This window comes from Phoenix dactylifera, chromosome 14 (assembly GCF_009389715.1).
Source record: "Phoenix dactylifera cultivar Barhee BC4 chromosome 14, palm_55x_up_171113_PBpolish2nd_filt_p, whole genome shotgun sequence".
NCBI lineage: Eukaryota > Viridiplantae > Streptophyta > Magnoliopsida > Arecales > Arecaceae > Phoenix > Phoenix dactylifera.
Genome location: NC_052405.1, coordinates 23670435 through 23742523, shown reverse-complemented (window position 1 = coordinate 23742523; position 72089 = coordinate 23670435). Strand labels below are relative to the sequence as shown.

The 72089-nt window shown below is 39.5% G+C and overlaps 1 protein-coding gene and 1 long non-coding RNA gene across 3 annotated transcripts; one reads left to right on the top strand and one right to left on the bottom strand.

Moving 5' to 3' along the window:
• Window positions 1–13007: 13007 nt before the first annotated feature.
• On the bottom strand, window positions 13008–21277 carry LOC120113104. Its single transcript, XR_005514958.1, has 3 exons — window positions 21266–21277; window positions 15456–15457; window positions 13008–13078 (listed from the first exon to the last, which is right to left on the bottom strand). It is a non-coding gene; the product is annotated as an uncharacterized LOC120113104 (long non-coding RNA).
• On the top strand, window positions 14052–61226 carry LOC113463504 (U11/U12 small nuclear ribonucleoprotein 48 kDa protein). Of its 2 annotated transcripts, none has more exons than XM_039133903.1 (5): window positions 14052–15474; window positions 17079–17193; window positions 51976–52083; window positions 52696–53480; window positions 60720–61226. In XM_039133903.1, the coding sequence occupies exons 1-4, from the start codon at window positions 14174–14176 to the stop codon at window positions 53458–53460; spliced, it is 2289 nt and encodes a 762-aa protein (XP_038989831.1). In that variant the 5' UTR covers window positions 14052–14173; the 3' UTR covers window positions 53461–53480; window positions 60720–61226. The 2 variants fall into 2 exon arrangements, with proteins under 2 accessions (XP_038989831.1, XP_038989830.1); XM_039133902.1 differs by having other exon boundaries at window positions 53599–61223.
• The last annotated feature ends 10863 nt before the right edge of the window (window positions 61227–72089 follow it).

Here is a 72089-nt window from a genome sequence, read left to right as displayed (position 1 = left end):
CCATCGTGACTTTTAAGATTCGTAAGTTTTCGCTCTTTAAGATTAACGCATTTTGAAATATTCGATGCATACCCATCTGGAACCTTCATATTTTTCAAAACCGTTAGAAAAAGATCTTTCTCTGGAGTAGACATTGTGTAACATGGAGGAGGTATAAAATATTTATCATTGGGTTGTTCTTTCGAATGAAGCTCTTGTCTTATGCCCATGTCTTTCAAATCAAGACGCGCTTTCAAGTTGTCTTTAGTCTTTCCTTCAAGATTTAACATTGTTCCAATCAAATTATCACAAACATTCTTTTCTATATGCATGACATCAAGATTATGTCGAAGAAGATTATACTCCCAATAAGGTAATTCAAAGAAAATGCTCCTTTTTTTCCATAACTGCTTCTGTGTAGATACCGAGTTTGTGCCATCATCATTTTTCTGTTCATAAATACTGTCATCATTCTCGAAGTTGTCAGCGTCCTCAAAAACCTGTGTCACTGAGCTGCCAACATCCCCCCTTCCCCGCTTCTTTGAACTGTTGAATGCCTTACCAGGTATATAGTTAGTGCCATGAGTTTGTTTAAGAACTTCAGTTCCAGTTGGTGGAATAGGTGCAGATCGCAACTCTATGGTACCATCAAACTGATTATTCTGATGTCGAAATGGATGATTTGCTTCTAACCATCTTCGATGACCCATATAACAGAATTTTCCTCCATGTTTTAACCAATATGAATGAGTTAAATCTCCACAAGAAGGGCATGCAATACGCCCCTTAGTGCTCCAACCGGATACATTAGCATATGCAGGAAAATCATTGATTGTCCAGATAAGAGCTGCATGCAATTTGAATGTTCGGCCAGTGAAAGCATCAAATGCATCAACACCCTGCCATAGCTTTTTCAATTCATCTATTAAAGGCTGCAGAAAAATATCTATATCATTACCTGGGCTCTTATCACTGGGAATAACCATTGACAGAATGAGTGAAGACTGTTTCATACACATCCATGGTGGTAAATTATATGGAACCAAAATAACTGGCCAAGTGCTGTATGTAGAACTCATCGTTCGAAATGGATTAAATCCATCCGTTGCCAAACCCAGCCTTACACTGCGAACATCAAAAGCAAAATTGTGATGCCTATCATCAAATGCTTTCCATGCTAAACTATCCGCTGGATGTCTTAACATTCCATCCCTTGTACGTCCTTCATCATGCCATCTCATTAAGGAAGCCGTCTTTGATGATGCATACATCCTTTTCAATCTAGGTATGAGAGGAAAATACCTCAAAACTTTAGCCGGAATTTTTTTAGACTGTGTAGCATCCACTTCATTCGACAAATCATGCCCGTCTTCATTTTGTTTTTTCCATCGTGAAGACCCACATGTTCGGCACGAATCTTCATTAATATTATCACCACGATATAAAATACAATCATTTGGACAACTATGAATCTTCTCATATCCAAGATTTAAGTCTTTTACTAGTTTTTTGGCTTCATAAGAAGTTGACGGCAAAATAACACCTTCTGGAAATGCATCTTTTAATAATTGAAGAAGCATAGTAAAAGACTTCCCAGACCATCCATTCAAATATTTCAAATGAAATAAATGCACCATAAAAGAAATCTTCGTAAATTTCTTCAACCCGGATATAGTTCTTTATCACAATCTTTCAGCAAGTTATGATACCGAGTTGTGTTATCTTCAGAGTATATAGGTTCCTCAACATGTATAGATTCAGTAACGGTATGCTCATCACCTATTGGATGGAGCTCCTTCTTGCTCTCCACTAAAATCTGTTAAATTTCTAATATTATGTTCAAGAGCATCTCTGAGTAAGCCCCTCATATCATCTTCTACAACAGGATTTCTGTCTGTGTTACTAGATCTAATACTAGCAGTGTGTTCTATAACTAAGGGTTGGTTAGATGAAGACGACAATTTAGACTCTCCATGAAATATCCATTCTGTATAACCCTTCAGAAAACCATTCCATACCAAATGTTCTTCAACAATTTGTGGAGCGATAGCATAACAATTTACACATTTTTGACATGGACAAAAAATATTCCCATTCATTTCAGATTTCTCAGAAGCAAATTTAACGAAATTCTGAACTCCATTCAAATATTCGGCACTGGATCTCGACTTATTTATCCAACTTTTGTCCATTCTATTAAAATACTGATTGAACTGCAAGTAATATAAAAAAATAATAAACGAAATTAGGGTATGAATCACCAATACGAAATCATGGTACAAAAAGAGACACAAGCAATCAAAGCCCTATAAGAGACACAATACGTAGCCCATTGATTTAGCTAAGGCCAACCCCATGCAGCCCAACATTATAAAGACCTACCAAAACATACCTACGTATGCTCTTGCAAAAAACTATTGGAGAAAATGAACAATTAAAAAAACACACATACTCATACAAAAACACATACCACCACACTTACTATTAAAAAAATAAAAGAAGAGGGAATATAGTTAGTGTTTGAAATTGCAAAGATTTGCCAATTGTCATGAGATCTTAAAAATCACAAGCACTGTGTTTGAATTCCAGGATTGAAGAAAAGAATTTTTTTTCGCTTGGGAATGTTATGATGTTAATGTGATGTAGAAGTATCTTAGTAGTATCACGTTCGAAAAATCTCCACTATTAAAATATAAGTTACTAAGATTTTGTCCACCATTCATGAATCTTTTTCATTACCATCTATTAGTCAATGCAGCGCTCTATTTTTATCCTCTTCAAATTAAATATACCCCTAGTAGCTCTTGCTTAAGGGAGAGAAACAAGAGGATTTTACTGGCTAAGAGTGAGAATGTATTTATTAGGCATTTAGGCATGGATTAGAACTATTATTTATTTTTTTTATTCTTACCCTCACATGCACCTCAAGTGCCAAGCTCTGGTTTATAATAATGTGATATGACAAGGTAGACCTTATATGAATTAGTGGCAAAAGATTCATAAACAAAGCACAACAAACAAATATTTGACAAAAGACTCATAAACAAAGCACAACAAACAAATATTATGCAACTTTCTGATCAATGCTAGAAGTGTCCATGGCCTGGATGAAATATCAGGAAAATGCCGGAAATTGGCATGTCCACCTACTTGACAGAAATATGCCACATCTCATGCCCCGTCTGTCTCACATAGCCCTGTTTACTTTAAGGCTATTACCCTCAAAACCCTGGAAAGCTCCCAGTTCCCAACTGCCTACTTTTTTACCTCTTTTTTTACTATTAAATCAGTTATTAGCCGCCACCTGGAGGGTCATATACAGCAATTTTGAAACCTTAGCAGTGCACATATTCTCGCCAGAACACTCCCATTTTTCTCCTGTTAGGAGGGTCCTCCTTTCCATCTGTGGAGCATTCAACAATTGCCGGCAAAGCTTTGTCCCTCTATTTATACCATGACTTAAAATGGGTGCTCTTTTCCACCTGCATGCATGCTTCTGCAACAATAATCCTAACAGAGATGCCATTTTTATAGTTGAATGAAACAAAACAGAATAAATAAAATATCTCTTAGCCTTTGGGCCAATTGATAGGATAATAAACTCTAGCAAGGCGAAACTAAAATTCATCAAAATTGTTTCAAATTATAAAGCCAATTTAATCTCTACAAAGAATATATCCTAAACAATCTAAAGAATTCATTTGCTATGTTACAATGCTTTCACAATTTTACCTTAAACTTTGTCAAATAAATGTCTACAGAACAAAACATCAGCAGGAAAGTATGGCTTTAATTTATTGATAAAAGTAAATTTTACTTCAGCGTGAGGGTCATACCACGGATCCTAAAATGACTTCCTGTACTAGACGGAAGAGAAGACACTGAGGTTCGAAGAAATCAAATCTGCATCATTTCTCTGCTTGTTAGTCCATTCAGAAAATAATCCTATAGTATGATCAGCAGAATTCTCTGAGCTGTTACCTTGGTTCAAAGCTAAGAGAAACAAGGCTAAAACTATATCATTCTCAAATGCAAATTCAGCAAGACAAACTACTGTGACAATTTCTCAGTCTAATGAGAGAAGCAAAAGATTCATAAACAAAGCACAACAAACAAATATTTGACAAAAGACTCATAAACAAAGCACAACAAACAAATATTATGCAACTTTCTGATCAATGCTAGAATTGTCCATGGCCTGGATGAAATATCAGGAAAATGCCGGAAATTGGCATGTCCACCTACTTGACTGAAATATGCCACATCTCATGCCCCGTCTGTCTCACATAGCCCTGTTTACTTTAAGGCTATTACCCTCAAAACCCTGGAAAGCTCCCAGTTCCCAACTGCCTACTTTTTTACCTCTTTTTTTACTATTAAAAATGTAAAAGAAGAGGGGATTTGTATCTGCATCTCCCTCAACTGGTGAAGAATTTTCCCTACAGGAATTAGGGAAAATTCCTGATACTGCCTGAAAAACAAAATGAATTCGGTGTACCAGGCTCGGACTAAACAATCAATATGCAATTAATAAATGTTAAAAGAGAGTATGAGGATCACTTACCTCAGACGACCGCCGAGTAGCTAGGGCTCGGGATGGAGGTTTGATGTCGGCGCGCAGCTAGGGCATCGACCGAGAGAGGATGAGGAGAGGGGGCCGGGCGAGCGTTAAAGACAAGAAGAAAACAAACAGGAGGAGGAGGAGGAGGAAGAGAAGGAGGAGGAGGAGGCTTACCTCAGACAACGGCGAGGTCGACGGCGGCGGAGAAGCGGAATCTTCGATCGCCGATCGAGGCTACGGATGGAGGTGAGATAAGTTTGCAAGCCCTGAAAACAAAGAAGAGGAGGAGGACGAGAAGGAGGAGGAGGAGGATGAGGAGAAGGAGGAGGCTTACCTCAGAGAAGGAGGAGGAAGACGGCAGCGGGGAAGCCACGGATCGCGATGGAGCTGAGAAGTCGGCGATGGAGCTAGGGCATCGACTGATAGAAAGGGCCTCGACCGATAGAAAATGGAGGAGACGGGGCCGGTTTGGGGGTTTAATGTTTCCTAACGATGCTTTTAAGCGTCGTAGTTTCTAAATCTTTGACCGACGCTTCAACGCGTCGTCGTTTCTTTGGATTTACCGACGCTTACTAAAAGCGTCGGCAAAGGTTGGGCTGGGCCAAACTTTTCCGACGCTTTCCCTAGCGTCGGGAAAACACAGTCGCCAAAACTCCCATTCGTTGTAGTGTACGGTTTCTAACGACGCTTATAAGCGTCGTTGTTTCTTAAACTTATAACGACGCTTTATAGCGTCGTTGTTTGTTTCGCTTTTCCAACGCTAACCCAAAGCGTCGGAAAAGGTTGGCTGTGAGCCAACCTTTACCGACGCTTTTCCCTAGCGTCGGGAAAAGTAAGTCGGCAAAACCAACATTTGTTGTAGTGAGGGTTTTATCAGGCCTAGTGTTCCTCCTTGGGGCGCTCCTGTATTATTTGTGAAAAAGAAAGACGGTAGCCTCCGACTCTGTATAGACTACCAGAAACTAAACAGGGTGACAGTACGGAATAAATACCCACTACCAAGGATTGATGATTTGTTTGATCAGCTGCAAGGGGCTCAGGTTTTCTCAAAAATTGATCTTCGTTCTGGTTACCACCAATTGAAAATAAAGGCAGAGGATGTACCCAAGACAGCTTTCAGGACCAGATACGGGCATTATGAATTTTTGGTCATGCCTTTTGGTTTGAAAATGCACCGGCTGCCTTCATGGATCTTATGAATCGCATATTTAAACCTTATCTGGATCAATTTGTAGTAGTGTTCATTGATGATATTTTGGTGTATTCAAAGAGCCCACAGGAACATGAAGAACATCTAAGGGTTGTATTGCAAATTCTTAGAGAAAAGAAGCTGTATGCTAAGCTATCAAAGTGTGAATTCTGGTTGGATAGCATTTCTTTTCTTGGGCATGTGATCTCCAAAGAAGGTGTCTCTGTTGATCCAATGAAAGTAGAGGTGGTAGTTGGGTGGTGTAGACCTACCAATGTAACTGAAGTGCGCAGCTTCTTAGGATTGGCTGGATATTATAGAAGATTTGTTGAGGGGTTCTCCCATATTGCCATGCCTTTAAGTCGCTTGACTCAGAAGCAAGTAAAGTTTGAATGGACAGATGATTGTGAACAGAGTTTTCAAGAGCTGAAAAAGCGTCTGGTGATAGCCCCAGTGCTAGCTATTCCATCTGGAACAGAAGGCTTCACCATCTACAGTGATGCATCTCGTAAAGGACTTGGGTGTGTACTGATGCAGAATGGGAAGGTGATAGCTTATGCCTCTAGACAGTTAAAGTCATATGAACAGAATTACCCTACACATGATTTGGAGTTGGCAGCAGTAGTTTTTGCTCTGAAGATATGGAGGCATTACTTGTATGGAGAACACTATGAGGTTTTCACAGATCATAAGAGTTTGAAGTATATCTTCACACAGAAGGAGCTGAATTTGAGGCAAAGAAGATGGCTAGAACTACTGAAGGATTATGACCTGACTATTAGTTACCATCCAGGGAAAGCAAATGTAGTGGCTGATGCTTTGAGCAGAAAATCCTCAAGTGGGCTAGCAGCGTTAATCACTACACAGAAGCATATTTTATTAGATTTGGAGAGATCAGGGATTGAGATACGGCTACATGATCCTAAGGTACATCTGGCTACCCTCATAGTGCAGCCTACTCTGATTGAAAAGATCAAGATGTCTCAGAGAGAGGATCCAGAGTTACAGAAGATTAGAGAAATAGTAGAGTCAGGTGTGCAGTTAGAATTCCGAGTGCATGAAGATGGCTCTTTAAGATTCGGGAACAGGGTATGTGTGCCAAAAGTACCAGAAATGAAGAAAGAGATTCTTGATGAGGCCCATAACTCAGCTTATACAGTGCATCCAGGCGGTACTAAAATGTACCGAAACTTGAAGAAAAATTTTTGGTGGAGTGGCATGAAGCGAGATATAGCGCAGTATGTGGCTCAGTGTTTAGTGTGTCAGCAAGTGAAAGCTGAGCATCAGAGGCTTGCTGGACCACTACAGTCTCTTCTCATTCCTCAGTGGAAGTGGGAACATATCACCATGGATTTTGTGACTGCTTTGCCTAAGACTCCTCGGGGTAATGATGCAGTGTGGGTGATTGTTGACCGACTGACCAAGTCAACACATTTCTTGCCTTTTAGAGTTGGTTTTTCTTTGGAGAAATTGGCAAGTATGTATATAGAGCAAATTGTGAGGCTGCACGGGATTCCAGTTTCAATTGTGTCTGACAGAGATACTAGATTTGTGTCACAATTTTGGAAGAGCCTTCATAAAGCTCTTGGTACAAGACTGGACTTCAGTACAGCTTTTCATCCACAAACTGATGGACAGTCGGAGCGCACTATTCAGATCTTGGAGGATATGTTAAGGGCTTGTGTCATGGATTTGGGTGGTGCATGGGATAGTCATTTGTCACTGGTTGAATTTGCCTACAACAATACTTATCAGACCAGCATTCAGATGGCTCCTTTTGAGGCACTGTACGGCAGGAAATGCCGATCTCCAATTTGTTGGGATGATGTGGGAGAAAGAAAAGCATTGGGTCTAGAGATAGTACAGCAAACTATAGATAATATACAGGTGATCAGAGAACGGCTCCTTATAGCTCAGAGTAGACAAAAGAGTTATGCTGATAATAGGAGAAGAGAACTGGAGTTTCAGGTAGGTGATCATGTTTTCTTGAAAGTATCTCCTACTAAAGGTGTGATGAGGTTCGGGGTTCGTGGCAAATTGAGCCCTAGGTATGTTGGTCCATTCGAGATCCTGGACAGAGTTGGAGAAGTGGCATATCGTTTGGCTTTACCACCAGCTTTATCAGGCGTACATAATGTGTTCCATGTTTCAATGCTGAGAAAATATATTCCGGACCCGAACCACGTGGTAGATTTTGACCCTATAAGTCTGCATGAAGACCTAACTTATGAAGAGTACCCGGTACGGATTGTGGATAGAAAGGATCAAGTGTTACGACGTCGGACCATTCCTTATGTAAAGGTGCAATGGAGCAATCACTCAGAAAGAGAGGCCACTTGGGAGCTCGAGGAAGAAATAAAAGCCAAACACCCTCAACTCTTTGGTAATCCAGTTACGTTAATTTCGCGGACGAAATTTTTTTTAGGAGGGGAGAATGTGAAAGCCCATAAAAAAAAGGAAAGGGGACGGGCCAGCCCGAAAAGACCGGGCCCATCCCCTTATTACGATCGTGCCCTAGGCACGATCGTGGTAGAGAGGGGCACGGGAGAGAGGGGCGGCGGCGGCGTTCGGTGGGAGGCGACTCGCCGGAGGAGACCGAGCGCCGGAGAGGGAGATCCGACCGGCCGCGGGGGACAAGCCTTCCTCTTTCCTTCGATGAAGACCCTCCACAAGAGAGGATTTTTTTTTCCGAGTTGCTCACAGATTCCTCTCCGATTTCATCGCCGAAAAGGCCGCCGGAGCACCCCGCCGGACCGAGGTATGCATGGCTCACCTCTTGTGTTTCCTTTGCTAGGGTTAGGCTGGGTAGGATCGAGATTTTGGCTGGCGGATCGTCAAGGAAGAGTCCGAAACAGGGTACCCCCGTTTCGGCCTCCCTCTTCCGGATTTCGCCGCCGCCGGCCGTCGGGTTGGCCGGGATTCATGGCGGCGGGGTTGAATCGGGACTGTGGGAGGTCGGAGAGGGATTTTCTAGGGTTTATTGGAGAAGGGGAGTGATGGATCCGAGGTCTTCTTCCTCGTGAATCCATCTCCTTCCTTTTCCCCTTTCCCTCTCGTCGGCGGCGATGACGGCGGCTGGCCCCCGGCGGCGACGGCGGCGGCTGTCGTGGGCCACTGGGGTTGCCATCGGGTGGGAGCCGAACCGCCGCGATGATGGCCGTCTGTTGATGTTGGAAGAGGGGGGGGGGAAGAGCATGTCGGTTCTTGGGGGGGAGAAGAAGAAGATCTCTTCTTCTTCACTCACTCTCTTGACCGGCCACCATCGCCGGCAACTGCAACGGTGGCGGCCGGCGACTGCATCAGGGTGACAAAGGTGTTGTCGGGTTGGGGAAGGTGAGGGCACAGCCACCCTAGCTGTTGCCCTTGGACCAAAAAGGTGGAGGATGGGAGATGTACTCCCATCCGTGAAGGGAGAAGGGAAGGGAAGAACCCTTCTCTCTTATCATCCTGCTTTTGGTCTCTTCACCGGGACCGATCATCATCACGACGTGGCTGCGGCCACGGCTAGCGACGACATAGGCTGGTGGTATAAGGGTGGGAGTCGGGCCACCCCGACTGCCCTAGATTTGGAGGGATTGAGATGTTGGAGACCTGGTGATGGACCCCATAGTAGATGTGAATTATGGTTTAGAATACTTAAATATTAAATAATTTAGTTTGTGATTTATAATTGATGTTGTAGGGGAGGAGTCAGCGGTGCCAGAAGATTTTGATCAGGGGACTCAGCACCCCAGTGCGTAGGTTGTGATTCAGATCCGTGGTAACGTCAGTCTACAATTTCTGTAAGAATCCCTACAACTGAGTACCTCTTTTTATGCATGTATGGAATTTTATCTTTGGATATATTTTTTATCAGTATGTCGATATTAATTTTATGAGCTTGTATGACACATATGAGATGTGCATTTTGATTGCTATGGAAATATTGAAATAATTAAATTGGGAAGAATTAACATATTTTTGAGAAATTATAAAAATATGTGGTGTGATTGGAATTTGATTAAACATGTAAAACTAGACATGTAAATTGGGTTGGACTAACCTTGTCATGGGATAGCCTCTACGAGCTTTTGCGTAGGATAGCCTCCACGGGTTTACGCGTGGGATAGCCTCTACGAGCTTATGCGTAGGATAGCCTCCACGGTTTTACGCGTGGGATAGCTGCCACGAGCTTATGCGTGGGATTTGTGCAGTCTTGGACTGGGACATGAACTTGGTTAGTCCAATGCCAGAAGTGAAAAAACTTTGAAACTTGGAAATCAGAGTAATATGTGAATGGATCACATAATGTGAAAGAGGATTTATGTATATGTACTGATATATACGCTTGTTGTTTGTTAAGCTTTTTGAATGATGAAATAGCATTTATTTGATGCTTGATTTATTTTATTAATATTTTGTGTGTGGCTGTTGGGATTCTTACTGGGCTGGAAAAGCTCATATTACTCTTACTTTCTTTTTCAGAGGCATTGGATTTGTAGAGTCCATTGGGTGGGACGAGAAATGAGATCAGCATGGAGTCTGACTACTAGATAGATAGAAGTTAATTTATCTTTTGTTTATGGACATTGGAAAATTATGTAATAATTCCGTACAATTTGGTTGGATTTGATTTAACTTCAGTAATCATTAATTTTGGCATTTATGGAATTATTGAAAATTATTTGTTTATCTTAGGCCTTGCATGATCTTTAGGGCACTGCTCTAGGGCTCATGCGGCCAGTCGCGTGCCGGACCCAGGTGATGGGTTTCGGGGCGTGACAAGAAGAAGCTCGGACGCCGTGGATCCGAGACGGAAGATTGCGGATGCCGTGAGCCAGCATCTCGGGATGCTCGCAGGAGGATGCGGATGGCTGGTAGAAGGGGGATCTCGGGAGGTTGCACGGACAGCTGAAATCCGGGAAGTGAATCACGGACGCGGGCGAAGGAGGTGGGCGGACGGCTGGGCGGTGATCGCAGACGGCTTGGGACGCTTCACGGACCGCCGGGACGCTTCACGGACGCTGGGATGGATCGCGATCGCGGGAGCTGGAGCGCGTGAGGTGCAGGGTGAGCGGACGGCTGCGGGATTGAAGCTTGGAAGAGGTAGACGTGGGCGAGACGAGTTGGACACAAACGCTGGGAGGATGAGAAAGCGGTCAAGACGGGAAGGGAGGAGTTCTGATACGCTGGAACGTGGACGGTGCAGATGGAGAAAAAATAACTGATGCTGGCGCTTGGGATGATGCTGATTTGGAATCACAAAGTCAATTGACTGCAGATGGCTGGAAGCTTGAGTTGCATCGCGAAATTTGGGAAGTCGTTCGGCTGCGCGGAAGAAGAGTCACGGACTCTGTTCTGCAGTTGGGAAGATGCATCCTTTTTAGATGAATTTATACAAAATAATGATAAAAATTATAATAAGTGCTAAGGATAAAATATTAATCATGCAAATGTTAACACATATTATTTATCATTATTTTGCTAGCATTAGGCTAAGTTAATTGGTACTTAGATCGCACTTTTGTGCTCTCATCACTTATTCACACATTACAGGTGTCACAGAATCTCCACCACTAGAGATGACATTTGGGCTGGGTTTGGTTCAGGTCGAGCAAGTTCAAATATAACCAAAAAATCCTCTCAACGCATCCCTTGGCTTAGAAAATAAAAAATGCCAAGCATTTCCACATTATATACATGACAAAACCTGTTGCTAAACCTTTACTATTGTCTTTTACGGAAATGCTCATAATTGCATAATGCAATCAATGTCGGCACACTATTCTAGCAACAAGGAAAAGAGATGAAGGGGCAAGGAATTCAAAGAATCAGGAAAAACTCCACAAAAAAGCACCAAAGCAGTTCAAAGGTAACTGATGCAAAGAAGGAGCTGTTCTCTTTTCACGACTGAAATCTATAATGAACATGCACAATTTTGGATGACGTAATCGCATCTAGATCTTCCCAATTATCTTCTCTAATTTTTTTCTCTCGTATGGATAACCCAAAATGTTAGTATAGCCAAAATATACTAGGATTTCAGAGAATCATTTAGTTCTGGCTTTGCTTGCACATTGATTAGCTCCCAAGTGGCAATCCAATTATCATGAACTATACGCACGCCACAAACCTTGATCATTCTGAAACCAAAAAACACCAACAAAAAAGGATTATAATTTGATTAAAATCCCTAATGACACCTCAAAGTAACCAGTGGACCTGCTAGTTTTCCCTCTGCAGTAACTGCATTTCTTTCATGAACTCATCTTGCTTCTCTATCGAGGTCAGCAAATCCAATATTTCTATCTGTCATCACTAAAAAAATTTGAGAAACACTGTTTAAGAGATAACAGTACATGATTATCATCATCATAAAGGTTACCACTATATCTTAATGATGAACATAGTAATTTCCCACTTAAATTCAAATAACTCGGCATAAATTTCTAGGATCCTCATAGCTTAGTCCATTTTGCTCTTTTTATAATACTAGATATCTTGTATCTCATGCTAAAATGTGAACCATATGGGCATCAACTTTCGAAAATCAAAATGGCATATACTTGAGAAAGGAGTCTCCACCATCCTAGCTAGTCTAAAAGTCTATGGCTGAAAATTAAATATATTTTTTAAGAAAAAAGTAATGCAAAATTATGCAAAAAAATTCTAAATAATGCTTGGATATAAATATTTACAAGAAAGCAAAAAATAAATCATCAGTATGGAATTGCCTTAGCAGCTCAATATGAAGATTTCTCACATCTTCGTGGATATCTTTTTGCACAGATCCCAAACTCTCTTTAAGATTGCGTCAGATTAGCGAAGGAAAAAAGAGGATAAGAAAATTTTTCTCTTTAACTGCTATGTATGTATGAATTGCAAATCAGTCCCTCCACAAGAAAATATTTTGTTAATATTCTATAGCTATACTCCATTTAACGCTCGACTTTTATTTAATGTTCGACGAAAATCTAACTATGGAGAAAAATAATCAGTTCGAACTTTCTTGTAAGCAATATATATATATATATATATATATATATATATATATATATATATATATATATATATATATTAAATTTTTTTTGGTGTGAATATTCTTCTAAATATTCAATTTTGCATAAATATCCTCACCAAATTACGATTTACATATATACCCTTATATATATTTTTACACATCTACCACTTATTTTAGTTAAACTTAACTGTGTTAGATGATATGGATATATATATAAGGGAAAAACAAGGGTATACATGCAAAAAAAAGAGTATTTTATGAGAATATGCATGCAAATAAAATGACTACAATTTTGGGTATTCACTTAATTTTGTTAGGTATTGGTGCTTTTCTTCTAGTACTCAAGGCTCTTTATTTTGGGGGCGTATATGATACCTGGGCCTCTGGGGTGGGCCGGGGGGGTGGGGTGGGGGAGATGTAAGAAAAATAACCAACTTAACACTTAGACAATTCCACCGTTTATAATCGAAAAGAAAAGTTACAAGAGGTTTTTCAAACCAAAAATAAGTCTTTTCATTTTTTTCTTCTTTAAGTCTTCCCAATTCTCAATTATCTTGATATTTGAAAGAATATATATATATATTTCAAAAAAAGGGGTATTACGGTTTGGGACTCGAGCTGGGCCAAGTATTTTAGCACTGTCGGGTTTGATCTTGGCTGGGCTTCCGGCCTGGCTCAGGTTTTGGCTCAAGCAGGCTTCGAGTCAACCCTGGTAAAATTTTTCGGCCATGCCTACCTGAAGCCTGCACTTTATCTAGGCCGGGCCTTGGCGGCAAGAAATTCCGACCCAGTCCGACCCAGTATGAAACTTATAGGGCTCGTTTGGTTCGCGGGAAGTATTTTCCCTCCTAGGAATATAATTCCTGGGAATCAGATTCCTAGGAAGAGGATACCTAGGAAAGTACTTTTGGCATGTTTGGTTAACCATGGGAAAGTGACAAATTTCCAAAGTGTTTATGTTTGGTTGACCATCCACTTTCCTATGAAAGTTATGTATAATTCCTATTATGCCCTTAATAAAAAATAGGTTTTTAATGCATCTTTAATGCTTCTTTAATGCTGAAGGGTCTCTTTGGAAAAAAATAAAAAAGAAATGATTCCCACCTCATGGGAAAGTAACTTTCCCATGTTTCTCATGGGAAAGACTTTCCCATAAAATATGGGAATCATATTTCCATGGGAATATAACTTTCCTATCTCTCTCCTTTGAAAACTCCAATCAAACAAGAGGCATTTTATTACTTTTCCGTTGACCACACCCCCCCCCCCCCCCTGCGAACCAAACGAGCCCATATACGGACTCGATCCTCCATGGGTCTGGGTCGGTAGTCCATGGCAGCTCCAACCTGGCTCTCCGGTAGTCCGTGCTCTACTCCAACGCCCTTCTCCTCCCTCAGGCCTCAACCCACCCCCCGGCTCTCTCTTTCTCTCTCTCTCAGTGTTCATGGATCCTCAGTTCTCCTCGAGTCCCTTCCTTCTCGACGTTCGTCCAATCCCCTCCTACACGCAAAACTCTCATCCAAACCCTAACCCTAGCCTTATCCCCATCACCGACCCCTCTGGCGCCGATCTTCCCACCACCATTTCCCTCCTCAAAGACCTCGCCGCCCTCGCCGAGACCACCCTCAAATCCGTCTCCGACTTCCTTTCTTCCTCCTCCGTCGCCCCCTCCTCCTCCTCCGCCTCCTTCTGCCGCTGCCTCTACGATCCCCGGCACCGGATGCCTCCGGAATCACTTTTCCGCCACTCCTTTCTCTGCTCCTCCGCCCCCGGCGGCCCTCTCCTCGACCTCGCCTTCCTCGACACCCTTCGCTACCCCTCTTCCTTCAAGTCCGAGGCCCAGCTCCAGAAGGAGAACCGCTTCATCCTTCCCCTTCGCGGCGCGGATGCCGACCTCTGCTTCTCTCTCGACGGCGAGCTCGGAGACCTCGGCTCCAACTTCTTCTACAAAGACTGCCCTGGCGTCGTGACCACGCCCGAGCCCGATGCCTCCGGTAGGACCTTCACACTCCCTGGCTTCTTATCCATCGAGTGCGCCAACTTCGCCTCTGATTCTGATGAAAAAGGTGGTTTTTTGATGGAGGGGGGCGTTCGAATTCTTCCATCGGAGTTCTGGGCTTTGAGATGTGAAGTGGAGTCCTGGCGGGACTATCCACTGTCATACTCTTATGCTGTTCTTCGGGTCGCGTCAAGCTTGAATCAGGTGAAAGAGGATGTTTTAAAGAGATGGATAATCTCAAATTCGCCGCAATTTGGGATTTTGATTGACGCGCCAATGAGGGATCACATATATCTGCTCTTCAAGCTCTGTTTGAAAGCGATTGGAAGAGAAGCTCTTGCTTCTCTTAAGTTGCTGTTGAGCAAGGATGGGCTTTTAGATGCTAAACCTCCAAGTTTCGAGTGCCCAAGATTACTTGGAAGCTTGACTTGGTTGTTGTCCCAGCTTTCAGTTTTGTATGGGGAAACCAATGGCAAGTTCTTCACGATTGGGATGCTTAAGGAATCGCTGATACAAGCTGGGTCAAGCTTATTGTTAGTTAGATTAGGAGAAAAGAAAGCTGAAGAGGATGGCTGCTGGAATGCCATTGGATTTGGTGTTAGTAGTAAGGGGTGTAAATATGGTGAGTCAAATTCTATCTTTGTGTCTCAGGTTGCAGCTGCAGTAGCTGCATTGCATGAAAGGTCCTTGCTAGAGGGAAGAATCAATGCTCTTAGATTTCCCCAACCACTCTCCAAGTCTCAGCTGTACGTTCTCTCCTATTGTAGTCGTCACTCATTTTTCATTATGTGCACTAATATGCTGTTTCTGAAGTTAACATATTTAATTGACTGAAAAATACTTATTTTTGTTTTTGAAATCATTTATTTATTTGTTGTTTCATAACTTTTCTTTTCAATGTTCTCTGAATCAGTGTTATGTGCCAATGCTCATCAGTACTAAGTGCTAAAAGAAGATACCGATCTCTGACTATACAATTGAAACAGAAATAGCTAACTGACAAAGGGGTTGCTGAAATAGAATATCATTCATAATGACTCTAGGATGCTTGCATATTCAGCATATCCTACTCATAGAGAGAAGAAGAAGGAGAAGATGAATAATGAGGTCACCAAAGCATTTGTCAACATGATTTGATGAACACATTTCCTCATTTTATTTCATGGTTAGATGATCTTAAGTCCTAATCGATCATTTTTGCAAGTGAATAGAAAATTCCCAGATTAAATATACATTTAGTTTTCTATGTTTTAAGCCTTCTAAATAATTAAAAATACTAATTCACCATCTTTTTATAATATCACTATGCAATTCTAAAGTGCAGCATTAAGTAACTATACTTCAGCTTGAATTTTACCTTACTTGTATTTCAAACTAAGAGAGAGATGGCAGACTGCTGCTGCAATAGTGACACCTTGACATAAATTGACTAATGTGGCATTTTACTGATAATTTTGAAGGTGTATAGAAAGTTGGTTCTGAACTTGAGTCTTATAATGAAATTGTTTCAGTTTTGGGTGTATTGAGGGCTAGATTGAGCAAATAGTTAATTATTTTATGCAATCAAGTGTGTTACGATGCATAATGGCTAATGAAGACTGAATGTTTTTCAAAATTTCATGCTCTCCAAGATTAAAAGCTATTTCAGATTTCTTGTTAAACTTTCGAAGTAATAGAGACAAGCTGCCTTGTCTACAATACCCCCTTGATGATATATATATAGAGTTAGAAGATGTACATTGAGAAAAATTGGAGCCGTTTGTAAACGTGAACCAAAGTAATATTATCTGTAACACTTCTTGATTCGTGTGAATTCAAAGAGTGGTTTGGCTGTTAACCTTTAGGTTCAGAAACATAGATTGCAATCTGTTCCAAATTTTGCCTATTTTTACTTGGTTGGTGGCATTTGACCTCATCATCTTCTAGCTGTAATTAATAGATGTTCCGGTACAGAACAATCATGCAGCATTTTTCTTTTGTCTTTTTTTTTGACACTTTGTTAGTTTAATTCATGTTTCATCAAATAGAGATCTTAGAAAGTGAAGACAGTGGCTTCTATGCTAGGAATGAAGAAAAATCATTAATATTCTTAACAAGTACTGATGCTTCAACCAGAACATAATACATATGGACTGCATATGTGCATGGTACATGTATCTACCTGTTTCACATTTTGGATGTTTTTAGCATATTATATCGTTCTTTAGATTTTTATCAATGTGATTTGCGACATAGCACTATTGTAATTCTGCAAAAAAAAAAAAATACTGGCTTTTGCAAAATTGACATTGTAGCTAATAGAGGATTGATTTTTATACTCTATCTCACAGAGATTTTTGGCTTTTTCCAGAATAATGGAACATTCATATGCATCAGCCAGGGGTAGTGAGGAACGAGGAAAACGTCCTAACTATAGACCTATATTAGAACATGATATGCTTCCTGGGCATCGAGTGCAAAACCAGGTAAACATTTGATGAAGTTGATTGGCGGCAATTTCAATAGGATAATTGAATTGCTTCAAAAATTCTAATTTATTTTGCACCGTGATCAAATTATAGAAGAAAATGTTTCTCTGCAAATAGAATACGTGCCGAGATGCTGCATTTTGTATAATAATCAGTAATTATGAGCATATAGTTGCATATATTGCCAACATAGCATGCATGACCTATAAGTTTTACCTGCTTGTTCGGATGTTTCTTGTTTCTGCGAGAACAAGAACACTAAGTGCTTACAAGGTTTCTGCTTTAGTAACTTGTTACCAAGGGGGCATTTGGTATGGGGTGATCATCGCAAGATCAAGGGTGATGTGGGTGGAGATGGTGAGATTATTGTATTTGGTTCCTCCATAGTGATCCGAAATAACCCCCATTCGTCATATCATCGCCAACTTAATGATGGAAAATCTATCCTTGAGGTTGGGTATCCAAGATTACCGTAAGGCAGTAATCTTGGATCGATATTTGGGGACAAAAATGCCTCTCAGTCTAGCAAAAAAAAAAGGGTATATCAATATACCTACATTATTATATATATATATTATATTGATATACATATATTGTATTATAATACATTATTAATAATATCATTGCCATTTTATTATTCAATTAATTTAAATTATAATAGAAATATATTATTGTACTTTATATGTATATTATGAAATTATATAATATATTACTTCTATTTGCCTTATTTTCCTAACTAAAATAAATATTATATTAAAATAATAATATATTATAAGTCTAAATGAAATATTAATCTTATAATAACACTTAATATATTTGTATAGGATTAATAATTTTAGGATTAATAAATATGTTTTTATGAAATATATGAAATATATTAATAAATATGTTAATAATTTATTATAATATATTTTATACTATATTATAAAATCCCTCTTTTTCTTCTCCTCCATCAACACATGGGCCATTCTTGCTTCCTGGACGCTGACAAATAGTACATACTCTTTCTCATTTTATTGTTCTTCTCCCTATAAGATTTCCATTGTTTCTCAATTTTCTTGTAAAGAGGGTGATTTTAGGATTCTGTATATGTGGTTTTAGGGACACTCGTTGCTTTCATAGCTGCATGTGAGAATGTAACTATCAATCTAAAATCATGTACTTCCTCATGGAACTTGCATTATTTCATGCAATTTATGAGCCTATTTTGTTGACTTAAGATTTATTTAGAGGAATATGTTTTGGATATTGTTATCTCAACAAAATAATAGTTGTTTCAGCATTTATTTGTTGTCTAATGTTCTGTTCCTCATTAGTGAACTCATCAAGCAGTTACACCTTTTTGGAGGTTTTCTCCTACAAATTCTGCCAACTTGCCATGTCAAATTTATAAAACTATTTCTTTGTTTAGGTGATCAATTTATACTTTTAACATTTTGATCATAAACTGTATTTCTAGACAGTTAACACTTAATACTGTCATCGCTTCTGCAAAGGGAATCTTGGCTTTGCCAGTGTAAACATGGAAGGATAGGCCATTACCCAATTATAGTCCTGGCAATCTGGAGATTTGGGAGGGGCAGACTGGGACAGACAAAACCTCTTTTTTTGCACAAATGGCTGCGTCAAGACTTGAACTTGTGCCATTGCGCTGGTCAGCCCCAACCTTTTCCATTGTACCAGGTAGTGGCCCCTTGTAAACATGGAAGAATGTAGTTGAAAAATATTAAAGAGGAAGGTTACGAATTGCATCTATAAATAATGCTTTTGTGAGAACAATACAAATGCTCAATGAAATGTCAAGATGGAACCATGTTATGAAGAGAAGAGCTTAAATTTGTATTAAATGATCAGAGATGATGTGAACTATGTTTATTAGAACGTAGTTCCATCTGTGGAGTATAAGATTTTGACTTCATGAGAACTATTGTTATGCTTTTTGAGATGTTGAGGTAGATGCTGTATGATAAGGAGAATAACACTAGTAGAATTGTGACAAAGGAGTATGGATAGATTGCTTTGAGGCAATATTAGCATTGATGGGGAAAAAAGGAAGGATGATGATCCATCAAGCTAATCCTACTAGAGATACCCTGTTTTTAATTATGGCTATAGATGTTCCATTAATCCACGAGTTTTATTCCCTTTTTTTAATTTTATTTTAACTCTGCTTTATTTTGCACCTTTGTTACTCAATTATATCTAAATTTATAGTAACTTTGTCATTGTTTCGAAATTTATTCTGTCTTTTTTATTGTAAAAATAGCAGCAATGATTAATTTTCAGCCAGAATATAGGGTTGTTGGTCATCGGGTTATTGCCATTATCTAGGATTGAGATGTAGTGTGATGATACATTTTTCTTTCTTTCTTTCTTTCCTTCCTTTTTTGTAAACAATCTAGTTAGATAGGATGAAGAGGCTATTCATTCTGAAGAAATAATTCAAAACATAGAAGAAAGGAGCGGAAAAAAATCCCCCCCTCCCATTAAAAAAAAGTTTAGTAAACTAGAAACACAGTATTACTAAGATTATATTTTAACTTATGTAGAAGATGAGCAATGGCTTTTTAACCCATATGATGGTCAGGCAGCTAATAAAGCTTCAGACATCTATATAACTATGTACATACATGAACAATTTTGTAATTCATAGACTTATGTACATACATATTCAAGGTTTTTACGGCTTGGTTCTTCTTGGTCCGTCCCTATTGTCTTTAATCGGATGGATGAGGAATTGTGTCTTGGGATAGGATGATGACCATGGAACCTATTAAACTGGGTATCTTGTTTGGTATTATCTGTACCGTTTGATACGCTACTGGGTTGTGGATCAGGACCATTGTATAGCCACCTATACTAGCAATGACTTGAGGAGAAAAAAAGGGTAAACAGGGGCTTAGATTTCGCCTCCTCCAAGCCCAAATTTAAGTAATGATCTAGATATCATCTCCCTCGCTTTTGTTTCTGTTGGGAACCCGCTCATGCCGCAGAAAAATCAGATTAGAAGTGCAGTGGAAGGGGCATGCGCGGGATCGACGTTTATCGCATGAACATATTTCAAAAAATCGTCGTTCGTAGATAGATTAGGATTCAAAACTTTTAAACCATTAGGAAGATCATATCTTCACCTTGTGCGGGTAGATGATCACTGCAAACTGATGTTCGTGGTTTTGGATGAAGGTTCGCTTGAAGCCGCACACATGTTCGGCCTCTACGGATATCCACACAAGCAGAGGACCGATCAAAGCTTTTTTGTCTCCTTGGGGTGCTAGCTCCCTTGCAGAGACAATTCTTGATGGCTGAAATCCTTCCTTTGAATCAACCCTTGATTTTCTTAGGAAGGATGAAGAGGAACCAAAGGCTACTTGCAGCCTTTCTCCTTTCCCTGCGCTGGAACCAAGGAAGAAGGTCAAGAGGAGGTGCACGCTTCCTCTTCTTTTCTTCTTGCTGATGGCGGCTGAAGACCAAGAGGAAGGAGGGGCGTACGGCACAAGGGAGAGGATTTCTAATGCCCTAGGTGCTGCCCCTTTGATTCCTTGAAATAGCTTGTGGAGCTCCTAACTTTTAGGAGCTCCTGACTAATTTCCAAGAGGGGCGCCGACCCCTCTTTGTTTTGCCGCACCAAGGAGAAAAAGAGGAGGGGCGTACCCCTCCTTCATGGTTAGTCTAATCCTCCTCTAAGGAGGATTAGGTGGCCCTCATATGGTCTAGTCCTAATCCAATTAGGCTTCAACCAAGTGTGAACCAATTTGGGTTCTAATCTATGCAAGTTCTAATCCAATTAGAACTTAAATGAATCATGACTCAATTGAACTCTTCAATCCTAATCCAATTAGGAGTCATGTTAATTCATTAGATTAATAATTAATTAGGATTTAAGAAATTCTAATCCAATTAGGACTTATTCAATTTTAGTCCTAATCCAATTAGGACTCTAATTTGAATCCATAGTGTTGCCCAAGGTGACAAGCCAAGAGGGGGGGGTGAATTGGTTTCTTTTAAATTTAAACTATCTTACTCAAGTCAAATAGATGGTTAGTAAGCTAAGGCAATTCACAACACAAACAACACAAAGTATAGTGGTTCGGTGCTCTCCTTAGCACCTACGTCCACTCCCCAAGCGACCCCTTGGGAATTCACTATAATCTCGCGGATTACAGTTGGATTGTTTTCTGGGCTCACAATCCAAAAACCTTTGTTGGTTTTACGGGCTCACCAACGAACCTTTACAATTTGGTTTCCGGGTTCACCAAAAACCTTTGTTGGTTTTACGGGCTCACTAACGAACCTTTACAATTGGTTTTCCGGGTTCACCAATCAACCTACTTCGTTGGTTTTCCAGGCTCACCAACCAACCTTTACAAATAGTTTGACAAACAAAAAGAAAGATTCAAACTCCTAAATGAGCAAATGAAACAATATTAACTACAAAGAAGAGTTAGAAAGTATTTATCGCTTTGAAGTGGCTTTGCTCTTCTTTGTCAAGGATGCTTCACTCTTCAAGGGAGGATGGAGCTCTTGATGACTCTTTGAATCTGCTCAACCCCTTTCTTTGATTCTTGAATGAAGCACTTGAATGAAGAAGATTAGGGCACTTTTGTTTTCTTGTGTACTCTTTGATATCTCTTTCAAAAGTCATTCTATCTGATGAATAGTGCCCCTTTAAATAGCTTCCCACATTCTTTGGACAAGCCCCAATGGTTAGATTTGAAAAACTAGCCGTTACTGACCTTGGGAAGGACAAAAGTACATCTGCAGAACTAGCCGTTATGCTTCAGCCCGTGTTTGGGTCGGCTCAACCTGTCCTTGGGTCGACCCAACTTTCACTTGGGTCGACTCAAACATTCCTTGGGTCGACCCTCTCAGAAAACACAGAAACTTGAAATTCAGCCTTCCTTCCCTTGGGTCGACCCAACCATTCTTTGGGTCGACTCAAAGTTCACTTGGGTCGACTCAACTTCTTCTTGGGTCGACTCTCTCAGTAATTCCAGAGAACCATTTCCTGACTTCTTTTTCTGTTTTGCCTTTGGGTCGACCCTCTCAGGGTTTGGGTCGACTCAAGCTTGGGTCGACTCAACCACTGTTTGGGTCGACCCTCTCAGGAAATCCAGAGAGCCATTTTTCTGTTTTGTTTCAAGAATCTTGGTGTTTGGGTCGACCCATGCTTTCCTTGGGTCGACCCAACTCACTGTTCATCTGTGCCAATTTTGCAGAAGTGTACCAAATGACTTCTTGATGTGCCGGGGTCGACCCAATCAATCTTTGGGTCGACTTAATCCACTCTTTGCTGCATCTCAATGTTAGATTCATTCAAATGAACAATGAAATATATCTATGTCAATTCATACAAATATACTGAGAGTAATGGACTTATAAATGAAGTATTGATTTAACTTATAACATACTCTAGATAATTGCTTGTTAATCATCAAAATAACACTGTCATCCTCAATCTCCCCCTTTTTGATGATTACAAAATAAAGAGTATGAACCTATTGTTATTTGTCTTTGAAATCAGTTTTTGAAAGGGCTTAACTTGCTGAATTTCAGCTTTTCATATATAAGAGTGAAATCTCCCCCTATATCATTTAAATATTGCCAATTTGACTTTTTGAATTGCTCCCCCTTTCATTTATAATTCATTAGCGATGAAACTTCAAAAATTTGAGATAAAATATGAGTTTCAGGTTATGTATCGGGGTGCGAGAGGTGCGTGCCAATTCTGAAATTTGATATAAATTTTTGACTTGATCATTTTCATTGTTGCAAATTGCTCCCCCTTAGATGTATATGCTTTCTTATATGATTTTCAATTTGTTTTACAAGTTATTTCTCTTTCTTTCTTTACTTCTCCTTTCTTTACTTTCTTTACTTCTCCTTTCTCTACTATTCCTCTTTCTTTACTTTTACTCTTATCAATCTTTCTTTACTTACTCTAAAGATATCTTTACTTCTCCCCTTTTTGTTACTTTATCTAATCTACAAAATCTTTACTTCTCTCCCCTAAGATCTTTACTTCTCCTAAAATAAATACTCTTACTTTACTTCTCCCCCTTTTTGTTATCATCAAAAAGATACATGGGAAAGATGCAATAAATAGCAAACTTCAAACTTCATTGATCAAAATAGGAACATTTTAATACAGTCATCCCCAAAATGAAAACAAATACAATGTTCCTCAATCAAAGTTTAAAGATACATGATAAAAGCAAAATACACATGAGAACTAGATATCTGGCCTAGGCTCTAAACATAAATGCTAAGATCAGCCTAAGGAGACTCTAACGGCTGGGATCTAGTCCTCATCCTCCTAGTGTATGTGGCGAGGGGAGGTCGTGCCTGGTGAGACTGTGTTTGGCGTGGAGCACGACGAGCTGGATGACTCTGTGCCGAAATCTCTGACTCAGCAGCCTGTGGCACAGATGGTCCATGGGTCTCTCTCTCTCCGGAGTGCTCCTATCTGCTGCCTCAGATCACTGATCTCAGCAGACATGACATCCAACCGGGCGTCCAATCGGCTCGTCAGCCCGTCAGTGATAGTCCTCGCCTGAGCTGACATGAGCTCAGTCATCCTGCTCCAGAACTCATCCGTATCTCTCGGAGGAACGGATGATGATGGTCCAGCCTCTGAAGGTGCAGGAGGATGATCCATATGCTCCTCATCCTCATCCTCTGGTGCATCTCCCTCTGGTGCCTCACCCTGAATGCCTGCTCCAGTGTGAATCCACTGCCCGTTCACTTTCTCATATCCCATGCGTATAAGTGTCCGTGCAGTGTATGTGTCAGTATGATGCAGACTCTTGGATGCCTCCTCCTCGAGAGCTAAACCGTGCTGTCGAAAAATCAAGGTGAGTATCATACCATAAGGTAGTGATACCCTGTTGCTGCACATCACCTTCCTCATCTGTCTCAGTATCATGGCCGGAAGATTTAGGGGAATCCCCTGAATCATACACTCCATCACTGCTAGATCTCGCTCTGTGATGAGATCGAATCTCCCGGTCTTTGGAAATAAAATCCTATTTATTATACTGAGCAGTAATCTCATTTCAGCGGAAAGAGAACTAGCTATTACCTTCGTGGAAAAGTCGAAGTTCTCATTTTCCATGATCAACTTTAGAGCTCTCATTTTGTTTTCTGGCTTTTCCGGAGTGGCTCCTATGCAGGGTAGATGAAGTAGCTCACTCAAGCTCTCCTCGGAAACTCGAACTCGAACCCCTCGAACTTCCGAAACAAGCCCTCCCATACCAGTTTTGAGGAAGGCATAGAACTCCTGAACCAATCTGGGGTAGATTACCACATCTAGGGAGCAAAGATACTCCCAACCTTGCCTTTGGATCCATTCCCTCAACCGAAACCCTTCTTGATCAAAGAACTCGGAATGGATCCTTCTCCCCGTTGTAACCGGCCTTTCCGCAAATCTTGCAAGTATCACTGAGGGGAAGGAGGAGGAGGGGCCTCCGCACGTACCTCACGTCGTGGAGACACGGGAGATGGCTCCGTAGGTTGCCTTTCCTCCCGTTGAATCCGTGTGACTCTTCCGGATCTCTTGGCTACGGCTCTTTTGGGTCCCATTTCTCTAGGATCTCAAGGAAATCTACTGTTTGGAGATGATTGGAGAAGATTTGAGAGTGGGAAAAAGGATTTTCGGAAGAGGACAAAGGGTAAACAGTGCCCTAGATATGCTCTCGGGTCCCCTTTTAACAGTGGGGTCCCGACGTTGGGTCGACTCAAGATTTTTCTTGGGTCGACTCAACGTTGGGTCGACCCTATTCTGGGTTGGGTCGACCCAAGTGCAGAATTTTTCTTTTTCTCTTCCTTTTGCTTCTAAAAATTTTCTTTGCTTCCAATCCTATAACTTCTTTCTGGGACAATGATACATGAGTAAGGAATCTATAGATAACAAGTTTGACTCATGTTTCATGGGATTTTAGAAATTAGAGGAATGTATCATGAGACTACTAGCTCCCTTTTATATTTCTTCAATAAAAAGGATCACATATGCCTCATTCCCTTCTTAGCATACAGAATCTATCTTCACTCAATGGTTTCGTAAATATGTCGGCTAATTGTTTTTCAGGCATATATGCTCAATACATATATTTCCATTTTGCACATGATCCCTAATAAAATGGTACCTTATTTTCTATGTGTTTGGCTTTAGAATGCTGAACTGGATTTTTAGTAAGATTGATGGCACTAGTATTATCACACTTAATAGGAATATTATCTAGTTTAACTCCATAGTCCTCTAGTTGTTGCTTAAGCCATAATACTTGAGCACAACAACTACCAGCAGCTATGTATTCAGCTTCAGCTCGTGGACAGTGCCACTGAATTCTGCTTTTTGCTGAACCATGATATTAAGTTGTTTCCTAAGAATTGACATGTGCCACTTGTGCTCTTCCTATCTAATTTGCATCCGGCAAAATCAGCATCTGAATATGCAAGCAAATCTAGACATGAGTCTCTTGAGTACCATAAACCTATATTGGTAGTTCCTCTTAAATATCTAAGGATTCTCTTAACAGCACTTAAATGTGACTCCTTAGGATCGGATTGGTATCTAGCACATATTCCTACACTAAATATGATGTCGGGTCTACTAGCAGTAAGGTAGAGCAAGGATCCAATTATTCCTCTATAGAGCTTAATATCAATACTCTTCCCTTTTTCATCTTTGTCTAGCTTACTAGTAGGGTTCATTGGAGTGCCAACTCCCTTATGATTTTCATTCCCAAACTTCTTTAGTATTTCCTTTGTATACTTAGTTTGATGAATGAAAATGGCCTTCTTTAGTTTGTTTGATTTGTAATCCTAGAAAGAAGCTTAGTTCTCCCATCAAACTCATTTCAAATTCTCCATGCATTAAATCAGCAAATTCTTTGCAAAGAGTATCATTTGTGGCACCAAAGATTATGTCATCTACATATATTTGTACCACTAATAGATTTTTGTCCTTTCTTTTGAGAAATAGAGTTTTATCTACATTTCCTCTACTAAAGTCATTATTAAGCAGAAATTTGCTTAATCGATCATACCAAGCCCTAGGTGCTTGCTTTAATCCATATAATGCCTTATGTAGTTTAAACACATGATTTGGAAATTCATGATTCTCAAAACCTGGAGGTTCTACATATACTTCCTCCTCAATAAAACTATTTAAGAATGCACTCTTCACATCCATTTGATATAATTTGAAATCCATAAAAACATGCAAATGCTAGAAGTAATCTAATAGCCTCTAATCTAGCTACAGGAGCAAATGTTTCATCAAAATCTATTCTTCTTTTTGATTGTATCCCTTAGCTACAAGTCTAGCCTTATTTCTTATAACTAATCCATTTTCATCTAATTTATTTCTAAATATCCATTTTGTTCCAATTACTGAATTATGCTTTGGTCTTTTCAGTTAATATCCATACATTACTTCTTTTGAATTGATTTAATTCTTCTTGCATGGCATTTATCCAGTTATTATCTTTTTCAGCTTCTTCATAATTCTTAGGTTCTAATTGTGAAACGAAAGCAAGATAATCATTTAAATTTCTAAGAGATGATCGAGTTCTTACCCCTTGAGATGGATCACCAATGATTAAGTCTTTAGGATGTCCATGTGCATACCTCCATTCTTTTGGCAAGTTTTGGGATTGAGGTGGCACGCAATCATCTCCCTTATCTTGATTTTGGCACGTCATCAATATTCAACTTTTCAAAGTCGATAATTCCTGTATCATCATCAACAATATTTTCTTTCCTAGCAGACTCACTATCAGACTCATCAAATATAATATTGACTGACTCTTCCACTACTAAGGTTCTTTTATTGAATACTCTGTATGCCCTGCTAGATGTGGAGTATCCTAAGAAGATACCTTCATCTGACTGGCATCAAATTTACTTAGATCCTCCTTGCCATTGTTTAAGATAAAACATCTACATCCAACACTTTAAGATATTTAGAAGAGTACTTTGGAAGATTTGACTCACACAACATTGTGCGTGCCATTTCTGCTAATGTCCTATTTTTCCTTTCAACAACCCCATTTTGTTGAGGCGTTCTAGGTGCTGAAAATTGATGTGATATTCCATTTTTAGTGCAAAATTCTTCAAAGTGTTGATTTTCAAATTCCGTACCATGATCACTTCGAATTGCTACTAAGGTGAGTTTCTTTTCATTTATGAATTATTATATAGTTTCAAAAATTCTGAAAATGCCTTCATTCTTATGTGCCAAAATGAAACCCATGTATATCTTGAGAAATCATCAACAATAACTAGTCCATATTTCTTCCCTCCTAGACTTGTAGTTCTAGTACGGTCCAAATAAGTCCATGTGTATGAGTTCAAATGGTCTAGTTGTTGATACTACATTCTTCGATTTGAAAGATGATTTAGTTTGTTTTCCCAATGAACATGGTCCACATATTTTGTCCTTTTCAAAGATCAGTTTTGGCACATCTTTTATTAATTCCTTCTTAACTAGTTTTGATATTAATTCCATACTAGCATGTCCTAATTTTCGATGCCAAAGCCAACTAGTTTCATTTTCTTTTCTTCATTAGTAATTAAGCATAAACCATTTTTCTTGCCTAACTCATGAAGATCTACTAAGTAAATATTTCTTTGCCTTTGTCCTACAAGTACAATGCTATTATCTTTAGGATTAGTGATTATGCATACAGATGCTTCAAATGTAACTTTAAACCCTTTATCACAAAATTGACTTATGCTAAGAAGGTTATGTTTCAAACCTTTAACTAATAAGACATTTTCTACAAAAAATAGATGGAACAATGAAATTTTACCCTTTCCAATGATATGCCCTTTACCATTGTCTCCATAGGTTACTACTCCACCCTTCTTTGATTCCAAGGTGACAAATTGATCTTCGTCACCGGTCATGGTGTCTTGAACAGCCGCTATCTAGATACCATCGTTTTTCCACTTTATCAGCTGCAAGACACACCTGCAATCAAGATCAAGAAGAAACTTTAGGTACCCAAAACTAAGTTGGGTCCTTTAGGGTTAGTACTCCATGTTCCTTTGGAATCCAAATTTCCTTGAATTTAATCTTTTGATTATAACTTAACTTGTTTTGATTGGACTTTCTAAAGTTACATTCATATGCTCTATGTCCTAACTTATTGCAGCAATAGCAAGTAATATTTTCACTTTTAGCTTTTACAAAAATGTTCTTTAAGAATTTTGTTTCCTATTCGTTCTATATCCTAAACCGGCCTTATCATATACAGCTTTTGGCTATTAAGAATCAAATTTAATTTGGTAGAACTAAGAGTAAATTTATCTACCAATGATTTATATTCTTCAGCATCTTCTTTTAGCTTGATATTTTCAGCCAATTAGATTCTTGGTTTCATTTGCAAGTTTTCTACTTAATGTTTCACAGTTATGTGACAGCTTTAACTTATCTTTGATAAGAGATTGATTTTCTCTTGTAGAACTTTATTTCTATTAATTAGTTTCTTATGTTCTTCCATGAGTTCTAAGAATGCATCATGTAATTCATTCAACAGTAAAATCACAGTCAAGTCAGAATCGTACCTCATCGTCATTGGCCATATGACCAATTTGGGCCATCTCTTGATGATCTTCCTCCTCTGAGCTTGATTCCTCACTTTCACTCCATTCAGCCATGAAATTTTTCTTTTTCAACTTTCTTGCCATCCACTTCAAATCTGGGCAATCTATCTTTAATGCCCGGGATTTGTTACACTCATAGCAAATGGGAGTTTTTTTTTTCCTTTTCTTTGTCCTTACCCTTTCTTTGCTTGTGTTACCTTTAAGGAAGGGTTTCTTTTTATGGACCTATTCTTACCTACTCATAAATTTTCTGAATCTTCTCCCAAGCACAGCCATCCTTCTTCATCGATTCTTCATCATCATCCGAATCTTCCGATTCAGTTAGTTGTTTAGGGGTGGTAGTCTTTTAGAGCCAATGGGCTTTCTTCTCTTGACCTCATCTTCCTGAATTTTGCCTCATTGTCAACTCAATGGGTCATGAGTGATCCTAGAAGCTCCTCTAACTGTAGTGTGTTGAGGTCCTTTGCTTCTTGAAATAGCGTTTACCTTGGCCTCCCAATTCCTTGGTAGAGACCTGAGAATTTTCGCACCAAATCAGAGTTAGAGTAAGATTTTCCTAAACTCTTAAGCCCATTTATAATGTCAGTAAAACGAGTAAACATTTCAGTTATGGACTCAGTAGATTCCATTTTAAACAATTCATACTTGTGTAACTAATATGGTTTATCTTTGACTCCTTACTTGATTGTCCCTTCATGTGTGACCTCAAGTCTGTCCCAAATTTCTTTGGCAGTAGTGCAAGTAGATATTCTATTAAACTCATTTACATCTAATGAGCAGTAAAGTACATTTAATAGCTTTTGCATTTAACTGTGCTAATCTTCTATCACTTTCATTCCAATCCATTTCTGGTTTGGGTATGATAGTGCCCTCTATGTTAAGTGTGGGTGTGTGAGGTCCTCTAGTGATGATTTGCCATAGTTCATAGTCTGAAGCTTGAATGAATATCCTCATTACTAGCTTTCCAATATGTGTAGTTTTATGCCATTAAATAGAGGTGGTCTATTTGTGGATTGCCCCTCACTCATAGAACATCCCACTTGGGTTGTCATGATCTTTAACTCTTGATTGTGAGATCAATGGAGTACTATTAGAGCACCTTGCTCTGATACCACTTGTTGCCCAGGTGACAAGCCAAGAGGGGGGGGTGAATTGGTTTCTTTTAAATTTAAACTATCTTACTCAAGTCAAATAGATGGTTAGTAAGCTAAGGCAATTCACAACACAAACAACACAAAGTATAGTGGTTCGGTGCTCTCCTAGCACCTTACGTCCATCCTCAAGCGACCCCTTGGGAATTCACTATAATCTCGCGGATTTACAGTTGGATTGTTTTTCCGGGCTCACAATCCAAAACCCTTTGTTGGTTTTACGGGCTCACCAACGAACCTTTACAATTTGGTTTTCCGGGTTCACCAAAAACTTTTGTTGGTTTACGGGCTCACCAACGAACCCTTTACAATTGGTTTTCCGGGTCGCCAATCAACCTACTTCGTTGGTTTTCCGGGCTCACCAACCAACCTTTACAATAGTTTGACAAACAAAAAAGAAAGATTCAAACTCCTAAATGAGCAAATGAAACAATATTAACTACAAAGAAGAGTTAGAAAGTATTTATCGCTTTGAGTGGCTTTGCTCTTCTTTGTCAAGGATGCTTCACTCTTCAAGGGAGGATGGAGCTCTTGATGACTCTTTGAATCTGCTCAATCCCTTTCTTTGATTCTTGAATGAAGCACTTGAATGAAAAGATTAGGGGCACTTTTGTTTTCTTGTGTACTCTTTGATATCTCTTTCAAAAGTCATTCTATCTGATGAATAGTGCCTCTTTAAATAGCTTCCCACATCCTTTGGACAAGCCCCAATGGTTAGATTTGAAAAACTAGCCGTTACTGACCTTGGGAAGGACAAAAAGTACATCTGCAGAACTAGCCGTTATGCTTCAGCCCGTGTTTGGGTCGGCTCAACCTGTCCTTGGGTCGACCCAACTTTCACTTGGGTCGACTCAAACATTCCTTGGGTCGACCCTCTCAGAAAACACAGAAACTTGAAATTCAGCCTTCCTTCCCTTGGGTCGACCCAACCATTCTTTGGGTCGACTCAAAGTTCACTTGGGTAGACTCAACTTCTTCTTGGGTCGACTCTCTCAGTAATTCCAGAGAACCATTTCCTGACTTCTTTTTCTGTTTTGCCTTTGGGTCGACCCTTTCAGGGTTTGGGTCGACTCAAGCTTGGGTCGACTCAACCACTGTTTGGGTCGACCCTCTCAGGAAATCCAGAGAGCCATTTTTCTGTTTTGTTTCAAGAATCTTGGTGTTTGGGTCGACCCATGCTTTCCTTGGGTCGACCCAACTCACTGTTCATCTGTGCCAATTTTGCAGAAGTGTACCAAATGACTTCTTGATGTGCCGGGGTCGACCCAATCAATCTTTGGGTCGACTTAATCCACTCTTTGCTGCATCTCAATGTTAGATTCATTCAAATGAACAATGAAATATATCTATGTCAATTCATACAAATATACTGAGAGTAATGGACTTATAAATGAAGTATTGATTTAACTTATAACATACTCTAGATAATTGCTTGTTAATCATCAAAATAACACTGTCATCCTCAATCTCCCCCTTTTTGATGATTACAAAATAAAGAGTATGAACCTATTGTTATTTGTCTTTGAAATCAGTTTTTGAAAGGGCTTAACTTGCTGAATTTCAGCTTTTCATATATAAGAGTGAAATCTCCCCTATATCATTTAAATATTGCCAATTTGACTTTTTGAATTGCTCCCCCTTTCATTTATAATTCATTAGCGATGAAACTTCAAAAATTTGAGATAAAATATGAGTTTCAGGTTATGTATCGGGGTGCGAGAGGTGCGTGCCAAATTCTGAAATTTGATATAAATTTTTGACTTGATCATTTTCATTGTTGCAAATTGCTCCCCCTTAGATGTATATGCTTTCTTATATGATTTTCAATTTATTTTACAAGTTATTTCTCTTTCTTTCTTTACTTCTCCTTTCTTTACTTTGTTTACTTCTCCTTTCTCTACTATTCCTCTTTCTTTACTTTTACTCTTATTAATCTTTCTTTACTTACTCTAAAGATATCTTTACTTCTCCCTTTTTGTTACTTTATCTAATCTACAAAATCTTTACTTCTCTCCCCTAAGATCTTTACTTCTCCTAAAATAAATACTCTTACTTTCTTTCTCCCCTTTTTGTTATCATCAAAAAGATACATGGGAAAGATGCAATAAATAGCAAACTTCAAACTTCATTGATCAAAATAGGAACATTTTAATACAGTCATCCCCAAAATGAAAACAAATACAATGTTCCTCAATCAAAGTTTAAAGATACATGATAAAAGCAAAATACACATGAGAACTAGATATCTGGCCTAGGCTCTAAACATAAATGCTAAGATCAGCCTAGGGAGACTCTAACGGCTGGGATCTAGTCCTCATCCTCCTAGTGTATGTGGCGAGGGGAGGTCGTGCCTGGTGAGACTGTGTCTGGCGTGGAGCACGACGAGCTAGATGACTCTGTGCCGAAATCTCTGACTCAGCAGCCTGTGGCACAGATGGTCCATGGGTCTCTCTCTCTCTCTGGAGTGCTCCTATCTGCTGCCTCAGATCACTGATCTCAGCAGACATGACATCCAACCGGGCGTCCAATCGGCTCGTCAGCCCGTCAGTGATAGTCCTCGCCTGAGCTGACATGAGCTCAGTCATCCTGCTCCAGAACTCATCCGTATCTCTCGGAGGAACGGATGATGATGGTCCAGCCTCTGAAGGTGCAGGAGGATGATCCATATGCTCCTCATCCTCATCCTCTGGTGCATCTCCCTCTGGTGCCTCACCCTGAATGCCTGCTCCAGTGTGAATCCACTGCCCGTTCACTTTCTCATATCCTATGCGTATAAGTGTCCGTGCAGTGTATGTGTCAGTATGATGCAGACTTTTGGATGCCTCCTCCTCGAGAGTTAAACCGTGCTGTCGAAAAATCAAGGTGAGTATCATACCATAAGGTAGTGATACCCTGTTGCTGCACATCACCTTCCTCATCTGTCTCAGTATCATGGCCGGAAGATTTAGGGGAATCCCCTGAATCATACACTCCATCACTGCTAGATCTCGCTCTGTGATGAGATCGAATCTTCCGGTCTTTGGAAATAAAATCCTATTTATTATACTGAGCAGTAATCTCATTTCAGCGGAAAGAGAACTAGCTATTACCTTCGTGGAAAAGTCGAAGTTCTCATTTTCCATGATCAACTTTAGAGCTCTCATTTTGTTTTCTGGCTTTTCCGGAGTGGCTCCTATGCAGGGTAGATGAAGTAGCTCACTCAAGCTCTCCTCGGAAACTCGAACTCGAACCCCTCGAACTTCCGAAACAAGCCCTCCCATACCAGTTTTGAGGAAGGCATAGAACTCCTGAACTAATCCGGGGTAGATTACCACATCTAGGGAGCAAAGATACTCCCAACCTTGCCTTTAGATCCATTCCCTCAACCGAAACCCTTCTTGATCAAAGAACTCGGAATGGATCCTTCTCCCCGTTGTAACCGGCCTTCCCGCAAATCTTGCATGTATCACTGAGGGGGAAGGAGGAGGAGGGGCCTCCGCACGTACCTCACGTCGTGAAGACACGGGAGATGGCTCCGTAGGTTGCCTTTCCTCCCGTTGTTGAATCGGTGTGACTCTTCCGGATCTCTTGGCTACGGCTCTTTTGGGTCCCATTTCTCTAGGATCTCAAGGAAATCTACTGTTTGGAGATGATTGGAGAAGATTTGAGAGTGGGAAAAAGTGGTCTCATCAGGAATCATCGACCATCGAGATAGTCCCTGTGAGTCTCATCATCCACCAGCGACACCTAGCAGCATGTGGTGGCCACCCAGCAGAATGGAATGATGAACATCTAGGTGCAGTTATCGTATGATACAGTCCTATCGTGGATCCCTACAGGACAGAGGTCATGGACAACTCATCAAACCGCATCGTCTGTCATTTGTCAGGATTTATTCGACTTAAGTTCGAGAGTGGAAAACTCTTTCTCCACTGTACGTACTGCTCCGGCCGAGTTCTTACGAACTCAGTCTTATAAATCATATAGGATCACTCTTTATCTATCAAAGTCGATAGATTCTATGTAGGTGCATACCCTACTCCTACAATGAACCTACTACAGCCAATCTACACTACAAGGGCTCGTATATTTAGAAACCATGTATACATGCAGTCAAACTACAATAATCTCACTGTGAGTAGCCGAAGTACCGCAGGTCAAAGACCAGTCACACTACTGCAACATCAAGCAAGTCACTGACGAGTGGATAGATATCCAAGTGACTTCTTGTCTTGGTCACGCTCAGTACCCTTGTTCTCTAACAAGCACCTGCACTATCACTTCAGTGTCCCACACCGTGGACTCGAGTCTCGTCATCCATAAGGAAAGCAATGTGTGCACTGATTGGATCGATCACCGTCCTCGTGATGATCCATCGATCAGGAGCATTAGAAATTAATCACCAATGATACATGGCTCAAATTCTCAACTCTTGAGAATATGCATCATCTTATTAATTCCTTGGATGATTCACAGACATATAAACAATATGAATGAAAAAGATGTCTTTTATTATTCAATAATAATAAAGTAAGTACAAAATTATGTTCCAGAATTAATAATGTGTCAGCTAGATTGGCTTCTAGGGCATTTAACAATCTCCCACTTGCACTAAAGCCAATCAGTCATATATTTAGTTCCATCTTCTCAAGGTGGCTTCAGTCTTCTGCTGACTTAGCTGCTTAGTGAACGGGTCTGTCACGTTATCCGTGGAGTCTACTCTCTGCACCTCTATATTTTTCTTGACGTAGTCGTGTATGAGGTGAAAGCGCCGCTCTATGTGCTTGGACTTCTGATGAGACCTTGATTCCTTAGCAAGAGCTATGGCGCCATTATTATCGCAGTAGAGTGTTATGGCATCTGATGACATTACATCCAACTTTGCAATGAATTTCTTAAACCAGAAGGCTTTTTTGCAGTTTTAGAGGCAGCGATATATTCAGCTTCCATAGTAGAATCAGCAATGATCGGTTGTTTGAAACTCTTCCAATTTACCATACCACCATTGCACAAGAACACATATCCAGATGTAGATTTTCTATCATCAATATCAGTCATGAAATCTGAATTTGTGCATTCTTCTACCTTTAACTCTGATGCTTCTCCAAAAACCAAGAACAAATCTTTAGTTCTTCTCAAGTACTTAAGAATGTTCTTCACAGCTGTCCAGTGCTCTTCACCTGGATTCGACTGATATCTGCTAGTGACACTCACAGCAAGGGCTATATCAGGTCGTGTACATAGCATGGCATACATGAGCTCCTATTGCCGAAGCATAACGATCTTGTTCATGCGTTGAATCTCTTCAGATGTGTTGGGGCACATCTTTTGGAGAGATGAATCCATGCCTAAGGGGTAAAGACCCCTTTGGAGTTTTCCATGCTGAACCTCTTCAGCACTCCTCTATGTACATCTTCTGTGATAGGCCAAGCATCCTTTAGATCTATCTCTATAGACCTTTATCCCAAAATAAGGATGCTTCCCCAAGTCTTTCATGGAGAATTCTTTTGACAACCAGACCTTGACCGAGGTTAGCGGAATATCATTCCCTATCAGAGGATGTCGTCTACGTATAAGTACGAGAAATACGACACACTCCCACTAACCTTTTGTAAACACACGGTTCCTCTTTTTTTGATGAAATCAAACGTTTTGATTGCATCATGAAACGAGTGTTCCAACTCCGAGATGCTTGCTTTAGTCCATAGATGGACCTTTGCAGCTTGCAGACCTTGTGATCTCCATCACTGGAAGTGAAACCCAAAGGCTGTTCCATATAGATATCTTCATCAAGATATCCATTCAGGAAAGCAGTTTTCACATCCATCTGCCAATTTCATAATCATGAAATGCTGCAATGGCAAGCAATGTTCGATGGATTTTAGCATGGCTACAGGTGAAAAGGTCTCCTGATAGTCAATGCCTTCGTGCTGACTATACCCTTTCGCCACTAGCCTTGCTTTATAGGTCTCTACCTTTCCATCCGAACCTATTTTCTTTTGTAGATCCATTTACATCCAATAGGTACAATACCTTCTGGTGGATCTACTAAGTCCAGACTTGGTTGGAATGCATGGAGTCTATCTGACTCATGGCTTCCAGCCATTTTCAGAATCGATATCAGATATCGCCTCGTTGTAGGTTTGGGATCCTATATTTCCCTATCTCCCTGAGGAACATTTTCTGGTGTCCTCTATAGTATACCTAAGTATCTATCGGGAGGATGAGAGACCCTACTAGATATACGAGGTGGAGGAGGTACGTGTACTGGCTCTAAGGTTCTATAGGATCCATGACTCGTTGCTTTTCAGAGACTTTCTCTTCAAGCTCAATTTTCCTCCCACTGCCTCTATCAAGGATAAACTGTTTTTCCAAGAAGATGGCATGTCGGCTCACAAACACATTGTGATCCTCTGAGACGTAAAAATTATATCCTAATGACTCTTTAGGATATCCTATAAAACGAGCACTTATGGTCCTAGCCTCTAGCTTGTCCGCCTGTAGTCGTTTGACGTGGGCCGGACATCCCAAATCTTGAGATGACCAAGACTTGGTTTCTTACCATGCCATATCTCATACGGTGTGGTAGGAACGGATTTAGAGGAACTCTATTCAATAATAAATGCGGTAAGGCATCTCCCCAAAAAACATAGGTAAATCAGTGAAGCTCATCATGGACCTGACCATATCCAATAGGTCCGATTCCTCCTTCTGACACCCCGTTGAGTTGAGGTGTACCCGGAGGTCCATTGTGAGACTATGCCATTTTTCTTGAGATAGTCCCGGAATTCCACTAAGGTTTCTCCTCGATCTGATCGAAGAGCCTTAAGAGTTTTTCAGTTTGTTTTTCTACTTCATTTCTTGAACTCTTTGAACTTTTCAAAAGACTTCAGATTTGTGTCTCATAAGATACACATACCCATACCGTGAATAATCATCGGTAAAGGTAATGAAGTGAATAACGTCCCCTGGCTAGCACATCGAATGGGCCACACATCTGTCATGTACAGGGTAAGTATTTCAGTGGTCCTCTCCCATGTCCACAAAGAGTAATCTAGCCATTTTTTCTTGAAGACAGGACTCGCAAACTGGATATGACTCGGAAGTCAATGAGCCGAGAAGCCCATCTTTTTCCATTTTGTTCATTCTGTCTTCTCCAATATGGCCAAGCCTGAGGTGCCACAAATACTTTGGTTTATCTCATCTCTGGATCTTTTGGATCCTTTGGCACTCACTTCTTGCTAGATACATTCACAGATACATCCATATGTAAATGATAGAGACTGTCAATCATAAAACCACGTGCGACTATTTTATTTCTGAAATAAATAGAACAGCAGTCTTTGTCAAATGTAAAAACATGACCTTCCTGTGCTAACATGAAACAGAAATCAAATTTCTAGCTAACAGTAGGTACATAATAACAGTCTCTAAGCAATAAACTAAACCAGACGGTAGTCGCAGAGTAGGTGCCCACAGCCACAGCAGCAACTTTTGCCCCGTTGCCAACCCGAAGGGTTACGCACCTTCCGCCAGCCTTCTACTTTCCTTTAGACCCTGCATAGTAGTGCACAAATGAGCACTAGAACCAGAATCTATAACCCAACTAGAAGTAGAAGAAACCGTTAGATTAGTTTCAATTATGAGCAAGTCATACCTTCTGAAGGTGTGTCTTTTTGTTCTTCAGGCTCTCGAGGTATGAAGGACATTCTTTCCAGTGGCCGTCGACATTGCAGTGGAAACATTTTCCTTTGTCTTAGTTTTTCTTTTGAACTTCCTTCTTTGGCTTCTTGTCTTTTTCTGCTTCTTCGCAGGCTTCTTTCTTCCAAGTAGACTTTCTCTTGGAACCAGAAGTCAACTCAGCAGCAAGGACATTGCCCCTTGAACCTTTCAAGGCTCCCTCAGCAGTTACCAACATATTTAACAGTTCAGTCTTAGTGCATTCAATCTTATTCATGTGGTAGTTTACTATAAACTGACCAAATGAATCAGGAAGGACTGTAGGATCAATCTACTTGCAATTCCTTGTGCATGTCATACCGAGCTTCTCAAGCTCCTCTAGGTCCTTGATCATAGTCAGACCGTGATCATGGACAGACTGCCCCTCGCGCATCTTTGCCTTGAAGAGCCTTTGGACACTTCAAAACGAGCTGTGCGACTCTGCTCACCATACAACTCTTGCAGGTGTGATAATATCCCTAGCAGTCTTCATATTTCATGCTGGCATTGGAGTTCATTGACATGGATGCCATGATATAGCACTTGACCTAATGTCATCATCCGTCCACTTTTGATGCGTTTCACGCTGATCATAGTAGGACGTGCTAGTAATATGGGGATATCTTTCGAGTACATAGCCTATTTCTTCAATTCAGAACGATTTTGAGGTTTCTAAGCCAGTCCTTGTAATTGGTTCCGGTCAGTCGGTTGGTCTAAGATACGGGTCAAAGGGTTTGAAGCCGACATTGTGATCTAGAGAGTAAAGATTCTAGTTAACTTTTGTACTTGATCCTAATTGTTCTAAGGTCTTTTAGAACAAATGTACTCCCACTATTTTTCGAATCCCTCACACTCCCTGGTGGAGAAATGAAATCCCTACGCGACTAGATTTCTAGTGGGTACTGCGGTCCCACCGATTTACATGCCACCTCACCTAACAGTTATTGGTGACACATAATGGATGAGTACAACTCTTGTACAATGCTTCTCAAGCATATTGCAGTGCTACTTGGTCTCTAAGTCATGAAGACCTCACCTAACAGTTATTGGTCCCATTCTTAGTTAAGTCAGACCCACCGTATAACCGTAGAATAAAGTCGTCATTGGGTCCTCACCTAACAGTTATTGGTGCCCAACCCACCTTTACCCTACAACATCTCATGTCTATAGAGAGGTCCAGCCCCCGATGCAACTTGCCCACTGTGTCCAGCCGAGACAAATCAACACCGGAAAGACCTTAGCAGCTCTACTAAGTGGAAGACCTATTGACTTAATATTGTTAATCAGGTCTTAGTGTTTGCAACTTGAGCTCTTCATAAGAGGTAATCGAACAATTGGCCAGGTAAGCAGGTGGGAGGCTCCCCTTACTCAGAGAGTAAGGTCCTAATTAAGTAACCACCTTTCATGCTTTCCTAGACACCAATTAGATCAATTAATCTAATATGACTCGCTCATGTTGGTTCTGGTTCGGACACCAGTATCGGACCGCCACTGACGCAGGTCTACGGTCGTCGCAGGAGGAGGGTCTAGCCACTCTCGTTATGGCTGGACTGAGTTGATGTTAGTTTATTTTATGTTGACTGGGTTTATGTATATATTGTTATGTTATGGCTTTTGTGGGATTAGTTTATTAGGAGGGACCTTTTCGTATTTCGTAACCCTATATATAGGGTCTGCATTTCTTGACAGGTTAATGAATGTTGAATAAATTTGCTTTCCGTCTATTTTTCTTCTTCTTCCCTCTCTGTCCTTCCTCCTCTTTCCTCTCCAGTCCTCTCTCCTCCTCCTTTCTCCCACCCCTCTCACGAGACAGTGCTGCATCAGTTTTGGTATCAGAGCTTAGGCAGGTTTGCCACTGTTGCTAAAGCCTCGGTCCCTCTTCTGTCTCTTCCACTGTTCCTACTGTTCTCTTCTTCTTTCGGTTTCAGATAAAATAAACACCTTCTGCTGCCTCCTCCCTCTCTCTCGGATCTCGCACCAGACAAAAAAAAACAAAGCAGAAGCCTCTGCGGCTGGTCCTCCACTTCCATTCTCCGGCCACTTCTCCTTCCCACAGAGCACCATGCCGGTGCATGGCAGAGCACCGCCGGATCCCAGGATTCCGGTGGGCACACGAAATCTACGCGGTACCCCGACCCCGGACGTCGGAGCGTGCTGACGGACCACGAGTGACTCCCGTTGCCAAAAAGAAGAGGAGCATCGCCGCCCTTCTTTCGGCTCTGTCCTCGGACCCGCCGAAGCGCCCGCCGGCCACCGCGCACACGAAGAGAGACGGGAAGACATTACTAGTGAGAAGAGACCCTGTGCCGGAGCAGGTGACCGGTCGCCGGCCATCACCACTGGCCACTGAGATCCACCCGCACTGCTGGCGTGAACTTCGGCATGATCGGCCGTCGGAACCGCCAGCAACCGTGGGCGTAAATCTCGGCACGCTCACTTGAAACTGTTGGAGAGTTTCAAGTTGGTAAACGGGTAAGCTCCAAACCTGTTAACCCTCGGTCAGTAACCTGGATCCATTCCGGGATATAAAAAAAAAGAAAAAAAAAAAAAGAGGGTCACATGACCCTCATGTGAGTCCGCACGTGACTTCCACACGTGACAACCTCAGGCGAAAGCACGTGACTTGCATGTGCTGTTCAAAAAAAAAGTGTACCTATCGTCCCGACGAAGAACCCTAGATCTTGGGTTCTGCCACCACCGCCGCCGTCGAGCATCGCTGCCACGCCCGCACCGCCCCGCTGTCACCGCTCTTACCACCGCACCCACACTTTCGCAGCCTCTCGCCGCTTCCGTCGCCTCTCACCACGAACGCCTTTTTTTTTCCCCATCTCTTCTTCCTCCTTTCTTCCCGACCTTCCACTACCTTTTTCCACCCTTTATCACCTCACTGACGGGAGGATCGGAGAGTCCTGAACCCTCCTGAGCATCTTCTACCACTTCACGGCCAGTCGACATCCGGCTGTCCATCCACCACCGCCTTCGCCCAAGCTTCACGACTACCTTTCCGCCGTTGAAGAACCGCCACCGGCAACCGCCACCGTTTATTCGATTCTTCCGCTGCACTTGGGCACAACCCACCACCTTGCTCTGCCGTATGCGCTGTCCCCTCGGTTGCCTCGCTTCTTCTCAACCCCCATTCCACCTCTCGATCCCCAATATCAATCGCTCCATTTCCCCTACTTCACCTCCCCACTTCACTTCTATTCACAGGCCATCGTTTTATCAGGCCCGCACCCGATTCACACAGGCCCACAAGCCCGACAGTCCTCTCCTTCCTTGGACTTCGGCCCACGTGCGCCCCTGACCCGACTTTGTCCACACCCACAGGCCTGCCCACATCACTGCAGAGCCATTGCAGCTTGCATCTTTTCCCCTCCTTTCTTTGAACCACAGCCCAGTAGGTCATAATTGCGCCGATTAGTGAGCCGGTTTGCCGCACTTGAATCATCATCTTCCACCAGATCAGGTTTGCCCTTTCCTGGATATTTTGTTTGCTTTCATTTTGGCATCAAATAGTTGTTTTGTGCTTGGTGGTATACTCTGAATATCCAAACACACGCTCTCACACACCTCCACGCAACATACAGTAATCTTTGTGACAACCCTCTTATTATTAATTGTAGAGCTAGTTATCGTTGGGGCCTACAAGGTTTCGTGACACCTGATCATCCACTGGACCCCTACTCTACTTGACTGTGGATACTTGTTGACTTGCGTCCCTTTCTAGTTCCCAGTTTAGAGTATTTCTCTGTTCGAGCATAGTCTGTGTTATATTGAGCATCCACCTTGCATTTTAATTGACTTTGCATGCATTAGGTCAACTTCACATCATTATTGTCGTCCTATGATAGGATAGCATATAATTAAGTCTACTCTTCATATGCACCTTCGTAGTGGTCGTGTCCTATCACATTCTAACTCCCAGTCTACTGTGGACGACCGCATCGAAGCCCTATTGAAAGCTGTGGAAGACTTGACCACTATATCCACTCATACCCATGCCCGCCTAGAGTCGGTTGAATCCTCCCTACATAGGCTCATAGAATCCAAAGAAGATGCGGCAGCCCACTTCCCCGATCTCGACTTCGATGAACATGGAACCCCACGGCTCTGTTCCGACAGGGAAATTTTGACCACTGTACCCTTACCAGGACGTCATCATGCATACCCATGCTCTAGAGGATCGGGCACCATCCCTCATGCTGACCGGGGTTCATCGCTTTAATGTGGAACCTAGGCAGCCTCGTGACCATGAGGACGATGTGTTGAAGGGCATTCGTGTTGAAGCCCCTACCTTTGATGGTCGCTTAGACCCAAAAGTCTTTTCAAACTGGTTGCATGAAATGGACCACTTCTTTAAGTGGTATAATTTGTCTGAGGACAAGAAGGTCCGGTTCTCTAGGATGAAGTTAGTTGGTCGCGCCAAACTTTTCTGGCAAAGCACCGAACATTTGCTAGCTAGGAGACATCAACCTGCGATTATCGATTGGGTAGAGATGAAAGAAAAACTGAAAGAAAAGTATCTGCCTTTTAGCTACCAAGATGATCTTCTCGATCGGTGGAATACTTTGCGACAAGGTAATCGGTCCGTTAGTGATTACATCGCCCAATTTGACGAATTTATGATGCGTTGTAATGTGGAAGAAAATGAACGGATGGTCCTAAGCAGGTTTTGAAGAGGTCTTAATGATGAGCTTAGGAAGGAACTCATCCTTCGGAAAATATCCACCCTCGACCATGCCTATACATTCGCCCAGAACTATGAGCAGATAGCCAGGTCTACATTTGCTCGACGTTTTGACCTTCGCGGACCACCCACCAGCGTTTCCCCTTCAGGATCTCGACATCCGCTTGGGCCCACGCCTTCTAGACCTGTTTCCTCCAACCCTACCTCTAACCGGGACACTAAGGGCAAGGGCATTCTTGGCGAAGCCCCGAAGGCAAGTTCCCAAATCCAATGCTTTAAATGCCAGGGTTTTGGTCATGTCGCTTCCCAATGTGCGAACACTTCTCTTGTCGTTGCAGCACAACAATAAGAGGATCATAACGATGAATTAGAAGAACAAATCTATGAACCAAATTTAGACGACATCCATGATGTCGAGGATGACCACGAAGAACGTACCGACACTTTAGGATGCATCCGAACCACAACTCCATCGATTGTGACCGAATCAATTCAATCTATTATGAATGTAGTACGTTGGGCTCTCGCCCAACCCAAGGAACAGGCTGACTGGAGGCGTACTTCGATCTTCCACACTTATCTTAAGTGCGGAGATAAGGACTGTAAAGTTATTATTGATAGCGGGAGCTGCATTAATGCAATATCATCAAATATTGTCTCTCGCTTAGGTTTGACTCCCGTTCCTCAGACCCAACCTTACGAGGTCTCCTGGATTGACACATCTTCTATTCAAATTAAAGAACGGTGTCTCGTCCCAATTCAAATCCTTTCGTATAAAGACACCATCTGGTGTGATGTAATTCCGATGGACGTAGGTCACCTAATATTGGGAAGACCTTGGTTGTTCGACCTTGATGTCACCATCTTTGGTCGTTCTAATTCTTGTTCCTTCATATTTGAGGGCAAGAGAATTAAACTTAATCCCCTACGGTCTAGGACACTTGACGAGGGCAAGAAGATCAGTGAGACCAAGAGCAAAGAACTCCATATTCCGAGTCCATCCAAATTTGAACGGGACATCTCTAGTGATTCTGTAGTGTACGCTTTACTTGTTCTCGAAAACCAACTGATTCCACCAAGCAAGCTACCAGCAGATGGTAAACTCATCCTTGAGGAGTTTTCGAAAATTTTCCTTGAAGAACTTCCGGATCACCTGCCGCCCTTGCGTGACATACAGCACGCTATTGATCTAGTTCCGGGAGCTACCCTACCTAACCTACCCCACTATCGAATGAATCCTTCTGAACATGCTGAGCTGCAACAGCAAATTAACGAGCTCATCCGAAAGGGGTTCATTCGTGAAAGTTTAACTCCGTGTGCCGTACCTGCACTCCTAACTCCAAAGAAAGATGGCATGTGGAGGATGTGTATCGACAGTCGGGCCATTAACCGAATTACAGTCAAATCCCGTTTTCCCATCCCTCGGCTCGATGATATGTTGGATATGATGGCAGGCGCCACTATTTTCTCCAAAATTGATTTAAAAAGTGGGTATCATCAAATCCGGATCCGTCCCGGTGATGAATGGAAAACGACTTTTAAAACAAAAGCTGGCCTGTATAAGTGGTTGGTCATGCCTTTTGGACACTCAAATGCCCCTAGTATTTTTATGCGAGTGATGAGCCAAGTACTACGACCTTTCATGGGCAAATTTTTAGTCGTATATTTTGATGACATCCTTATCTACAACCAATCAAAGGAGCAACATCTCGATCATGTACGACTGGTATGTACAACCCTGCGGAATGCCAAACTATATGCAAACCTTAAGAAATGTTCGTTCTTTACTTCTTCTGTCAATTTCTTAGGTTACATTGTCTCCTCAGAAGGTTTGTCCGCTGATCCTGATAAAATCACTGCGATAGTCGAGTGGCCTGAACCAAAAACCATCACTGAGGTTCGCAGCTTTCATGGGCTGGCTACTTTTTACCGTCGTTTCATTAAGGGGTTTAGCACACTAATGTCCCCAATCTCTGATTGCCTAAAAAGGGGCGACTTTCATTGGACTAGCGCTGCTGCTAACGCATTCCACGATGTCAAGAAGCGGATGACAGAGGCGCCAGTTATGCGTTTGCCAGACTTTAGTAAGGCGTTTGAAGTGGAGTGTGATGCATCTGGCCTTGGCATCGGTGGGGTGCTCAGTCAAGAACGCCATCCCATAGCATACTTTAGTGAGAAGTTAAACGAGGCTAAGTAAAAATACTCTACCTATGATAAGGAATTTTATTCTGTAGTCCAGGCTCTCCGGTATTGGCGCCACTACTTGCTACCCAATGAATTCATACTTTACTCCGATCATGAAGCTCTTCGCTACCTTAACTCCCAAAAGAAGTTGAATTCTAGGCATGCCAAATGGGTTGAGTTCCTTCAGGAATATACTTTCGTTCTCAAACACACATCGGGTGCCTCCAATACTGCTGCTGATGCACTGAGCCAGCGAGTGACCCTACTCTCGACCATGTCCATACATGTTACTGGCTTCGAAAGACTCAGAGATGACTACTCCACTTGCCCCGATTTTGCAGAACTCTACAAAACCATTGCTGATGGACATGAACCCTCAATTGATGGATTTTATCTTTAGGATGGTTATTTGTTTAAAGCAGCAAAGCTCTATATCCCACGGACATCAGTAAGAGAATTTTTGGTGTGGGAAGTACATGCCGGTGGCCTTTCCGGACACTCTGGGCGAGATAAGACCATTGAAGAGGCTGAACGTCAATTCTTCTGGCCTAGCCTAAAACGGGACGTTGCTAAAATCACTAGCCAATGTCGAACGTGCCAACTAGCCAAACACCAGAAACAAACACTGGTCTCTACACCCCCTTACCGATACCTGATCGTCCTTGGCATGACATTAGTTTGGACTTTGTGCTTGGTCTTCCCCGTACCGTCCGACAACATGATTCTATTCTTGTCATAGTGGATCGTTTCTCCAAAATGGCCCACTTCATTCCGTGTTCCAAAACCTCGGATGCTTCCAAAGTGGCCAAACGCTTCTTTGCTGAGATTGTTAAACTTTATGGCCTTCCCCACACCATCGTGTCTGACCGGGATGTACGTTTCATGAGTTATTTTTGGAAAACTTTGTGGCACTCGGTTGGTACGAAACTTAAATTTTTCAATGCTTACCATCCGCAAACTGACGACCAAACAGAAGTGGTAAACCGAAGTCTAGGTAATCTTTTACGGTGCCTTGTGGGTGAACATATTCGTAACTGGGATTCAGTTCTTCCTGTCGCACAGTTCGCATATAATAATTCAGTCAATCGGTCCATTGGCATGAGTCCATTTGAGGTCGTACATGGTTACAAAGCTCGAAAACCTTTAGATCTTTTATCCATGTCACCCCATGTTAGGATTTCTGAGTCTGCACACGCATTTGCACAACATATTCATGAGTTACATGAGGAAATCCAAAAGCGCATACATGCTAGTAATTCTTAATATAAACTGCAAGCTGATTCTCATAGACGGGACAAAATATTCCACCCTGGGGACTATGTTATGGTACGTATTCGACCAGAGTGGTTCTCGCAGGGGACCGTTAAGAAACTGCAGGCTCGTAGTGCGGGACCATTTTGGATATTGCACCGGGTGGGGACGAATGCCTATGTTCTTGACCTCCCCCTCAGATTATGGTATCAGCTCCACTTTTAATATTGAAGATTTGGTTGCTTACAAGGGTCCACTATCCATCCCAGATGACTCTTTTGTTGCGTCCCATCTTGAGCCCGCTACTTCCCATATCCCTGAGTCCATACCATCTTCCCTTCCTTTGCCTCTCCCACCAGCACAGAAAGAACTTATTGATGCCATTTTAGATGAGCAAACTATTTTATCCAGTGCTGCTAGCATTCAGCGTTTTTTAGTTCGTTGGTGTGGCCGCCCAGAGTCCGATTCGACTTGGATCACACGAGAGGAGCTTCAGCGCATTGATCCCGACCTTTTGGAGTATTACCAGAGCTGCACTATTCCACATTCGTCGAGGTCGACTTCTTCTGACCCGGGGGGAGTTGGTGCGGACACCAGTATCGGACCGCCAGTGACGCGGGTCTACGGTCGTCGCAGGAGGAGGGTCCAGCCACTCTCGTTATGGCTGGACTGAGTTGATGTTAGTTTACTTTATGTTGACTGGGTTTATGTATATATTGTTATGTTATGGCTTTTGTGGGATTAGTTTATTTGGAGGGACCTTTTCGTATTTCGTAACCCTATATATTGGGTCTATGCATTTCTTGACAGGTTAATGAATGTTGAACAAATTTGCTTTCCGTCTATTTTTCTCTCTTCTCCCCTCTCTGTCCTTCTTCCTCCTCTTTCCTCTCCAGTCCTCTCTCCTCCTTTCTCCTACCCCTCTCACGAGACAGTGCTGCATCAGGTTTACTCTCAACTGATTGAGGAGGTTTTGGTTTAGGTCCTTTTCGATTGATTATCTACATCTCATGCACATATCCATCTACCCGCTATGCATAGGCATAAACATAAACATCCAGGCATATATAACAAAATAAATTTAACTGGTGATGATCATGGATCCAAGATGGGTCATAGTAAGCACATGCACGTCAATTGGTTATATCGTCTTTAACTCTTGACTTGATTTTGATCCCTTAGGTCTAATTGTGATCAATTCCTTGATCCATTTTCGATCAATCTTTGATCTCGATCCGCGCAACGCTTGCTTGTAGAGGGCATGCATCGATCAACCATCGACGTGCAACATACATCACTGATTGCATCCCAGATAAAATTCAAAAATAAAAGAATAATTACAACCCCTTTTCTTGAGACACGCAGGTCTCTATTACATGAACTTAAGATGCACGCAGGCATATGAAAAACTAAATTACATGTCATCACATAACATCACAGAACATCGCAGAACATTTCAGCACAATCACAAAGGGTCATCCATGATCATCACCATATGCATCACATGCATAAATATAATTTTCAGATCTGAAATTTAACTGATTATGTCATCTCATGAGTTGCTGATTACATTTGATATGATTCTTAATATTTGTAATCACATTAACAACACAATATAATCATTAATCTACGCATATCAAATTTAGCATGTAGAAAAATCAGCAACCTGAAAATTCTGTATGCAGAAAAATCAGCAAGCATAATCTTTAAATTTTCAGATCTAATATGCCTTTAACGATTAGTCCTAATCTTAATCTATACAACCTAGGCTCTGACACCACTATTGGGAACCCGTCCATGCTGCAGAAAAATCAGATTAGAAGTGCAGCGGAAGGGGCATGCGCGGGATCGACGTTCATTGCATGAACGTATTTCAAAAAACCGTCGTTCGTAGATAGATTAGGATTAAAAACTTTTAAACCATTAGGAAGATCAGATCTTCACCTTGTGCGGGTAGATGATCACCGCAAATTGATGTTCGTGGTTTTGGATGAAGGTTCGCTTGAAGCTGCACACGCGTCCGGCCTCTACGGGTATCCATACGAAGCAGAGGACCGATCAAAGCTTTCTTGTCTTCCCGGGGTGCTAGATCCCTTGCAGAGACAACTCTTGATGGCTGAAATCCTTCCTTTGAATCAACCCTTGATTTCCTTAGGAAGGATGAAGAGGAAGGAGGGATCTGGAAGAGGAACCAAAGGCTACTTGCAGCCTTTCTCCTTTCCCTGCGCTGGAACCAAGGAAGAAGGTCAAGAGGAGGTGCACGCCGCCTCTTCTTTTCTCCTTGCTGATGGCGGCTGAAGACCAAGAGGAAGGAGGGGCGTACGACACAAGGGAGAGGATTTCCAATGCCCTAGGTGTTGCCCCTTTGATTCCTTTAAAGGAGCTCCTGACTAATTCCCAAGAGGGGCGCCGGCCCCTCTTTGTTTTGCCGCACCAAGGAGAAAAAGAGGGGCGATTAGGTGGCCCTCATATGGTCTAGTCCTAATCTAATTAGGCTTCAACCAAGTGTGAACCAATTTGGGTTCTAATCTATGCAAGTTCTAATCCAATTAGAACTTAAATGAATCATGACTCAATTGAACTCTTCAATCCTAATCCAATTAGGAGTCATGTTAATTCATTAGATTAATAATTAATTAGGATTTAAGAAATTCTAATCCAATTAGGACTTATTCAATTTTAGTCCTAATCCAATTAGGACTCTAATTTGAATCCATAGTCCTAATCAAATTAGGACTCTAGGAATTCTACTTTAAGTAGGACTCTGATTCGAATTCGAAATCCTAATTCAATTAGGACTCTAGGAATCCTACTCTAAGTAGGACTCACAATCCTAATCTAATTAGAACTCTAGAAATCCTACTCCAAGTAGGATTCGTGTTTAAGTCCAATTAATCAAATCCCATTATTCCTTCTTCAACTCATTATCAATGAAATTGATTATTCGTGATTCATAATCACAATTCAACCATCGGATCGGTCAATACTTCTAATGTGTGTGATCCCATAGGTTCTATTCTGTCTGGTAGTGAGATGTATTGCGATCTCTATCACAATATCATTGAAAACTCCTTTCAATGGGTTGGAATAATTCCAACTCAACTCATCAGGAATCATCGACCATCGAGATAGTCCCTGTGAGTCTCATCATCCACCAGCGACACCTAGCAGCATGTGGTAGCCACCCAGCAGAATGGAATGATGAACATCTAGGTGCAGTTATCGTATGATACAGTCCTTCTATCGTGGATCCCTACAGGACGGAGGTCATGGACAACTCATCAAACCGCATCGTCTGTCATATGTCAGGATTTATTCGACTTAAGTTCGAGAGTGGAAAACTCTTTTTCCACTGTACGTACTGCTCCGGCCGAGGTCTTACGAACTCAGTCTTATAAATCATATAGGATCATTCCTTATCTATCAAAATCGATAGATTCTATGTAGGTGCATACCCTACTCCTACAGTGAACCTACTGCAGCCAATTTACACTACAAGGGCCCGTATATTTAGAAACCATGTATACATGCAGTTAAATTACAATAACCTCACTGTGAGTAGCCGAAGTACCGCAGGTCAAAGGATCAGTCACACTACTGCAACATCAAGCAAGTCACTGACGAGTGGATAGACATCCAAGTGACTTCTTGTCTTGGTCACGCTCAGTACCCTTGTTCTCTAACAAGCAGCTGCACTATCACTTCAGTGTCCCTACACTGTGGACTCGAGTCTCGTCTATCCATAAGGAAAGCAATGCGTGCACTGATCTCATCGGATCGATCACCATCCTCGCGATGATCTATCGATCAGGAGCATTTAGAAATTAATCACCCATGATACATGGCTCAAATTCTCAACTTTTGAAAATATGCATCATTATCTTATTAATTTCTTAAACGATTCACAGACACATAAACAATATGAATGAAAAAGATGCCTTTTTATTATTCAATAATAATAAAGTCAAGTACAAAATTATGTTCCAGAATTAATAATGTGTCAGTTAGATTGGCTTCTAGGGTATACATATAACAGTTTCTCCATTTATTTGGTATCTTGTAAGCAGGTATCTGCCTTCAATGCTACGTGCTTTTGTTTTTGGATTTGTATTGTAGTTTTATTAAATAAAATGATTATTGAAAATGAAAGAAAACAAATTTAGGGAAAAACTGGCAGCATGTTTGCACTATACCATATTGCTGCAGGATATTGATCAATTTTAGGTGTGTTTAAGAGCATCTGAATCTATTGCCAAAATTGGTGTGAATTAAAAAAAAATTAAGCTGACTGGAACGCCATGCCAAGGTTTAAAGTCTGGGTAGTAGGTCTCATATTGACACTCGACCCCTATCGATACTCAACCTATGCACCCCCGTACCGAATGTTGGCATGGTACATATCTAGGTGTGGGGGATATATGAAGTCTCCGTACCTATTCGTACGATTTGATACTCCCTGAATTGGATTGTACGGTTTGGTACAACAAACCACGTGTAGTAGCCATGGAGGGCGTCAATAAAATTCTTAACCAATGTTATTTTTCAAAATTTCAATAATTTTTCTTTTTAAAATTATTTAATAATAAAAATTAAATTAAATTCTAAAAACTTGGAACTAGTGCAGATAATTTGGATCTATTTTTTTGAGATACCATGCTTTTTACTAATTATCTAAATTAATTCCATTACTTCATGAATTTTATTAAATAATTGATTATATGTAGAAAATATTTTAAAATATGTTTGATTTTTCAAAAATTAAACTTTCATGATATGATTGATAAGTGGTGCATCATTTATATTTATTGTTATTTTTTATTTTTTTACTTTTAAAGCATTAGTGTTGGCATCAGACTATGGGTATGGATGGCATTAACCCTATTATGGGCTGAAAGTACCTACCCTAATCCTTAAATAAAACATACAAGTTCTAAAAACTTCTAAACGTTCAAACAACAAAAGTATAAAAAATAAAAATGTAAAATAAAAAAATAAAAAATTGGCATCCTAGTGAATCATCATGATAAACCGTCAAAAGCAGTACCGTCCCTATCTGGCCCTAGACTGATCCAGATCATGATACCAGGATTTAAAACCTTGTTAGGTGCATTTCTTCATTTATTCATTTTGTAGTACATTTGTGTGTTGTTCTCTGTTGTCTGTTTTGTGCATTTTTGTGTATAATGCGCATGTGCATTTGTGATTCCATACCCATGCATGTATTAAATATATGCATTGGTGTGATTGTATGAGCATAACATTTTATGTGCATGCACATGATTCCAAGAACGTAGCATATATGATTATGACATGTGTTATAATGAATATAGATTATATAAATATAGCAATATGAATATAACATCTGTTCGTGATTTTATGAACACGCGCATACACACATATATTCTTGCTATATGCATATCATTCTAGGAAGATTATGCTAAGGAAAGGCTTCAATTTAGAATTCTATGCGACTTTATGCCGTAATCTGCAGTTTGAACTGTTTGTATGTGGAAGAAATTTTATAACTTGCTCTTCAGCAAGATAATATAAGAACACAGTGGTAAAGTGTAAGTGATTGTATGAGTATAACATTTTATGTGCATGCACATGATTCCAAGAACGTAACATATATGATTATGACATGTGTTATAATGAACATAGATTATATAAATATAGCAATATGAATATAACATCTGTTCGTGATTTTATGAACATGCGCATACACACATATATTCTTGCTATATGCATATACCTATGTGCATATCATTCTAGGAAGATTATGCTAAGGAAAGGCTTCAATTAGAATTCTATGCGACTTTATGCCGTAATCTGCAGTTTGAACTGTGTGTATGTGGAAGAAATTTTATAACTTGCTCTTCAGCAAGATAATATAAGAACACAGTGGTAAAGTGTAAATATTAATACAGTTATGACTGGAGAGTGAATCTGTAATGCACAGAAAATTTGCTTGTTTCATGTTATGGTGAAGCCAAATGCCATGCATCATTATATGTGCTTGGTTAATTTAATTCTTTTTATCAGTGGCATTATTTCAATATATATGATACTTGTCATTTATTTTTCTATTTATGCGGTTACACTTTAACTTTTTGGCTAGTGTATAGGATTGATCTTTGACAATGTGGTAATAATTCAGTTCGTAACCTTTTTCTCTTTTGTTTTTACATCAATATTTTCAAGGATGGGGGCAGAGCCAAGACAAGAGAAGAGCTATTAGCTGAGGAAAGGGATTATAAGCGGAGAAGAATGTCATACCGTGGCAAGAAAGTGAAGCGAGCTCCAAAAGAGGTGCAAGTTATCAGATTTTGTTGCACACTCCAAATAAATTTTGGATTTATTTGAGCTACATTTTATTGACAGAATTTGAACCATAGTGAATGTAGTGCTGTGTGAAATTAAGAAGCCACACAGCTGTGCATCTAGTTATCACAAAATGAAAATTTTTAAATGGTTAGGTTAAATGATTTTAGTGGTTTAGAATTAACCATATTGTTAAATTTTGGTATATATTATTCAAAATTTTTAGTTCATATTCAATAGTATAAGTTCTCAGTTTATATGGTTCGCCATAATTCTAATTAGCACCAGAGATGCTATCCAGTTTGTGCTCATCTGATGCAAATGTATGAAGCCTGCTCAAAATTTTATATATGGTTTTTAGGCATTTAATAGTTAGGTTATCCATTTAATGTCTGCCATCTAACTTTTCCACTGTTAAGATTTGAACTCAATCCCATAGATAGGATTTACCTTCTCTTTCTGTGCCTCACATTTGCTGTGCACACATAAGCATGCATGTCGTCTAGCCCAACAACAACGTAAACCTCTGCTTATCTGCTGCGGTTTCACTTTTCATACAGTTCAATTTTTGAGGTTTATATGGTTGTTATGTTCTTTAAGGTATTGAGGGACATAATTGATGAGTACATGGAGGAAATCAAACAGGCAGGAGGGATTGAATGCAATGTAAAAGTTTCCCCAGGAGCTGCAGTTTCCGCACACGAATGCCATTCTCAGAGTGATGTAACTGCAAATATTAATGGATTACAAGGCAGTGGGTGCAGTGTATCTGATACAAGAAAAGAGAAGTCGCTACATTTGGATGTTTCTACAAGTGAAAAATCAAACATGAGCCATGATCTGCAAAAAATTCACCAGAAACCAAAATATGAACACTATGGACATTGGGAGGATCATGAAGGAAGCAAGCATAAAAGAGAAAAGAAATACGGATCTAGAAGCCCCTCAAGCCACAGAAATTATGCTCAATTGCTTGATCGAAATGAATACCATAGGGACCGAGGTGATATAGCAGACAGGAATGATACTAGTTATTCTTCAAGGTCAAAAGAGCATATCAGTCGATCAACATTAACTTCTAAACATTTGAAGAAAGAATATGACTATATATCAGACAATAAAAATAAAGAAAGAACTAGAACTTATGAGAGTCATAGGTCAGAATCAGTGACCCAAGATGCATTTGGGGACAGGTATGATCCTTCTAGCTCATATGATGAGTATGGTGCCACCTACGGTGATGTCTTTGTAGGCAGCAATTATCTCAGATCAGAATCCAGTCCAAGAAATCATGATCAGTATCATGATAAAGGAAGACATGACCGTTCTACAAGAAGGCATAACCAAAGTCATCGTAAGAAGTAAAGTTATTCCTTCCGTGTGATGTAAGTACCTATACCCTTTAAGGCATTCAATTCTATAGTTCTTTCTTTGTTCTATAAAGTATAAACATTGTTTGTTCTCATATTTATTTTGAAGTTTTGGCTTGTCATATCTGTGCAGTATTAAGTTATTCAGGCATCAGGAATAATTTCTACAACTGTATCCTTCTCTGTATCCTCATATGAAAACACATTATTTTACATGCGGATATCAACTTTGCTTATCATGTCTTCATAATGTCCACATGCTCTTAGTTCTGTTACCACTGGATTGTGCTTATTATCTCAGGAATGCAAGTCATATTATGCTAGAGTTAGTTAAGGGATTTTCGCATGTATACCCTCCTCAATATATGGAATTTGTAAATACCCTTGTAAAATTGCTATTTGCATATATACCATTATAAATTACTTTTTTTTGCATATATACCCTTATAATTTTTTTCTTTGCATGTCTACCTATGCCATCTAATGCTTGAGGAAACGAGCTGTTTAAAATTGATATGACTGAAATACCCTTAATACGTATACACACAGAAAAAATACTTTATAAGGTTATAAAAGCAAATAGTAAACTTTCGAGGATATAGACGTACAAAAAAAAATAATTTGGAAGCGTATACACAAAAATAATGAATTTGTAAGGGTATATATGCAATTTCAAATATTTATAAAGAGTATACTGGTTAAAATCCCTTTCTATTGTGATTGAATTGGTTGTACTCTAGTCTAGTTCTTCTTAGTTGTGGATCTTATCTTCCATCAGTTTCCTTCATGTATGATATTATTTTTACAATCAATTATATGGATTAATAGTTTTATGTAATTGTAATCGGCATTAAATCTTAGCGTCCAACCTTAGAATCAGACATACTTGCTTGATTCAATCTTATTCTTCTAACCCGACTCTGTTTTATTCCTGGAATGTTGGATCTTTTAGGTGACACCTGCATGTCTGGACTGGATCATAAGCAGAAAATAGTTGACCTCAACCATATCAGGTCTAATCATGAACTTAGATACAATATCATTCATAATTTTGGATGTAAACAGACACAAGTACCTGCATATAAAGAAATTAATGCCAAAACATAATCAGATCTTTTAAATTATGGTTATAAAAAAACACATCTACCTGCAATTGTACCAATAACTTTCCATGACATATATTGTATAAATCCATCAACGATACTTTATATAAAGCAAAACCCGTTATAACTCATCAAGAATAGGACTAATTCATAACCTGCATATAAAGAAACTTATCCAGAAGTGGGTATAAACATAACCAACACATTTTAAATCTGATTATAGAGCTAGAGAGGTTCACAAAAGCCTGTTAATGTTGATCAATATACAAAATCTATAGTATCCAAAAGGACAAATTAAAAATACCTTCCACAATTACAAGATTTATCTTTCATTTGATCCACAAGGCCACAGATGTATGATTACAGCCCAAAACGATGACATGATTGCAACCCCAAAATGATGATGTGGTTACAACCCGAATATTGAAAACTTGAGCTTATTGAGTATGAAAAAATCTCCAGCACTCTAGCAGAACATGTGATCAAATCTGCAATTAGCAAAAAAATTACTGTGAATGGAATTCAACTCTATATCAACTAACAAATTATCTTGAATGACAAAATTGTGTGAGAAGAAGGCACAAAGCAATTGTTATTTCCTACCTATTAGCAATTAAGTGGCAAAATTGCATGAGAAAAAAGGCAACTACCATTGACAAAATAAGGTTAAATAACATTATTGGTGCTTATGAGTTGATGTGCCATGAAACTTTTAGAAGGCATATAGTACTGCTATCATGGCCTATAAGTCAACAGGTTAGATTAGGTATATAGCTGCAAAATAAGCATTCTATAGATTTTCATGAAAAAATTAACAGAATAGAAGATAGAACCACTATCAAAGTTAGAAGTCAAGGTTGATGAACCAATGAATTCCTTACCACAGGATTAAATATATCAATCTCTTCATGAGCGCAGTTCAGGTCACCATTTTAAATCACAGGATTGAATATTTTCAAATCCTGCAAAGAAAATGAAAGAATTATCAGAATAGACTAAATACAGTAGCTTCCAGTAGCTTCCACGGCCTGCAGATTCCCCAAATAAATGGAGGTGTATGCAATCAAAAGCCAAGAATTCTGCATAAAACTGCAGCTATGAACTGGGAAATCAAACTTAAAATGTATATTGTGATGCATGATACATATGCCACTGTTGACTTGATACAATATAAATAAATATCTTGAAGGTCATATGAATATATTCTTATGCATGATGTATGACACCTTTGATTGAGACAATATAAAATAAATATCTTGAAGGTCATATATGAAATAGATTAACTTAAGTTCTTACTAGTACAATATTGTATAGACTGATGTATTACAATACTAATCCACATGCTCCTAGGCATATAAGTGGAGTTCATATTTCCAGACTCCAACTTTGGAACTATTTGTTTTTGTGAAATTTGTCATCTGTGTGATTGCAATTTGGAGAAGTTTAAATAGAAGATGCATCCATACTGATTTGTCATAAAAAATAACAAAATATGTAGAAAAAGAATGGTCGTCTACGATGCAGATGCACCTTAAAGGTTGAAAATTTATATACTCATCGCGATAAAACTTATTCTAAAGTATATTATTTCAGAAAGAGATTACATTTTCCTAAGTATACCTTTGTATATCTTCTGAATGTCCATTTTAACTAATGTCGTGGATAGAATTGTGATGTCATGGGTATATACACACAAGAAAGTATTTTATAAGGGTACAAATGTCAATAGCAACTTTGCAGGTGTATTCGCATACATATATTTAGGAAGGTATGCATGTGAAACGAGACAGGTTGGACTTGTTACCTATTAGAGGGGTAAAAAGGGTTAATTCACAATTCTAATTAATTTTTAGTACAAATAACCATTTTAATTAACATCGTCGACAAGACTGTGATGTTGAGAGTATATATGGAAAAAATATTTTGTAAGGGTATGTATGCAAGAAGCAACTTTGTGAGGGTATTCACACAATTCTGTATATTTGCAAAAAGCCCTTAGTCTAATTATAAGCAAGATTCTCTCTATATACTTCTCTGAAGTTTCGAGTAATATTTTGGAATCAAGTTCTCTCTACGTACTTCTCTAATGTTTCTACTAATTTGTGAATCAAGTCAGGGGACTGGTTGATCCAATCTCTAACTCCAACATTGTGCTGTAAGTTTAAGTATCAAAAAATAAATGATTCCTTGAATCATTTTCTACTATTATCTTTTTATTTCTTCTATATGAGAACCTGCTGAAATGTTATTCATGGTTAAATGCATTTTACATTTGAATATGGACTTGTATTTCCCTCATGGTTACAATATTTGGTCATTTGGATGTGTCCAAAAACACAATATGTCAAGGCATTAACATGAAATGCTGCTAGGCATGCCAAGTTGTGATTGAACATCTTTAGTTTGTGATCCAGATGGGCTGTTTTGCATGCACCCTTTTAATGGGTTTCATCACAATGTTTGCTCAGTCCAAATGCAGTTTAGTATTGCCAGATTATGTGCATATTGTAAGGTTTTTCTGTGAATGATGAACATAAACTTAAAATTTGGGCAAAGAATGTAGACTATCAAAGGCAACGCTGACAGTAACATTCATGTTCCTTCTTATTTGAAAGCAGTTAGTATGAAATTTATTGCACGTTCAAGTCTAACCCAAGTACTATCATATTTTGAGGTCATCTATCGCCAATTCTTTATAATTAGTTTTTGAGACGCTCTTCTATTGAAATTCTTCAGAAAGAAACATTTCTTTGGATACTTGTTAAGTGTTTAAATTTTAAAAGGTGGCTGCAGTATGTGGCTATCAGGGAACAACAGAACCTACATGCTGTTTGCAGACACATACAGTAACATACATGGCTGGTATTTTGTTTAAAAATTCTGAAGTTCATGCAATATTTAAATTCCAATAATAACGATCATAGAAATAGCAAGCTTTAGAATGAATGTACATAATCATGGTCCAACTTTTGTCTGCTGCTCATATTATAGTAATTGTTATAACTATAACCAACAAACCTTGTTTCCTGTCTTTGCTTTTGGCTATGAATCTGTTGATAATTATGAAGGTTACACACTCTATTATTCAGCTTTTTGTCATTTTTTTTGGTTTTTCTTTACCACCCAGCACTATTTTGAACCTTTTTTTTGTTACTGTCGCCTTATGTGGTATCTATTACACAAGGATATTATCTGTGTCAATTTGGATCTTCTCTATTTTCCCACATTCTGATCTATCAAGTTATTCTGAGTCTTGCTGTTGGTTAATTAACTTTGGTTCAGCAACCTCAGCAAGTTTTGATCATTCTATCCTAACGTTTGGGGTGCTTGATATGATCTATTGAGGTACTCATATTAATTCTAACTCGAGCTGCCTCATTTTTTTGTTTGTTTTTCTTTAAAAAACTAAACTACACAAACATATATAGCACAAACTAAAAATGCTTGTATTATTTGCTTTTATATGCTACTATCTTGTAAAAGGTTGCATAGATGGTCAACTTTTGTACTAGGTTAGGAAAATGTTTACAGAATATATAATCCTATTAAATTGGTTTGCTCACAAATTCTCAAATTTTAGTCCATTTCTTTAATTACGAATCATGCTGAAAGCAGTAATCAATTTCAAATTTGTAATAATCAATATATTTTTCATTGCAAGAGAGTCAAATTGCTTCTCACTTAAATAATTTCCCAAACTCGAGATTAGCTTTTAATTCTTTCTTTGCTTAATCAAGCTTTTGTCATGTTGTTCCAAACATCGATTGACGCCTATACTCTAAGAATGCTGATAGCATCTATCTGTTCGTGATTGTTGAATTATCTGCCAATGGTGCATATCTGCCTGAACACCTCTAAAAGAAATTTCCATTAGAATGAAGGTAATAATATGCATATATGTATGTACACACACAACCATATGTATCTACATATATGTGTGTGCATGTGCATGTAATTCACATATATAAGTACACATATTTATATGTGCAGACACAAAATTTTGTATGTGTATATACAAGATCATTTTGCTTCTTATTTCATTGAAGTGTGTGCCATGCTTTGTACTTTGCACCTAGGCTTGAAAAGACCTTGGTGCTTCACTTTTCCTTGGTCTGTTGGAAACTTCATAATTAACACATACCATAGTACATCTTGAACATAATTTGCAATTTCATGCATAATTCGTATTGTAGAGATGAGCATGGACTGATCCTTAGTCCAAGCCTATTGTGACTGAAAATACACTTGTTATATCATAATAATTGTTAAAGCATATTTCATGCTCTAGAATGCATGTCTTCAATGATCTGAATGTACTACTTATGTATATCTTACATCAAGGTCTGCCGAACCAGTATCGGGGCTTATACTAGCTAGTGACCGGTTTGGTATGATACCCGTTTGTATCATACCATTCTGAGGCATACAAAATAAGGAGGGGGAGAGCGAGGAGAGGAAGAGAGAGGAGGGAGGGGGAGAGAGAAGGAGAGGGGAGGGAGAGGGATCTATTGTCATTGCACAAGAAAGAGATCTTATGAGCCTCACTTTTCTGGCCTTCGACGTTGCACCCATTGCCTTAAAGAGCCTAGATAGGCGGTGATCTTGCCCATGATGGTCACCAACGACCGTGGGAGCGGGACTAATGATGGTGGCAAGGGTAAGATCCGCCCCATTTGATTGCATATAAGTGACTCAAGGTAGATCTGGAGGTCGTAGGTGATGATAAGGCCGATGCTGGCACCACGCAGATCCCATGCATCACTAGCATCATTGGCCTCAGTCAATGCTTGATAGTCAAGATCGTGGCCTAGGGAGCATGAATCTGGTAGCAGAGGATGCCTTGGGTGACGGAGAACTTGGAGGAGGATGTAACTGTGAGGCTCGTTATCGCCATGCCTTTTTCTTTGTCTCCTCCCGTTCTTCGTTGGACGAACCGTCGCCAGAGAAGGCGGTGACAGGAGAGGGAGAGGGAGAGGGAGAGACGAGCGGTGATTGGGACCATGGGGTTTTGGGAGGGTCGGGGGTTTATTAAGGGTCGAACCATCTTGGTTGTTGACAAGTTTAGTTCGGTACGGCCCAAACTTTTTGGTTTGAGATGGTTTGGCTAACCTTGTCCTGCATAAACCTATCAAATTACCTTTTTTGATCCACTATAATTTCAGTAATAAAAATTGTATATAGCTTATTGCCTTTTTTAATATTTTTCTATTAGTTGCATGAGTTAGAAGATAACCTCAGTTGTTGATCTTTTATGCATATGTCCAAATTAGTTCTCTGAAATTTATCTTCACTACATTGATAACTATAATAATTTTTTGCCTCATTATTATACAAAGTATTGCAATATTTCTATTTCAATCATTTAATTCATTCTTGGTTGTTTAAAACTTCTTAAATAAGTTGGTAAGCCACAGTAGCCCAATATCTCATGATTTTTCGAACGTCAATTGGTATTTCATTTGGCTCTAATGCCTTACACTCTCACATCCTTTTCTAAGCTACCTCCACTTTTAGGTTTGGGACTTACATCACCAGAATCGTAACACCTCACAAATTGTGCTTGATAAATATTTCTTTAGTAGAAACAGTATTTGAAAATAACAGCCTTGTCTTTTTTAAATTCCCTATCTTTCATTAATATCCTTTTATACTCTTAGTGCATCTAACTTGATCAATATCTTTACATTTCCTCTCGTACCAGCCTCTGAATCCAACCTATTGGTGTTTTAAAAGGCGGCTGCAATAGGCAGATGGCCAAAAACTGTATAGTGCATATGTAGTCAGTACTTTTTAAGTAATTAAAAATAAATAAAATAAATCAAAGTAATGATAGTAGTATTATTTTCGTTGATAAACAATGATATTATTGATCACAACAACTAACAGTTGACGCGTGGTATTTAATGCCTAACAACAATAGTTATGATAAATATTTATTATTAATAATACCTGTATCTAGCTAGTCTTATACCTATATCCAATCCAACCGTCAGCTTGAACTCGCCCCTTCTGCGTGGGCCTATATAAGAGTGAACTTCATATATGGCTGCACAGTGCTAAATGGACTCTGTGTGTGGCTGCACAAAGCTATGCGAACCAACTTTTGGGCTTATACATGGGCTGATTGCATATTAACCACATTGGAATGCAGGTCAAGGGACTACATTTGCATATACAGCTTTATAGACCTGCAGGACCTTTATATCATCTGTCCAATGCGAGGCAAAGCATTGATGGTGATGAACATTTGAAGGTGTCACAAACTACAATGAAATAGAATCATTTCCAATGACCTCTGTGATTCTACTGAAGTCAAGCTGAGAAGAATCTTTGAGCATCAGACGCCAGGTATCATCACTATAGGCAAACTTTTCTGTCATATGATTGAAATGTTCCATCACCTGCGAGTTCTCCACAACATGATAACCAGAGCAGTGCTGTTCAGAATTATTGGTTGACGACTGATTAACATTTATTACTCCTCCAGCAGCAGCAAGATTTGTCATATTTTTTGAAACCAGAAGTTTTTGATTTTCTTTCATTGCATTGTACTGTCACATGTTGCCGTTCATAATCTGACTACGCTAATAGAAATGTCGTTTGTCATAATCTCCAAAATCGGAAGAGTATTTTTCTTCACATGCATTATGCTTCATCATATGCTGCTGTTCAGAATCGGTGACTGAGAAGTGATTAGTACTCATTGCTGTCCCATCAACATCAGCATAACTCAGTCACTGAATTCTCCGAAACCAGATGAGTATGTTGTTCACTTGCATTATTAGGCATTGCAACAATATCACGGGAATTATTGCCAATTAATCCAGTGTCCGTGGACCCGGAGGCTATCCAAAGGAAAGTTGCAACATTATCACATATTTGGGCCATAGTATTGGATGGTTGATGTGGCTGAGGGATTGCTCTGAAATTTTCCGAGTCGAGTCCCACTATTAAATTTTTGTCGTTGAATAAGTGCTCCAAAGGATAACGACAATTCAACATCATTATTTATTTGTTGGGTCTGAATGGATGCTTCATATGAACCAGAGTTCACGGCTCTAAACGCCAACAAGCTTCTCATATTGTTGGCATGGTTGCTCATAGAGAACGGCCGCGAAACGCAAGGAGTGGGCTTGGTCCACTTGATTGGCTAGCGATTTTGGCTTTGGGCTGCACATGAGGGCAATCGGAAGGAAGACTTTTGACTAGAGTCTTCTTTCTCTCCGATCGCGATGAAGGTTGGAAGTTCATTGCGATCTAGAGATCGGTTGGATAATACTGGGATTATCTATTTAAAGATCTTCGAGTTCATTCGAGGTTGAGCCATCGATCCCAAACTCTTCTTTTAGTTTTTCTTTCTTGATTTGTCACCGGAGGGGACTGTCGGATCACATCACCAGGTTGAGGTATGTGCTCCTCTCTCTCTCTCTCTTCTTATGTTGTAGCTTAGATTTGCTTTGTTTCAAGTCGGTGAATCGCCCGAAATAGGAGAGCTTTATTTTGGTCTGTTTTTTCTCTCCATTGGCCGTCGTTGGTCACCATCCATAGTGGGCAGCTGCGGGTCTTCTGACCTAGGCACCACCACAGTCATGCTTTCCCTCTCCTTTGTTTTCTTTCCTTGACTAGAGAGAGGACCTTCTTCTTCTTTTCTTTCTCTCTCTTCCCCACTTTCTCTCTCTTATACTCTCTCTACAAAGTTTCTCTTTTCTGACTTATGGGCTAGACATGTTGATTGATCCAGGTTGATCTGTGTCATCGACAACCAATCCCAGATCGCTGATTGAACTCAGACTGAAATTTTCTCTCTTCTCCATCATTTCTTATTTTTCTCTACTAAACTTTCTCTTCCTACTCTTCTTGGGATGCTGGATCTAGCATAATATCTCTTGCGTGATTTTGGTTCAACCTTGGTGAAGAGTCTTGATCTAGGGTTGTCGAGCGGCGTGTCAGCCCTCACCTTGCTTTTTGCTAAACATTATTAGATTTGATATTTTTGATCTGTGTTGAACCATCGGTGCCCTACTCCGAGCAAGTTTCGATGAATTTCATTTTGATCGGTCGGGTGTAGGGCACTCCTGCTTGGTTAGCCCTATAAGCATGTTAGAATTTAAGTTTTTTTTATAATTATGATTAAATTTGAAGAAAAAATATAATTTTAAGATAATAGGCTTTGAGAAGAATTTTTGGGATTAATTGGATCTGTTAATTGGATTACATTCGCAAGGTAAGTAATGTTTTATTTTTTTAAATTTATCAGCAATTATTAAATTATTATATTCATGACTTTGAGTGGTATTATTCGTGATGCATGATTTGATAGATAGTATATTATTATGCAAAATATTATTTTGGAATATTATGACGATATATGATCTTATTATGGATTTGATTGATTGATTTTGACACCTCATAATTTTAGAACTAGAAATGAGACCTAGAACTATTTGAATTTTGATCTGGCTATGTTGAGGACCCTGCTAATGGGAGGTAATACGTTGGTATATGATTTGTCCTGAAAGTTGTGTTCAAGATGATTAGTGACATACTGCCAGCAGACCAGCGGTCACGAAAGACTTTGCTACAAGATGATGCATAACTAATTGCAAGAAGATTAGTTAGTATTATGACCCTACTATAGGATGATGTGGTTGTAGCTCAGGATCGATAAGATGAATTAAATATTTGAAAGAATTTGAATTCATAAACAAAATTTAATAGTTTAAAAAGGATTTGATTCGTATATTACTACTGCATATATGCTTATTTTCTACAAATTATTATCTATTTGATTGCCTGATTTGTTTAGCTAAAGTGATCATTGTTTACTGGGTTGTTTAGTTCTTTATACATTTTTTATTTTTTTTACAGATTCAGAGAAGTAGAATATCAGAGTTTTTCAATATGGGAGAGTGATTAGAAAAACTATGGCGTAAGTTATCTTAGATTATAGTTTATTTAAATTAATGTTTTATCTTGGACCAATGTTAGAATTGTGAGACATTGTAAGTTGAGTTAGTTAATGAAATAAAGTTTGCATATTATTAGTTAAATTGTTATGCTGCATATTTATGATATCATGTTGAGATGCCCTGCATGTTTTTGGGAAGAGCTCTCTATGAGTATGCGGCAATTGGCGTGACTCTTGGCTTGCGATCTCGGGTTGTGGGCATGATAACAGCCCTTGGGTCTCTCCAGTTATTCCAAAATTTGAAGTTCTTTGGCTTTTGTTTGCTTCTTTATTTTGATGCAGCAGCAAATTGTCCAGGCATGATTGCACATAGCTTGCATTAAGATAACTACTGAAATTTGGGGGCAGTTGTAATTGAAATGGAGCAGCAGGATTCACAGGAGCTGAAGTAGCCATGTCGGAGCTGTTTAAGTAGCCTGGTTGTAGATAAAGAAGCCCTTATTGGTTAGAAGATTGATTAAACTGACCCATTTCAGCACCTGGTCTTAACATGATAGGAATTGATGGGCTCCGTGGTTTTTTCTTTTGTTTTAAACGATATTTCTGCATCGGAAACATGAGATGGACACCATCAAATCATAGGAAAAGTACAGAGAGAACATTATGCTTCTTGGAATCCAAGGAAGAAATATGAATTTTGAATAAAATTTATAGCTTACGATAGAATATCTGGAGGAGCCATCGTCACATAACAACAACTTGTTTAAGCAAAAATGATAAATTTCAACTATCGTAAGTGCGAAATCTTAATTGATTACTGGATGGAAGCCGCCATGCAAACGACAACAGAAATGACAAATTTTGCCTTTTATATAGGAATGATTAGTTCAATGATTCCAAAAATGACAAATTTCGTTAGATATGTTTTTAAGATTGGCAGAGTTATACTTGCTTGAGCAATCAGTTTTTTTTTCCTTTATATATATATATATATATATATATATATATATATTGATCATTTCGAAATGTATCAGCAATCTGCGGTCCCTCTTCTGAACTTGCTTCTTCATTTTCACTTTCAAATTTGCCCCCTTCAACCCCTTTGAAAGTGCCTACCGGAGACCATAAGTTGCCAGAGGTTCTTGGCGGTGTCAACGTCTAAAGGTTTCATGAGGTAGAAGCAAGCTCCTAGCTCGTAACTTATCTTAGCAGTCTCCAACTGTTTGTCAGTTGACATCACTGCATACCGGCAAGTTATTTTATTGAAATACAGTGAAAAACTAATATCAAGAAGAACGATATGAGATAAAAATTTAAGCAAGGAAGATGCTTACTAATAACAGGCAGTTCATTGTTCACAACGGTCAAGAGGTCGAAACCACTAAATTCTGGCATATGCACCTCAAACAAAAGGAGGTCAAAGTCATTTTGTCGCTCTTGGAGAAGTTTTCATGCGGATCCAGGGTTTGCGCAGGTAGTCACTGAAAAAGGGAGATCAAGTTGGTAGAAAGAAAAGAAGGTAAGTATCAAAGTTCCCTATCTTCGTACCAAACTCTATACAAGTAATATTCTATTGCAGTGTTAGTATGTTTTCTACAATATCTAGTTCAGTGAACCAAGTGTCGACATGCCTCTTGTATCGCGTATTGATTTGGTACTAATATGATATGGTTAGTACTTACCGATATCAACTGGTATAATAAACCTTAGTAAGCATAAATGACAACAAAACATGTAAAATTAAACAAGACATTCTCTAAGAAAGAGTATCGTTGACTAGAAAGCAACATACAACTATAACATATGTGACTCTTTTCTCTCTAGATCCCTTTTGTAAATTGAGAGTTCTTCTATCATGTTTCCCTTCGATATATAAAATAAAATTTCATACATATACTTTTAGATCTATTACAATAGCTAAAAATTATCTTCGAAAAAATGACTAGAATAAGAATACCTTTTTCCATGTCACCAATTGACCCCAAAGTAAGCATAAAATCTTGGAAAGTTTAGAGCCTCCACGCAAAGTAACCTAGATATGTAAAATAAATTTTCTAGTATCTAAATATTTTGAGAACAATTTGTAAAAAAATATAAAATAGGGTGAATGCAAAAAAAATCTTACCTTTTTGTTAGAAAAACGAAGGGAAAAAGAAACCGAGATTTGGAGCACTAACCTATCTTCGAAGAGGTATGAACCCATGAGTGCAAAATGTTCACAAGAGTGCGAGAGAGAGAATCTATGCTCAGAAAAAATGAAAACATTTTCCTCTCAAAACAAAAGAAGGAATTTTGCAAACAACACCACTTTTTTAAACCAAAGGGGGGACAGGAAAAATCTCAAGCACATACCTTTGTAATTACACGATACCAGAATCTCTCTTATCTCCTTGAGATATAATGGGTCATTATCAACAACTAGAAGTCTAAGACTGGTCATTATCAGCAACTAGAAGTCTAAGACCTTCGGGAAACTTGTAATCCGTGTTACCATCCATGGAAGTGCTAGAATTAGCAAAGGGAACAATATAGGAAGATTAGTGAGAACCCGAACGGGCAGAGATGAAAGCATGGTCATTTATAATGAGTGAGTGAAGGCATATACCACTAAGCGCCTTTTCCTTTCACTGCATTAATTACTTGCCTTATTTAAGATATAAAGTAAACTAAAAGAGTCACTAGAAGCACCATTATTACCTAATATAAAAGAAAGGGTTCGATCATTAGATTTTTAGATACCAAGGAGGAAGATTTTGCATTTTTTCAAAATATATTTGTGAAGACTAAACTAGTATATGTTCCCATTTATTGACCAACTTTTATTAAATCAAAGATATCTATAACTATATGTGGAGTGATTGATTATAACCCTATTTGATTTTGATGAGCTCAAAACATTTGAGTATATCTTATGTTTACTAATGAATTCAATCTAGTGTTTCAGTGACATCTTAGTAAATTTATGGTCAAGTGTCTCTAGATTTGATTCAAGACAATTTGGATAAGTTAAGAGCCTATATGAACCAAAGTCTGAGACTCGAGCCGACTCCGGGATATTACGAGTCGACTCCAAGCGTATCAGAGGCATTGGCACAGGCTCGAGTCGACTCCTATGCATTATGAGTCGACTCCGACTGAGAACAAACAGACGAACAGAAAGGTACAACTCAAAACCTGTCAGCGAGTCGACTCCTGAAGAGCGCGAGTCGACTCCGATACTTGCCGAGTCTACTCCAGGCTAGTATGAGTCGACTCCAGGGAGTCACAGACACAAGAACCAAGTTCAGTAGTCGATGTTGAAGTCGTGCAAGTACTAAAAAGTCAGAGAAGGTATTTTAGACCCTGAGAGCCGAGTCGACTCCTGAGGAACGCGAGTCGACTCCGATGGTTGGCAGGTCGACTCCAAAGGAAGCAAGAGTCGACTCCCGCAAAGGCCGAGTCGACTCCGAGACAGCGCGATCCCAAAAAGACAAAAGACAGTATTTTTGTCTCTGAGACGCGAGTCGACTCCAAGAAAGTTCGAGTCGACTCCAAGGCAGCGCTACTCTAAAAAGACAGAAGACTGTTTTTCGGATACTGAGAGCCGAGTCGACTCCGGAACAGTTCGAGTCGACTCCAAGACTGCACGAGCCAAAAGACAGAAGATCGGGAGTTCGGGCTCTAAGCGCCGAGTCGACTCCCAGAATTCACGAGTCGACTCGAGTGAGCCAAGTTGAAGAATACATCAATGGATTCCTTGGGATGAGCCGACTCCAAAAGTGCCAGGTCAGCTCCAGACTTTGGGGAGTCGACTCCAGGATAAGTCGAGTCGACTCCCAGTCGAGAAGACCACTTTAATTCAAATCCGAAACAGTTGCCGAACCGACTTCGGAAAAGCATGAGTCGACTCCTGCTACAGCCGAGTCGACTCCAGATCGCGCGAGTCGACTCCGATCCCAACGGACACATTGTTAGGATGTGCAGAATGTGCAGAACGGCTAGTAAAGTGTGTCTAACGGCTAGTTTCCGATGGGAATGGCTTAAATAGCCACAGAGAACTGTAGCAAGGTAGAGAAGTAACATTTCTTTCAAAGAAAACACAATAACTTCATCTGCCAAAGAGATTTCAACGAAAAAGAAGGAAGAGAGCCATTAACTCCATTCAACCTACTCTTCCCAGCATTAAAGAAGTTTTCTTCTCCCTTCAAGTCTTCAAGACGTTCAAGAGGAGACCCAAAGTTCGAGAAGCCCTCCTCTACATCGTCATAAAATAGTTTGAGGGCTCTTAACTTCTCTATTGTTTATATTGTTGAATATCTGCTTTCTTAGAAGCTGTATTTTTCTCTTTGTTCCTCCTTTCCATTTGGTCCTTACTTGATTCAATCGGGGGATTGAATCAAGGGTGTATAGGTTGTTGGTGAGCCTAGGTTGAAACCAACATGTAAGGGTTTGATTGTGGTCCCGAGAAAATAATCGGACGGTTCTAGTCGGTGAGCCAGAAAAAACCGACCGAGTTCGTTGTGACCTCGTAAAACAACAAGTTGGGTTGTGAGCTTGTAAAACAACCGGCTGTAATCCGAGGGGTTATAGTGAATTCCCAAGTGAGGCTTGGGGAGTGGACGTAGGAGCAAGGGTTAGCTCCAAACCACTATAAAATCCTTGTGTTTGTGATTGCATTATTGTCTTGTACTTTCATTTCATTCACTGCACATAGCATCTAATTAATTAACTTGCAAAAAGTATTAATTAGTTATCCACAAACGTTTTAATTGCAATAATAATTTTAAAACCCAATTCACCCCCCCTCTTGGGTTGTCTATCTGGGCAACAAGTGGTATCAGAGTCTGAACTCTTTTACCCAAAGAGTAAAAGATCAAAATGACAACCCCATTTGGATCTTCCCACATTGAGGGACAGTCCACCCAAAGACCCCCGTTCTTTAATGGATCCGACTACTCATATTGGAAGGCTAGGATGAGAATATTTATCCAAGCCCAAGACTATGAGATGTGGACCATTATACTAAATGGACCATACATCCCGTCCATCTATGTAGAGGGTGTCACTGTACCCAAACTTGAAAAGGATTGGAATGACAATGACTTTAGGAAGGCACAACTCAATGCCAAAGCAATGAATGTGCTTTACTGTGCATTAGATAGAAATGAATTCAATAGAGTCTCTACTTGCAATTCTGCAAAAGAGATTTGGGATAGACTTGAAGTAACCCATGAGGGCACGAATTAAGTCAAAGAATCCAAAATAAATATATTAGTTCATAAGTATGAATTATTTAAGATGGATTCTAATAAAACAATCACTTGCATGTTCACTAGATTTACTGACATTGTCAATGGCCTAAAAAGCCTTGGCAAAAATTATACTAACAGTGAGCTTGTCAGGAAGATTCTTCGCTGTCTACCAAGGTCATGGGAAGCCAAGGTGATGGCAATCCAAGAAGCCAAGGACTTGAACAAGCTTCCACTTGAGGAGCTTCTTGGATCCCTAATGACGCACGAGCTCACAATGAAACAACACAGGGAAGAAGAGTCCTCCCACAAGAAAAAGGTAATAGCCCTCAAATCTGTTTCTACTAATAAAGACTTATCTTGCAGCAGCAGCAGTGAAGAGGAAGACAATGAGGGAGATGATGATGAGGCTCTTCTCGTGCGTAAGTTCAGAAGATTCATCAACCGAAAGAAGTCCTCACATCAAAGGAGATGCCCCTCAAATTCCTATCACAAGGATAAAGGTAAGGAAAGAGAAAATGAGGGGATTGGATGTTATGAGTGTAAAAAGCCGGGGCACTTCAGAGCTGAGTGTCCTTTGCTGAAGAAGTGGAGCAAGTACAAGAAGAAGAAAGTCCTCGTCTCCACCCTATCGGACTCCGACACATCATCATCATTATCGGATGAAGAACAAGAAGAAAAGGCCAATCTGTGTTTTATGGCTAACGACAATGAGGTAACATCCGGAACACATTTAGAGTTTACTTTCGATGAATTATATGATGCCTTCAATGAATTAATGGATGAGTACAAGACAATAAACCTTAAAAACAAAGAATTAAAACTAACTAACCAAACTCACCTCCGTAAGTATGATACATTAGTTAAGGAAAAAGATATTATTGTTAAAGAAAATTCAGAACTTAAGACAAGCAATCAAATCTTAATTCAAAAGACTAATACCTTAACTAAAGATAACGATAGGCTGAATAAAGAAATATTAGAACTTAAAAACAATAATCATATTATAAAAGAGAGTCTCACAAAAGACCTAAATAATCTAAAAACAGAAAAACAAAAATTGACACTAGAACTTGAAAAGTACAAACCTTTTGTAGAAAAATTTACATATAGCTCAGAAAAATTAGAGATGATACTTAATAATCAATGAGCTGTATTCAATAGAGCTGGTTTAGGGTATAAACCTAAAAATAAGCAAAAACTCCTTAGTAATTTCTTTGTTAAAGCTGGCGAAAGTAAAACTAAGAAAATAACATGTTTTTGCTGTGGAACATTAGGACATAAAGCAAATGTGTGTGATTATAGAAAAGAAAAAACTAAAAGAAGAATTAAAAGGGTTTGGGTTCCAAAAGGAACCAACATTACTAACCATGAAGGATCCAAGAAAACTTGGGTACCTAAAATTGTATGACTTGCTTGTGTAGGAGTGTCTTGCAGCCAAGGTCGACAAAAATTATTGATACTTGGATAGTGGCTTCTCAAGACACATGACGGGTGACAAGGATCAATTCTTCACCTTTGAAGCTAAGAAGGGAGGTGCTGTGACTTTTGGAGACAATAACCAAGATCACATCATTGGTATAGGTAAAGTACAAATTACCCCTTCAACCTTTATTGATAATGTTCGATATGTTGATGGTCTTAAGCATAATTTACTTAGCATTAGTCAATTGTATGATAGAGGTTTTGATGTTTTGTTCAAACCAACCTTATGCATCATAACCAACTCAAATGACAATAGTTTAGTTTTTAAAGGAATAAGACGTGGGAATGTGTATGTAGTAGACCTTGAGGATCTTGCCAAACATAACCCATGTTTAGTTGTTAATGAAACTAAGGATAATGATGCTAGTTGGTTATGGCACCGTAAGTTAGGTCATGCAAGCATGGACACAATATCAAAGCTAGTTAAAAGAGATTCCGTAATAGGTTTGCCAAAACTAAAGTTTGAAAAGAATAAAATATGTGAAGCTTGTCAATATGGCAAACAATCAAGAAACTCCTTTAAATCAATAAGTTGTGTCTCTACCTCTAGACCTCTAGAACTACTACACATGGATCTATTCGGACCAACTAGAACCACAAGTCTAGGTGGAAATAAATATGGTCTAGTTATTGTAGATGATTATTCTAGATACACTTGGGTCATGTTCTTAGCTCATAAAGATCAAGCATTTTCAGTCTTTAAGAAATTTCATAAGGAAGTAACAAATGCTAGAGATACTTCAGTCATAGCTATTAGAAGTGACCATGGAACTGAATTTGAAAATCACTTATTTGATGAGTTTTATAGTAAAAAGGGGATAACTCATAATTTTTCTGCACCTAGGACACCACAACAAAATGGAGTTGTGGAAAGGAAAAATAGAACTCTAGAGAAAATGGCTAGAACCATGTTATGTGAAAGTAACCTCCCTAAGTACTTTTGGGGAGAAGCCATCAATACCTCTTGTCATATATTAAATAGAGTTTTATTGAGACCCATTATAAAGAAAATACCTTATGAACTTTGGAAAAACAGAAAAACAAACTATTTTCATGTCTTTGGATGTAGGTGTTTTGTTCATAATAATGGAAAAGATAATCTAGAAAAATTTGACTCCAAATCTGATGAGGGTATATTTTTGGGGTACTCTACAACTATTAAAGCCTATAGAGTATTCAATAAAAGAACCCTAGTTATAGAAGAATCTATACATGTTGTTTTTGATGATTCTAGTGATACCTCTTCTAGTAAGAAAGTTAATCTTGATGATGATGCTGAAATTCTTGAAGAAAAGATTGATGAGATGACATTACAAGATAATGAACAAAAATTACTTAGAAATGCATCATCAAGTCAAGAGGCTATTATGGATCATGAGTTGACTAAGGCTTGGAAGTATGCTCACGGGCATTCTAAGGAATTAATTTTAGATGATCCATCTCAACCTGTTAGGACTAGAGCTTCCCTTAGGAACTTAAATAATCATCTAGCTTTTGTCTTACATTTTGAGCCCAAACACATAGAAGAAGCTGAAAAAGATGTAAATTGGATAAATGCAATGCAAGAAGAATTAAACCAATTTACTAGAAACAAGGTATGGAATCTAGTTGAGCAACCTTCTGAATATTCAACTATAGGTACCAAATGGATATATAAAAACAAACTTGATGAAAATGGAATTGTAATAAGGAATAAGGCTAGACTAGTAGCAAAGGGGTATAATCAAGAAGAAGGTATAGATTTTGATGAAACCTTGCTCCTGTAGCTAGACTCGAGGCAATTAGATTATTATTAGCATTTGCATGCTCTAAGAATTTCAAGTTATTTCAAATGGATGTAAAAAGTGCATTTTTAAATGGGTATATTAGTGAGGAGGTGTATGTAGAACAACCACCTGGT

Coding starts and splice junctions, on each gene's coding strand:
- LOC113463504 (XM_039133903.1), top strand. CDS start 14,174: ATGGATCCTCAGTTCTCCTCGAGTCCCTTCCTTCTCGACGTTCGTCCA. Junction 17,194..51,975: donor GGCATCGAGTGCAAAACCAG/GTAAACATTTGA, acceptor AATATTTTCAAG/GATGGGGGCAGAGCCAAGAC. Junction 52,084..52,695: donor TGAAGCGAGCTCCAAAAGAG/GTGCAAGTTATC, acceptor ATGTTCTTTAAG/GTATTGAGGGACATAATTGA.